Raw genomic sequence first — 72,089 nt, 5'->3', positions numbered from 1 at the left:
CTGGCTGAATGGATGCAAGGCTAGATGTGCGCTACATCTGCCTGTGACAGGGAAGGCCCCTATGAAGTGCTCAGAGTGCCAGGGTACAGTCCTCATGGGATTTTGTCAAATCAAATAAATAACCTTACTACACAAAAGGAATGTTGTCTCCGTTCTGGGAGAAAGTCACCACTCCCAGCAGGTGGCCATCAATATGAAAGTGACAGTTGAATACTGTAACATAAAAGGCTGTAGAGACCTGTGTTATGGAAAAAAAGACTTAGCTAAAGGTAATTTTCCTTCATATTTACAAAGACAACATGACAAATGCAGCATTCTAAAGTTTGATTATGTAATCACATTGTTCCCTATGTCAGCAGCCAGGCTTGCAACAGTGATAATAGCATATGGACAAATTTGAGTGTAAGAACATGTTGTACAAAATTAAACCTAGTAGCACACTAACCCTGAGAAGTCCCAAGGGAGGGAATTTGAGGCACAGGGTATTCAAGGTGAGCTGGCCTCCATACTGAACATGTAATCACAAGGGTACCTTTAATATAAGGTGTTAATGACCCAACTAACCAAGTCCGCCAAAACACGGTGAGACTCTCTCACTGACCGAACATGGAGATAAACAACGAACTCACATTTGACAAAGCAATGATAGGGGAAATACTGAATGCGCTCTCCTTACTGGCAGACACAGTGGTTGCTCAGACAGTAAAGAATTCAGATGAATGGGATGCCCTTTCTGCAAACAGAAAAGATCAAATTTGTACAGTCCTACATGGTGCATTCATGACTGAATACCTACGGAAGAACATGGCACCCCAAGGTCCAGTAGTTATAAATTAAACTAGACATTTCTTGAACAATAAAGAGTTCTGAGAAAACTGGTCATACATTGTATGGAAATGCACTAAGGATTGGCTGGTACTAATAATCAATACAGCCAGGAAATTAGCTGATCTATTACTCATAGAAATACAGCAGAGCGAGAGCAGATTGAAGATAAGACTGCACATTTCCGTCTCAAAGAGGAAACTAGAGGAAATCAACAATGACCACTCCTAATACAAGGAGTATCTAACACAATCCAAACTTACCAAACTTAAAAAGGATGTCCAGAAATTTAGCCACGAAACTACTTACCCATATGTCACAGACGAACACTATGAAATATCTTAACCACAGACCACTGGGAGAATACAACAGAGGTTCAGACCCACCCCACTGGACTGGACCTTCAGTTCAGGAGACAAGAGAAGTGGCAGCGACAACTGCAGTGACGAGGGGACAAAACGCCCCTAGAGACAATACTTTCCGGACCATCAACAACCACCCATGCACCCACCAATGCCCCCATTCTACTGGCAACAACCCTATTATCCACTAGGGTTTCCATTTCAACAAGGTCCTCCACCTTTTTTATAAAGGGGCAGAGGCAGGGGGAAGTGGAAGACAAAAACAATCAAGACAACAGGCCAGTGTACATTGGGAACACCAATCACCCAACATAGTGATTACATGGAGCAAAGGGAAAGACTAGGGACTGACCACGAACAGAGACATACCAACATAGTTAACCTGAGCAGCCACATATCATCACCAGATGAGGACTCCGTTCTTTCTAAAGGACTAGGGTTCATGCCAACACCGAGACAGGACCTCTTTGCCCTTCGCATTGAACTTGCCTAGTTCTTTAGAAGGATCAAACTGAAAAGCTTCTTTGAAGACTTAGAACCCGGCCCACAAGAGACACCTAACACAGGGCTAAGAAAGAAACCCACGGTCTTACCACCTGCACAATCCATTCCCTACCATGTGATGGCCTTTGATCATGCAGTCTTAAAGGAGATAGACACAATTGACTGCCAAAACAACAAGGGTTTCCAGAATCTAAGGAAGGGCGAAAGAAAAGCAATTATGGACCTCAAAAAGAATACTGAACTTATTATAAAACCAGCTGATAAGGGTGGAACAATCGTTATTATGGACAAAGAGATGTACCATGCAGAATGTATTCGATCGTTGTCTGATGAAAACAGCTCCGAAGTGTACCAGACTGACCCAACATCGAGACTTATCAACAGAAACAAAAGCATAGTTGATGAAGGTCATGTTCATGATTGGAATACAAAACACGAAGCAGAGTATCTGGTGTGTGAAAACCCTTGCACCCCAAGGTTCTATACTCCCCCCAAAACTCACAAGAAAAGAATGCCCCCACCGGGGATACCTATAGTGTCAGGCATAGGCTGATATACCCTATTGAAGACCGGATAGTCACAATGGATATCGAGGCTCTGTACACTAGTATACCCCAGAGATGCACCTTAAGTGTGGTCGAACACATCCTACTTGAGAAGGAGTCAGATTACAAGACTCCAAGACATTTCATCCTAGAGTGTGGGGAACTAGCCCTGACTGAGAACTTTGTTTGAATATGGGGACACAATATACCATCAAATAAAAGGTACTTCGATGGGGAGCACATTTTCTCCCAGCATGGCGTGCTTGTATGTAGACCAATTTGAAGTAGACTATATCTTCCACCAGGACAACCCCTACGGGATGAAATGGAAGCTCTGGCGATGATACATTGATGACGTCATCATAGTATGGCACGGCAACAGAGAACAAGCCGAGGATTTTGTCCAATGGGTTAATACCAGAGACAAACATGTGAAGTTCATGCATTCAATCAGAAAAAAAGAGGCTGTCTTCCCGGATTTGGTAATTACATTGAACCAGGAAGGCATTACAACTAAGGTCCACAATAAAACAACAGTTAGGAACAGCCTCCTCCTTTTTGAAAGATTCCACCCAAAATTCTCCTGCAAATTCTTCAGGTGGTCCAGTTTCTTAGAATCTGTAGAAACTTCTCTTCCATTGAAACATTTGACGAACAAGCTGAGACACTAGAAAACAAACTGATAACACGTCACTACCCGAGAAAACTAATCAAGAAGGCAAGGAAAAGAGCAAGAAATAATAATCAAGAGACACTGCTTGAAAACCAAGAAAAGAAGGACAGACTAGTGTGTGTCACAACGTACACCCCAATATCAAACAAAGTACAGAACATCGTACGGCAGCACTGGCATATCCTCAATGGGACAACTAAACATTGGCCCCAACCACTGCTTGTATTTAAGCAAAACACAAGCTTATGGGATGAACTAGTCCACGCTAAAACATCGTCTCCACAGATCCAGAATCAGACGACATTGTGGGGCAACCAAAGACCCGTGGGCCATTTCCTTTGCACCAACTGAGTAGCATGCAACTACACTAGTACAACTAAGGAGGTGGATATCAAGACAAACAGATCATGGGTGTTAAAGAATTACAGCAATTGCAACAGTGTAAATGTAATTTACCTTATCACGTACCCATGCAACCTGATGTATGTGGGAATACCCACCAGAAAGATTAAGATACTCATCAACAAACACAGGAGCACCATCAGGTGCAAGAAGACAAATACCAAGTTGACATGACACTACCTGAATAAATCATAGCGATGTGGATCTGAAATGGGTAGTGTTGAAGTAAAGAGGACAAGTCCGGACATTCAGAAAAAACTTCCGACCAGGGAACAACGATGGGTGTTTCGCCTCCGGACATGGGAAACTGGATTGAATGATGACATGCCATGGTTACATATTGGGAAATAGAGTAACTGTGAACACGAGCTCACTGGAACATAAAACTCTGCTAGTAAAAAAGAAATAATGTATACTCGGGAAACACAGTCCTCAATTACCTACTATCCGAGTATAGGGTGTATACCGAGTTTGATAGAAATTTACACCTGACATCCAATACATTACTAATTTACTTCATGGGGAGGGATGTGACTGCTTGGAAAATGGTCCCATAGATGGTACACCCATAGATGGCACTGTTTGGCCTCTCTGAGTGATTGCAAATAGAAATGTAATTTCTGAAACATTCTGAAACATTTGGCAATATGATATACATTAAGGGATATATTAGCCATAATAGGCACCCCTCTTTAGGGAACACAAATCCACCTCAGTTCATTACATTAATATATGTGTTTACCTTGTGTTCTCTTATCATAAATTCCCAATGCGAGTTTAATTGTAATCACAATCAGGTCTGAGTTTCAGTCTCCCAAGTATCGCACCACTACACTGGTGACGCCGAGAACTCGACGTCATGGACCGTGCCCCCGACGCGTGATGCCGAGACGCGAAGCCCAGCCAGTCCCCGCTGGTACACCTGGGCATGTACGCGGTTAGCGGAGCAGCACTGATCAGAATGCACAGCTGATGCGGTGCCCAGGAAGTCCAAACTGGGACACCCGGGTTTGTACATGTGTCTAATATACCGGTAGCAATGATGGCAATCAGTCAAAGGGCTCTCTTCTGACGCGAAGACCAGGCACCTGATGAGGAAATTGGATTTTCGATCACGATCGCATTGAGCCGCCATTTTGTGCTCTGCCGCCATTTTGTGTTGCCCTCACTCAGGCAGCACGACGAACGAAGTCTTTTCTGCTTTTCCTGCAATATTGTGTCAAAATAGCCTTGTGCCTCTGTTTACGAAGCTGGTGTTAGAGACTGGCCGAGTACACTAATCCCTGTCTGGTTTTCCTAATCCCTGTCTTAACTATCTGTTGGTTCACACTATTCTCCTCTGACTTTATCTCATCTTCTGGCCTTCGCTGTCCTCCGCTCGTATTCTCTCGTTTCACAACTGTCCTCCAAAACACACAAACGTATCTCGCCACCTGCAAACCAGTTACAGACATGTTAATACCTTAACCTGTGGGAGGGGTGGCAAACACAGTTGGAGGAGAGGCTTCTTCGAGTTACTCGATACCTTGTTTTCCAAATTTTTCTATTGGCTCTGACTTATTCTTGAACTATTCCTATTGGTTTTTCATGTATGTTTTAGGTGTGTCCTTGGTTAATGTATATGTCACCTATGTACTATAAAAGATTGTGCGCCATGGAGTGAAGTGGCAGTCTCCTGAGAACATACCGTGTGTACTTCTAGGACAACTGTACTAGCTGCAGCTAATAAAATCTGATCTTTTACGCCGACAGAGTGTCCCCGTGTCTCTGTTAGCTGAAGCAGGAGAACCCAGGAGATTAAGGCGTACCCTGCGCCGCCAGGCCCAATTGGTTCTGGTTCTTCAACTGGCGCCCAACGTAGGGCGGTTTCAGAGGTAGTGGTTCTGCCTGAAGGTCGTGAGGAACCCCGCAAGAAAATTCTGGAGGAATCGCGAGCCACGTCAAGTAACCCCTGTATGTCGAAAGTGGTCCGAAGGTCTTTTGCAGCGTGGTTACTCCTTCCTGATGGCTACTGACGACTGCTGCCCTGACTGCCACCCTGCCTTGGCCCTCTTTTTGGTGATGTATGGTAAAGCGAGACGATAGATGGGCCTCTGTTGGTGTAAGAAGACATCTTAGTTAAGTATTGGTGGGTCGCTCCCACATTTGGTTCTTTGGTTCTTTGGTCCTTAGGTTCTTTGGTTCTTTGATTCTTAGGTTCTTTGGGTCTTTGATTCGGGTATTGCAATAACCGAAGCCGAGGGGTAAGTACATTTGTGCTGTGTTAATTGATTGGTAACCCCCTTGATGTTTGTGAACAGTCCAGTGAAATAACGATGCCTGGTCTGACTAAGTTTGAGAAACTTTGTTGTCTTGGTTGTAATAGGGATTCCTGGCTGGAGGACTCTTGTCCGATTCCTTCGGTTGGAACTCCCACTTATGAGCTCTATTCTAAACATGGTGTTGGCCCCATTGCCTTTAACGAGGCATGGATCCGATATACGAAGAATGATGGTGTTTTAAAATGGCCAGAAAATGGTAGCTTTGAGCCCGACATACTAGATAATTTGGAAACTATTTTATTAAAAAGAAAAGCCCGGCCGGCAAAGTTTGATTCTTTCCGCCTTTGGCGTAAGGAAGCCAAACAGAGAAAAATTAAGCAAGAAAAACGAGATAAGAAAGCACAGGGTATGACAATTATACAGGCTGCTCAGCAATTTAAAGATGATGAAGTTAACAATGCGATGGAAATTTCAGAGAGACAGCATCGTATGGCAATAAATAAAGGCTACCCGATGTTGCCAGCTTCCCCTTCTGATAAAAGAAAGGATTTAGAGGAAGATCCCTTGATGTCTCACCTACTGAGATTGCCTCCGCCCTATGTACAAGGTGCTAATGCACCCCCGTTGTTACAGCCTGTTCAGCCGCCAGTTGCGCCTCCGCCTACTCCGGCTCTTCCACATCTGCCTCAAGTATTGCCGCCTCTGCCACCTTTGCCTTCGACTCCTTTACCTTCATCTTCTTTGCCTTCCGCTCCTCCGGTAATTACTGATTCCTCTTCAGTTAGTTCGCCTAATACCTTGTCCCCTATCCTTATGTCCAATTCTCCGTCTATGCGTGAATGACTCACAGAAACGGTCTCTGGTCTTTTATCTCCTTTTTTTGAGGCGTTAAATGTGTCTCCGGCATTTTCTTGAAGACAGTCTCGTAGTCAGTTCCCAGCTTCCGAAGAACGAGAAAGGTTGGACTCTCTCGCTCGCAAATGGATTGAGAAGGGTCCTCGGTATAGTGTACCCGACATTATGCCTACCTTCTCACAGTGGAATGCGCCTACACAGAGATATGTTTTCAATGCTATGTGTGATATACTTGTTAAAGGTTGGGAGGATATGGACTTGGGTTCGGTTCCTCAGGGTCTGTTAGATATTCAGGCTAATTTTGATAAGGGACTCATTGTGGGTTCTAAGGTTGAGGACGCTGTGAAGACACTTGTTTCCTTTAGAACCTTATTTACTTCACAGACTTTTCTAGATTCCGATCCCTCAGTTAGGTTGACACTGAAAAATTACCCAATGAGAGAGGTTCCTCCGGTATGGAGAGAAGAGGTTCCAGCAGCAGGTGCTAATCAAGCTGTTCCTACTCACTTCCAGCGAATATGGGTACATGTCCCCTGGAAAAGATCTGAAGTTTTGGCTCTTAAACAGTCTTTACCGGATCCTCGTAAGAACCCTGCAGGTTATTATAAAGAATTGTCACAAACTGTTGAAGTCTGCATCATGAATTTAGCAGATATTGATATGTGGATGGGGAATGTAGTTCCACAAGCGTTATGGGCTAGGATTCGTAAAGAGAATTATGCCCAAGAATTAGGTGGAAACTGGGATGCTATAATTGCCGCAGATAGAAACCAAGTGGGTGGTGCGAAGCCTGATGCTTTGATTTCAGAAATCCCTGGTAGGATTATTACATTAATGAAAACGATGATGCCTGCCTTGAGAGTTAACTGGGATAAACTAGCCGCATGTAAACAGAAGAAAGATGAGAGTGTCTCCGATTTCTTCACTCGTTTCGAGGAGACATTCATTGATCACAGTGGTCAGGACATGACTACGGAGGGTGGACAGCGGTTATTTGTAGATAAGTTCGTATTTAATTTGCTTCCCGAGCTGTCTCATAAGTTGAAAGACTCCGAAAGTTCATGGTCTGTTTCTTCTTCAGCCCAGATATTGGCTACTGCTCAATATTATGAAAATAGAGATAAAGAAGAAAAAGATAAGCAAGAGAAAAAGACTAAAGAATTAAAAACTAAGGTTCTCTTGCAACAGGCTTATCCACCTCGTTATGTTCAGCCCCAGTTTCAACAACCTCCACAGTTTCAGAGGGTGTTTCAAAAGCCTGAGCCATATATTCTGCGATCTTTGTTAGGTCCTAATCAATGTGCCTATTGTAGAGAGGAAGGTCATTTTAAGAATAGTTGTCCGGTTTTATTGCAGCGCAATGGGACACTATCTGCTCCACGAGGTCGTGCTGGCCTCCAGTCAGCAGACAGAGGTAGAGGTCGAGGTATGTTGACCCAAGAACAGCGTTCCCTTCCTCCTTCTAATTCCGTGAACTACTTTGATCAGCAAAACGCTCGGTCTACACAGTATTATAATGAGGATTATTATGTTGAAGACGGGAATGAAAGTCTTCATGCTAACTAGGACAGCCATGGACAAAGTAAGGGAGTTGTGTCGATTCCAGTAGATCAGAATGGACCTTATGTTAATGTCACTACAATGGGTGTTTCAGAGCCATTTCTTTTAGATACTGGTGCGATGAGAAGTTCTATCATTTATTCAAAACTCCCTGGGGCACCTTTGTCTGGCTTAACAAATGTATTTGTAGGTTTTTCTGGTGCCCCAGTTCGTAATCCGGTTTCTTGCCCTTTGCCTATTTCAATTGGCCCTTATGATTTAGAAGTTCCGATTCTATTAACGAATGGTTGCGGCGAGAATCTATTGGGCTTGGATCTATTAAAAAGACTGCATGCCACAATATCTTGTTCTCCTTCTGGTGTATATCTCACTTTAGGACAAAAACTGACTTCTCCAATGTATTTGTCTAAAGATCAATTCCCACCTGAATTGCTCTCTCTTCCTACAACGCTTTGGGCTACGGGTCCAAATGATGGTTGTCTTGAAATTCCACCTTATGTTGTTACTCTTAAGTCCAATGCTGAATTGCCACGTGTTCCTCAATATAGAATTCCCACTGAAGGTGAAAGAGCACTTTTGGAAATCATTCATGACTTGATTCAGAAGGATGTGGTTGAGGAAACGAGAGGTAACATATGTAATAGCCTTATTCTTCCTGTTCTTAAACGCACTGATCCTTCTCAGCCTCCTGTTTATTGCTTTGTAATTGATCTTCGGGAGGTAAACAAAATTGTTGTACCACAGTTTCCTATTGTCCCAGATATCACTGCGCTGTTGACAATGATACCTTCTACAGCGGTTTGGTTTTCTGTTATCGATCTGAAAAATGCTTTCTTTAGTATTCCCATTGCCGAAGAGAGTAGGGATATTTTTGGCTTCTCTCTTGGAGGCCGAAGCTTCCGGTTCAAGCGCGCACCTCAAGGCTATTGTGAAAGTCCCTCTATTTATAGTCAAGCTCTGAAATGTCATCTTGATGCTTTCTCTTTGCCGTCTGGTGCTGCTCTCATTCAGTACATGGATGATTTGTTAATCGCTGCTGATTCAGAGGATATATGTAAGAACGTGAGGTTGCATTGTTGCGACACTTATCCAATCTTAATCACAAGGTTTCACCTTCTAAGCTACAATATGTTCGTCGATAGGTTACCTACTTGGGTCATCTCTTATCAAAGGAGGGAAGACGATTAACCCCAGAACGTATCCAAGCAATTGCGCAAATGTCTGTGCCATCCACACAAAGAGAGATACGTACCTTTCTGGGCATTACTTCCTATTGTAGGCAGTGGATCCCTAACTTCTCTCTGTTGGCCAAGCCTTTGTTGGCACTCACTTTGAAAGATACGCCTCAGCCCCTTCCATCGACTGACGAATGTCAAATGAGTTTTACTGACTTACGAACTGCTCTGTGTTCTGCTCCTGTACTAGGTACTCCTGATTACAGTAAGCCTTTTACGCTCTATGTTCACGAAAGAGAAGGTTGTGCGTTGTCAGTCTTAACACAGCGATTTGCAGATAAACAGCGGCCATGTGCCTATTTTTCGGCTACGTTAGATCCAGTAGCTAAAGCATTGCCTAGTTGTCTTAAAGCTACAGCAGCAGCAGCAATTTCTATTCGACAGCGTGCTGGAGTGGTGCTAGATAATACTCTCATTGTTATGGTGCCACATGCAGTGGATACTTTGCTAAACCGAACAAAAACACAGCATCTTACGAGTGCTCGTTTGTCTGGATATGAGCTGACGCTTTTGGCTAGTCACGTGCATATCAAACAATGTAATACTTTAAATCCAGCTACTTTGTTGCCTCTTCCAGAAGAGAAAGGTGTTCAGGAGCAACATGATTGTTTCTTTCGTACTGAGGAAGAGACAAAAGGTAGAATTGACTTAACAGGTACGCCATTAGTGAATCCGGATGGAAGGCTATGGGTAGATGGTTCTTGTTTTAAGCTTCCTAATGGAGAAGCAACTTCAGCCTATGCTGTTACTACTTTACATACAGTCGTGGAAACAGCACGCATCAAACATAACTCAGCTCAGGCAGCTGAACTGCTAGCCTTAACCAGAGCGTGTGTGTTATCCAAAGGAAAAAGAGTGAACATGTACACCGATAGCCAATACGCTTTTGGTGTGGCGTTCAATTTTGGACGTTTGTGGAAAGAAAGGGGATTCCTTACTTCCCACGGCAATAAGATACAACATGGTCAGTTGGTGACTGACCTTCTTGAGTCACTTGCTTTGCCTACCGAAATAGCAATTGTGAAGTGTAGTGCACATAAGAAGATTACTGACGATGTTGGTCGCGGGAATGCATTTGCGGATGTGATAGCGAAAAAGACAGCTAGAGATGCTACAAGTCGCATGTATGTTGCGGGCCCTGCAAATTGGGTCAGAGAAAGAGGAATGTATAAGGACACAGTAGAAAGTGTGAAATCAATTCAAGAAGAGGCTACAGAGAATTGAGAAAGTGGAAAGAATGTACAGGAATGTTAGATGAGATGGGATGTTGGATGGAATTGTCCGAGCACCAACGTTGGCTGTTACCAGATGCCTATGTACTACCTGTAGTTGCTATGGCGCATGGTCCAGCCCACCTAAGTGCGAAAGGAATATGCAAGCTTCTGGCTCCAGTATGGCAAAACGAAGGAATCCCGAAGTGTGCAGACAATGTAGTGAAACATTGCATTATTTGCTTAATGTACAATCCTGGAAAGGGAACCCCAACTCCAGCAGGTCACTTTGCTCCTCCGACCTATCCATTTGAGGTGTTGCAGATCGATTACATTCACATGGAACGATGCAACAATCTCAAATATGTTCTAGTGGTGGTATGTGCCTTTTCCAGATGGATAGAGGCTTACCCCCTGAAAGACAATACTGCTTTATCTACAGCCAAAGTACTTCTAAAAGAGTTTTTCCCTAGATTTGCTTTGCCGCGCATTGTCTGGAGTGACAATGGGAGCGAATTTGTGGGACAAGTCATGCAAAAAATTTGTACAGGTCTTGGTATAAAACAGTTCCATGCGGCAAACCATCCACAGTCAGCGGGTCTAGTGGAGTGCTATAATGGCACTCTAAAACTCAAACTTGCTAAAATACAGGCCAGTACAGGCCTTAGTTGGCCCGATGCCCTACCTTTGGCTCTTCTATCCACCAGAAAGGCTGTGCATTCTCGTTTGGGACTTAGCCCTTATGAGATAGTTTTTGGACGTCCAGCTAATATATGGGGAGTCCCTCGCCCTAAAAAGTATTCAGACTTGCCATACCCAATGTTGATTGGTTATTTGCATGACCTTACAACTAAATTGCGTGTTCTCCATCAACAGGTTAAGAGCGCTGTGCCAGAGGCCTCCACAGACTCAGGTCATTCCATACAACCAGGTGACTGGGTTTGTGTGAAGAATTTCCAAAGGAACGAAGAATTTGGAGCCTCGCTGGAGAGAACCCCGTCAGGTTCTCTTGACCACTCGTACAGCAGTGAAGGTTGAAGGAAAGAAAAACTGGATTCACGGCGTGCACTGCAAGAAGGTTCCTTTGCCTTTGCCCTTTGATCAGTGGGTCCGCAAGGGTATAAGTGACTCTGAAAGCGAGAAGGTTCCCCAATTTATACCTTTTAGTGATGCACGCTTGAATGGAACATTGTCGGAAAAATAAAACAACGACATTCTCCAAGAAGCTGTACCATCACATTTTCGTCTGAATACCACGAATCCACGAACATTGTTTCAGGATCAGACTGTACCTGATAAGGCTCATTACGATTTAAGACCCAAACTGAAGAAGAAAACTTGAGATTCTCTCTTCTATGTAGTTTCTATCCCGGTTGCAGGGTCACGGTAGAAGTCTTGCTTGTGACCTGAGTAGTGGCAATAGGCCTGCTGGACTTGCAGTGTCATAGGACGGCAGACAATCGTGACCAAGTGATTAAGGAAGATTGTCGTGAGCATCCATTTAGAAGATGGAGACTACATTAGGCGAAAGAGAGAGAAAGAACAAAATGAAAGACAATCATTGTAAAATAATATACAGTCGTTGTGGTATAACTTTATGTGTTTTCATATTATTATGTATTTTATTGGCGTGTATAGGTTGGATTGTTTACGCTATGCAGCAAAAAGTTGTCCCTTCTTCTATCTCTGTGCCTTCTTATTCTACTATCTCTCCACATCTGTTTCATACACTTCCTCAACATGAACTGGTTAGAAGAATCGAATATTACAATAAATCTTTTTTTCAATTATTACACCAACACCAATTAGTAATTGATACAACTGATTGTTGGGTATGTGGACTAATGCCTCATACCACAGAAAAAGGGATGCCATATTTAGTCCTTCCATTCTCTTATGAAGGTTCTGCTTGGGCTTATTTCGTAATTTTCTCTAACGCCTATCAAAGCCGATTTAAATGACCTGTCAGTTCTTATACTGGTGGACCAGATTTCAGTCATAGTTCATTGATAAAGGGAATGGTAGCTATGGCTAAAATCATGGAAAATAGTACAATTTCTGTTGTTGAGAGAAAAGCATATACTAATTGGAACGTCACTCATTACATCACAAGCCTTAGTGATAAGGTTAAACAAGGAAAGTCTCCACCAATTTGGACTGTACCTCATCAAGGCAATTTCTGTATGCAAATAAATGGCCAAACTACTGACCTCGAACAGAGAAAAAGCTTTTGTTCCCATACTCACATCCACTCCTCTCAGAATTCGCCGCCGTTAGTGCCATCTCAGGGCACGTCTTTCATCTGTCATGATAGAGCCTATACGTGGTTGCCGACTGGTTTTTCTGGAACTTGCTATATAGCTTTTTTTCTTCCCCCTACATACACCGCTTCTTCAAATTTCCATAAAAACAGATATGGCAGAGGAATTATTGATTCCAAAGACACAGCAGGTCAAGAGGGAGGGGACTTTCTAAAAGGATTTCTTCCTTTTTGGGGTCCTATGGCAAACAGCAGGAATATGAGACAACTGGTTCGTGTTGTAGAGAGTACCATAGACATCACTGTAGGAGCTTTGAGCAATATTACAGCGGAAATACAGGCGGATCGTCTTATGACTTTACAGAACCGAGTTGCCTTAGATGTTATTCTTGCAGATCGTGGTGGAGTCTGTAAATTGATCAAATCGAGTTGCTGTATTTATATACCTGATGACGCTCCGACAGTATACCAGGCCATCTCTAAATTACATATAATCTCTGAGTCAATTCATCAGGATGAAGGAGATTGGTCGTTATTGGGATGGTTTTGGGGACTACTGTCCAAATGGGGTTGGAAAGTGCTAACATTCCTTGGTATAGTTTTAGCCATCGTTTTCTCTTGTTGTCTTTGTATGCACTGTGGTCCCGCCATCTGCGACCTTTGTGCTACTATGTGCATCCCAAAACCTAAGACACAAAGAACAGAGAATATTAGAATGATGTTACAGCAACAGCTTGACGACCTCATGGCCATCGACATCGACTCAGATTAACGTGAGTCTGTGTATCTTGCCTGAGTTCTGGCAAAAGGAGGGTCTGAGGAAATTCGATTTTCGATCACGATCGCATTGAGCCGCCATTTTGTGCTCTGCCGCCATTTTGTGTTGCCCTCACTCAGGCAGCACGATGAACGAAGTCTTTTCTGCTTTTCCTGCAATATTGTGTCAAAATAGCCTTGTGCCTCTGTTTACGAAGCTGGTGTTAGAGACTGGCCGAGTACACTAATCCCTGTCTGGTTTTCCTAATCCCTGTCTTAACTATTTGTTGGTTCACACTATTTTCTTCTGACTTTATCTCATCTTCTGGCCTTCGCTGTCCTCCGCTCGTATTCTCTCGTTTCACAACTGTCCTCCAAAACACACAAACGTATCTCGCCACCTGCAAACCAGTTACAGACATGTTAATACCTTAACCTGTGGGAGGGGTGGCAAATACAGTTGGAGGAGAGGCTTCTTCGAGTTACTCGATACCTTCTTTTCCAAATTTTCCTATTGGCTCTGACTTATTCTTGAACTATTCCTATTGGTTTTTCATGTATGTTTTAGGTGTGTCCTTCGTTAATGTATATGTCACCTATGTACTATAAAAGATTGTGCGCCACGGAGTGAAGTGGCAGTCTCCTGAGAACATACCGTGTGTACTTCTAGGACAACTGTACTAGCTGCAGCTAATAAAATCTGATCTTTGACGCCGACAGAGTGTCCCCGTGTCTATGTTAGCTGAAGCAGGAGAACCCAGGAGATTAAGGCGTACCCTGCGTCGCCAGGCCCAATTGGTTCTGGTTCTTCACTGAACATTAACATGCAGGCCATTTTCCGGACACCGGAAACACAGTTAACAAGCCTGCAGCCACACGTGCTACCAATTCAATAATCAAGGGACCTACTTAAGGCTAAAATCGTCCTGCGTCCTTCTTTCTGACTACAGGGGTCTTTCCTTCACCCTCCTCCTATGGGCTGTTTAAAAACCTCCATTAGGATAAGGTTGTGAGCTGATTTCACACTTCTGTGCAAAACAACTGTGTGTCTCACGTTTGCAGTGACACGTGTTTCGCACAAAATAGCCACTATATGTATACTGATGCATGTGGGGCAATGTTCACAGTGTTTTGACCGAATTTCTTTCAGATAAATCTGTTTCTGATGGCGATCTCACTTTGTTTACATTACAGGTTTAAGGAAACTGTTTTAGGTAGAGTCTGATATAGGTCAACCTACTCAGTGGTAATTTGGAGCTAACATTTGGTAAGATAGGAGCCCACATTCTTTTTCCCGTCCTGATGAATGCCGCGGACACCTTGGGCCATTTAGGCAGTAACCTGTTGATTACTTTAATGACTATGGTGATGGGGTACTAATTCCCCCAATCTCCATTCTTTCATTTTAATACCAAGCAGTTGCCCTGTTTAAATAAATGCATTTTGGCACTTAAATTGGTTTTTAAATAATTACTATTTTTCACGGGCCCCAACTTAGATTTAGAAGTGCCTTCCTGTCTCCAGGTGTAGGCCCGCTCTCTACCAAACCAAGTTTCTAGAGAGCGAGGACTGCCAATGATGAAGCATGACACTTGGTGGTGTGTGAGGACAGTCCTTCACTTTTTGTGATATGCCAGGTACTATATCAAGCACTTTTTAAAACCTCTGTCATTTTACATTCAGGGTAGCTTCTTTTGTGTATACAAAATTAAACCTAGACATGTCTTACTTGTACACACCATACACTCGGCACTATGGTAATTTATACATTTCTTTACTGAGAATGATGTTTTCTTTAAATTATGTTTTCGGCCTGTCAAAATTGGTTATTTGAAAATGTTAAAATGACAGGCTGTAAAATAGAGAATGACACTAAACATATTGTCCTGGGATGGGGTTTGCTGTGTCACAGCAGTGGGTTACACAATGGTTGTAGAGCCCACTAGTGATGCTTACATTACAAGGCATAGTTACACTTTGTAGTATATACCAGGGTCTAACATGTTAATCATATCTGCTAATCAGGTGTATACCAATTTCTACATGTTGAGAGTGAGAGCACCAAAATATAATATAGGTTAGCAAGAGGTAGGAGATCACACTATAGCATCAACATTTGTTTAATATGTAATATATGTATACAGACCTATCTTATAATATATGGCAATTATCATAGTTGAATTAGTTATTGCATACTGTTCCTAATTCAACGAACACATTATTATGAAAGAACAATTATTGCAACATATTGAATTTAATATAGACATAATCTATCTTTACTTGCAAAAGGGTTGAAAATATACAACACAAATGTATTATGTAGTGAAACAAAATTGAACCAAATCATTTCTTCCCCTATGGCTTTCTGTTGATACCTGAACTCCTTCTAATTCACAACATCAAAAGTATAATGTGCTGGTGCCTCCATTTCATAACACACGTCACTACCATCTTACGCACCATAGGTGAACTGTAAATGTGTCTCCCTTCTAATCGGTCCAGGCATCTGAATCTTGATTTTAAGATCACAAAGGCCCTTGTCACAAAATTCTGTATTTTATTTGTAAAATAATTAGAACATTGGAATATTGAGAGCTCCATTGCAGACAATGATGCAGCTCAGGGCTTATAGTGGCTGGGACAAGCCTTCGGATCCAATATTCCATGTTTGTCTTTCTGTTTCTCCCTTTCTAATTCAGAACAGTTCACCATAGTTTGTGAACTGTTTTAACAGCCTTGCAGCACTTCTTCCTCAGGCTATACTGGTTGCTGAAGTCTCTCTCTCTCTCATTATCTGTCTTCCTCCCTATATAGCTCTGGTTCAGGGCCTTTAACAAACCACATAGCCCTCACCAGCATACTATAATGCTATGTTATATCTTTTGTGACCATTAGTCTGGGGTTTGCCAAATGGAATCAAGATCATCAGATTCTACAAAAAGTGAAATGATGTAGAAAACACAAACATATCATATTGCAGAATGCTTTAGAATGGCAGATGTGTCCAATGCAAAGTTATATTTATCATCATTCCAAAATGTACACAAAAGTATGATATCTATATACAAGGCATGAGAAATTAAATCATACACTAAAATATTATCTTAAAATTTGGAAATTAAACCCGATGATTTGTCACTTTAAAGTAAAGCAACATAAATGATTTCTTTATTAAACATTTAAGTTTAAGACATACACCGGTATACCAATAAAATATATATTAACTTGTGAAAAAATTGGTTCAGATTATTACATTTTTGTGTTGTCATAGCATCATTTGTTAGGCTCAGCAATAACACAAATAAACAATTGTGATTTAATGTGCCACAGACTGAACAATTAGCTTGACTTGGTTAAAAAAATCACTCAATCCAACACAGACCACTGCCTTGCATTACCTTCCAACAGGTATTTATTAAATGGTTGGAGCATGTGCGTTCACATGCATCCACCAATGTCGTTATATGCAAAAACTATATGTGTAGACATTAGTACACATTGTTGTTGCCAAAAGTGCCCTCCTACCCAAGACCGCCATAGCAAAGGGAAAAGTATTATATTTTTCAACGTTGATTCTCATTTGCATGTGTGCTGCATTCAGCAGCACCCGCACAAACATTTGTGTGCATCAAAGTTTAGTTTTTATGCAGGAAGGTACGCTTTCATGTACAAAAAATATCCATACACCAATGCCAGTACCCTTGTTACTACGGTGCCTGCCTTAGCACAGAAAAAGAGCGTAAATGTACAATATATTTTTAAATATGTAGTACTTCAGCTCTCTCCCCTTCACACAACGCAGCACAGGAACTTAACTTTTTGCACTGAGTTACATGAAACCCTATTAAATGTTGGCCATGGAGGGATTTTGAAATGAGCGTTTAGTATTTGCAAAAATTTACATTAAGTGAAAATGATAAGATAATGTATTAATACATTACTTTGATAAAAGCTAAAACAACACCCAACTTAAACTATAGTTTAAAATATTAATGCACATAGAAGAGAGTCTTTTCATTCTCCGAAAAAGATATTATAAATAATGACTCATGGAGTTTATATAAACACTTTGATCAGGTGAAACATTTAAAAACACAAGCTAATTTTACGATATGTAAGTCATTATCACAGGAGCATTTTACAACATTTAAAAAACACATAGGGGGATATTCTCAAAGAAGTGGCGGTGAGAGGCGTTAGCCTCCTTGGATTAACGCCTCTCACCGCCACTTCATAAACACCAGTCTGCACCCTATTCACAAGAATGGGGTGCAGACTGGCGTTACCCACATCGATGGCGATAAATCTCGCGATTTATTGCCAAAACAGGCACCCTTGCACCAGAGCGCAAGAGTGTCTGTGAGCAGGGGGGTTTGTTAATGAACAGGAAGGTGTCCCTTCCTGTACATTAACAAAACGAAAATGCCAGTTTACTTTTTCCATGTGTGCTGCTACAAGCAGCACATATGGAAACAGCAAAAAAGATGAGAAATGAAGGTTTTCTCCTCATTTAGCCACCTCAAGACGGGAAATTTCCCGGCCTTAAGTTTGGCGCTACCTCCTATTATCGCTGCCCTTGATAATAGATGGTAGCGTCAAACCCAATGGGTACGCCCACCGCAACACCCACTGCACCCCCTCTTTCACGCTAAGTTTAGCGTTAAAGGGGCCCTATTCTCAAGGCAGCGTTAATCCACTTAACGTGGCTTTTAGCCACGTTAGGTGGGTTAACGCTGCCTTGAGAATAGGGCTCTGGCACTATCGCCACGGAAACGTCAATAAAAGCGACGTTCCTGTGGCGATATCACCTTGAGAATATGCCCCATAGAATACAAACACTGATATTGCAAACAGCATTCTTTCATTACTACAGGTCATTTCCATTGAGCCCATCTTGGTGATTTCTACTTTAAAGTCCACAATAGCCTGTACATTAATGAAATAGGTGTGCTTCCTATTACGGCTGATGGGTGCTATTGCTGCAGCTTGCAACAATTCCACATGGGTGCAGTTAGTTGGTTTCAGGACATGTGGAAACTGTGCAGTCTCGTAAAAACCTTGCTTGAACTTGATTTGTTCGTGCCTGGAATTAGGGAAATGCAGAAATTCGGGTGTTAGTGTGATGATAGCATCCAGGACATTTTTCAAAAACAAAGAAAACACACCCGGCTCAATCTGACAGAAGTGCTCTGAAAGTACGCAGGTGCCAGTGTATGAAGTACTGACATTAGTTTGACATGTGGTGGAATGACATGTGAGCGACCAGTTGATGGATGCAAACTTGGACCAATCTTCTGCATTAAATGCAAGGGGGCATATTCTCAAGAACGTGTGATAATCATCGCAAATTTAGCTTAACGCAACTTTGCATATCGCAGTCCATCGTGAGAAAATAACACCTTCTTAACATCTAATTCCCAACCCGGCGGCACCATGCGATAGCAGCAGAATAACGCGCCAAATGACAGCGTAAGAACCAACGCGACAAACAATAAATGTGAAACACGAATGCCCAAAAAGTTGCGATGCCACAAAGCGCAATACCAAAATCAGAAAAAACCAGCGACAGGTCTGCAATTCCTACGCGTCATGCGGGTAAATGCACTATAAAAGCAACAAAAAAAAAACACCAAATCCTATTCAAACTGCATAGCACCATGGATTCACTCAGACCGAGTGCAGAGGACAAGCCGAACTCCACAAGCCCCACGGAGGATCAGCTAGGAACCCCTTTTCAGGGAAGGGCAAGGAGAAGAGGAAGAGGAAGACAGGGTTCAGTGCTCAGGAAGACCGGATTATCATCACAGAGGTGATAGAACACCATCAACAACTGTTCGTCACCTCCACTGCGGCACTGGCAACACAAACGGAAATATGGCAGTCCATCATCACCAAAGTCAATGCAGTCGGAGTGTCGAGGAGGTCAATGGAGGAGGTCAAGAGGCGCTGGCATGAAGTGCAGAGCCAAACCAAGGAGAAGCTCTCCGCCAACAGGAAGGCAGCAAGGGCCACTGGAGATGGGCCTCCTGCGCCACAGGAGGCGCTGGATGAACTGGAGCAAATGATAGTCACAGTCGTCAGTGTGGAGATGGTGGCAGGAGTTGGGGGCATGGACACAGCTCAAAATGACCTGAGTCAACAGCAACAGGGTGAGTAACCACCAGGGACTGGGGGACAGGGGGAGATGGGCACAATGGCACACATGCACAATTATGTGTAGCACACTGCACACCCACAATGAGTGTGGAACATGTCCCTGACACCCTTGGCACACTGCAGCACACATAGGAACAACAAGTAGGCCACCGTCCACTATGTGCACATATGGGCCCCTTCCAAATCACCAATGACACAACCGAGCCATGCACATGTGATGAATACAGAAAAGCAGTGGCTGTGTGAGCCACACTGACTATGCAAGTGACACTGCATAACCGATAGCATGGCATCAGCCAAAATACATGACATGGTGCATGAATCGACATGGAGGTGGCCCAGTGTGGATCACATCCGTAAAGGAGCAGGTCGAACTCTGACATATCCACATGCACCCACAACCCATGCCGTCCAATACATGCAGCAGACGAACAATGCACAAGGCCACAAAATCTGTTCAAGAGCACATATGACCCAAGTCGCAAACATTTCAGCCCCCAAAAAGCAAACAATTCAAAGGCACACACGCCTCAAAGGGATAATGGTAAACAAATTCAGAGCTGCAGGGGCAACTCCCCCACAATGCAGCACACACACATAGCAATCACAGAACATCAGCAATGACGGAAATGTGGTTTAAAGTGCAACACCTACACCACAGGACAGAGGACACAACACGTTCCACTTGTGCATAGTAACTGGCCACTCACATCTGGCATTGGCTGGCACTGTTTGATGATAATTTACGGGTACTACCACACATCCATCATGTAGTCAAAAATCCCACTGTCTGCCATCAAATAGCCAGCTCCACCAAAACAGTCAGAATGTGCATTGTCATGCAGTCTGTATGTAAGCATATGCAAAGCGTCAAAATACAGGGGAAACTCTGTTAACCTGCATCTCCCCTTAAAAATGCAGAGGGACAATCAACACTTACTGCAGAACAGACCACATATCCCATCAGTGATGATGAAGAGGACAGCCTGCACATATGTCAAGACACCCTCCAATGGATAATGGAATCTGCAGACTACCCCCAGGAGCAGGGCAGGCCAGCTGCCTCGAGGTGACCCCACCACCTGCACAGATCACACAGCAGGAAACACACACAACCACGGCTGTCTCCCAGGACCCCCACGAACAATACATGGAATTTCAATGCCATGTGTTGGGTTGGCAGGTGGAGATGGCAGATCAGCTGCGGGTGGGTTTCGAGCTTGTGACAGTCAAACTCGAGGCCATACGTGGGTGTCTGAGTCCCATCAGAGACTAAGTACAGTTCCTTACGGACACTCCTGTCTGCACCATGCTCACCGACAATCCTTGACTGACCTCGCTGGGGCCATTACTCAGATACAGGAACTGTCCTGTCAGACAGGCACCAGCGATGACAGCACAAAGTTGGCACAGATGCAGAGGACAATGGAGACCATGGAGCAGATGCAGGCTGGAAGTATGGCTGCCATGGCTGAACACCAGCGAGATGTAGCTGGGATCTTCCATGCCCTGCAGTTCATCATCTTGCCATTGTTGCCACTGAGCCAGTCCCAGATAACTGCAGCAGGAACTTCAACAAACACATCTCTGACCCCTGATGTGTCAGAGGCACACAGTGATGCAGCCCCATCACCTTCGCACCCTGATGTGCCAATGGCACTCAGTGATGCAGCCATTACACCACCACACACACGGACACAGAAGAAGTATCAGAGGTGTAAGATGTAGATGGTAATTACTGTGTGAGGAAGGAGGTAGTAGCATCCATCACCAGATGGCCTGTTCCTGCCTGGTTCAGCCCTATGCATCATGCCCTGGGACAACACCTCCCACTGTCCCCCGGAATACTCTGCAACATCCAACCGGACCCCGACATGGACTGCCACTTCTTCACTGCTTGACAATTACACAGCAATCCTGCTGCGCACTGCACTCTCCCTCTTCCCAATTACTTTTCAATCCCCAAAGGACTCTGGTTGGCCCACCACTGGGCTTCCATGTTATGTGGGCTTGGATGACCATGTACAGCTCCTGCTCCGTCATTCACCAGAATGTGAATAAAACATTCGAAATAACACACATGTGCCATGAATATGTTCACTCATGTATGAAAGTATGGCTGGATGTAGGGACAATGATTGTACAAGAAGGTAAACCCTGGTGAATGACATCAATGCGCATGTTTAACCCTGATACACATGGCCAATTGGATGACTGTGAAGGTGAGTACTAGCTGTGTCCCCATTGCACATTAACAGCAATCTCACAACCCCCCAACGTAGGCACACGTCCATGTATTGAATAGGGCTGTGTTTAGGAATGACCAAATTGGTAGCAGGCCAGGAGTGGTATTCTAAATCACATGTGATAACGGAACTTCAAGTTGCATACCTACTCACACACATCTGTGTGGACACATTCTGTTCTGATTTATGACATTGCTCCACATGGTTAGAGGTTGGACACCATACCCACATTGCTGAAGACACGTAAGTGCACTGGTCTGCCAGCACCTAGCCCAAAACAATGTCTGGCTTACAGAGGTGGAGCTGTCAAAAGGGATCCACCCCCATTGTACATGTGTCAGTCAGACCCTCCTTGTGTAGGGACGATGATCATTGTGGCACACAAGTGGTCAATCTAATCAACACACACCACAATTAGACACCAGTGAAGTTGCGTGGACTTTATTGGCATGTGTGTGTCAGTACAGACAAGGCAAGGGCCACAATAGGCATGGATATGCTTAAGACACTTGAACGCAGCATGGGAACCTTTCAAGGTGCAGGAAATGGGGAGGCAGAGCTGGACACCAATCATTACGGATGGCAACGGTCTCAGCCTACCTTGCCTTGCTGGAGGAGTCATGTGTTGTTTTGCGTCTGCCCATTGCCCTGTGTGAGGGGGCACGACTTACAGCCCATGGGGTCTCCATAGTGCTCTGCCACCGGTCTGCGCCGACTGTCTGCTCTGCTGACAGTGATCAGGTGAAAGGGTCCGACAAGGTCACATGTCCTGCTACATTGCCATGTGTGTGCTCTCCCACCAGCAGTGTGTCCGAATTGGTAATGTTGCCAAACGACGCTGTGCTGCTCCGACCATGGAACAGCATCACCTTGCACAGGTGAGTGTACACATGCGTAGTTCCACGCACATACTTTCAGAGTCCAGACGAAGGCAGACATGTCTTCTGTTGTGATGGGATATGTGAGCATTCCCCACAATGCAACAACTTTTTGGGACCTGTGCTGTGGTGACAATCCAATGTGGCTGCAGGAACGTAGTTACTTGTCCATGAATGCCAGCGCAGCCTCATGTGCAATGGGTTCCAATAGTACGTCGTCGTCGGGTTCAAGGAACACCAGGGTGTGCCAATCCATTAACTTGTCCGGGCAGATGTGCTTAGTCCACACCGTTTCATCAATCCGCAACACTGCCCAATAGGGGAGCGCCTCGATGTTGTCACTTCACACGAGGAGTTGTGCAATCTCCCATGCGCAACTGCCAGCACATGCGCCAAAGATCAGTGCATCCCATGCACGGCTATCCCAGTGACACTCCTGTTCGTGGGCCAACAGGGGGCGCACTGTCAGGTCATAATCCAATTCAGCTACCGTTGCGTTGGATAGACAGACCTCCATGGGCCACTCAAAGGTGCATGATCGACAGTGGAAACAGGGTTGGACGCAGGTGACCTAGGCAAGACGGAAACTCAGGCAGTAACTGATTCGCAACACTGCCATTGGCAGTGATCCCAACAGATGCAGCATTTATGCACGGTACAGTTCCACGTGACAGGGGTTGTGCATGTGCCCGGGAATGCCTGCCATTGCGTTTGTTGGGCTCGTGGCACCGGCACTCCTCAGTGTTCGGTGGACGATATGCCACAGCTCAGGGCAATGAGTCGTATGTGTGTGCAACGTTTGGACAGATGGGTAGTTTTTAACTTATGTGTCAAGGGCATCCCTTGCAGGTGTAGGTCATGAAGGGACAAGTGTGTGTGTGGGGTGGTGTTTCATTAGCACAGTTCATGGTGTGGGAGTCGTCGGAGGCTGATATGGATCTCACGCAGGGTGTGCCAGCCACATTCAGGACCAAGGTCGGGGGTTCGGTTGGCCTTCAGCCTTGTGTGTTGAGACAAAGAGGCTTTCATTCCTGATATCAGTCTGACTACTGCTTGAATTTCTTAAATGTGATGTGTACTTCGCGCTGACTTTGATGCAAGGCATGTGATTTGGGGTGCACACATTTCGAGACACACACAGCTGTTGGCATGTTTGCATGAGCCAAGTGCCCGATTGGCCTTGTGCGCCTTGTTCAACTCTCTCTTACTCTCTCTTTCTTTCCCTCTCTCTCTCCCTGTCCTTTGATGAGTGTCTGACACAACTTCTTATCTTGGATATTGTCTTGCAGGCTGTGAGTCACAGATTGTCCAGGGATGCCCCGCCATGACTCTTCAGAATAGTTGTTTGGTGACAAATTAGGAATTTACATTTTGTTTGGTGTTTCAATGGTGAATGTATGAATCAGGATTTCAGTGCTCACATGTATGTTGATTGTTGCAACTGTGCGACATCAGGCGGTGCTTTTGTTCATGTTTTCGTGCCGTTGATGTGCAGTGTCTTGGTCTGGGGGAGGTGGGGGGTGCCCGGGGTGGGGCTCGGGGTCTGGGTGGGTGGGGTGTGTTCCTGGGGGTGGTGGAAGTGGGTGTTGTGGCCCTCTTGGGTGTCTGGCATGCATGTTCACTTGCTCCAGGGCTTCTGTTGTTCTTCATATGTGGCTCTGGGCTGTGCTCCCTTGTCTGGTGCTGGTTGCCATCCGACTTTGCACCAGGTCAGAGCAGTTGTTAGTTGGGGTGTGGTGTTGTCGCGGCTTTTTGCTTGGGAACTTTTACTCTGCATCTCATTAGCAATAGTTGCCAGGGTCATCTGTGGCAATGTTTTTTACGGCTGCTATCGCCGGAAAACTGGTGATATGGCTGTTAGCATGAGCTTGTGAATGGGGCGGTAAATTTATCGCTACTTTGGCTGCGTTAAAGTGTCGTTAACTTGGCAATAGCTCCTTGAGAATATGGCCCAAGATGTCTTATTTTTATTTAAACTGTACAATTGGATGACCTACCTCCTCCTCCCTTAGATCAATGAGGCTGATCCTCTGGTAAAATATACTCTCCTTCCCCCTTCCATTTAGCTGACATTGAAGCTGATCTGGACACAATAAATCAATCAAAATCTCTTTTTATTTCATCGCCCAGGGCCATAAAAGTGCAATCCATTTACAATAAATATAATGTGAAACATAATTATAACCAATCATCAAATAGATCCTAAAAAAGATTCATAAAATATTACAACAACAAAAAATAATGGATCTTAACTCACTCACAGAATAACAACCTCCATGGCTGGAATTGGTTGGGAAAACTGGTTAGGTCAAATGCCTTTTGATATAGTAATGTATTGTGTGAATTCTGGCACCTACTAGGGTATGTGTAGCATTCTTATGCATTTGAACCATTGCACTTGTCTGTGTGATGATGCGTCACGCAGTTTCTGCTTTGTAAACACTTATGTGTTAGCCTTGTGTTAGGATTCGCGTGGGAACACCCACCTTGTATCCATTAAAATCTGCTTAACGCAAAGCAGGACTTGTGCCATGCAGGACTGAAAAGCGTCACAAACCAACCATGCAGTCATTTGTAAATATGACCTGAGCCCTTACACTGCGTCGATTTGCACAACAAACTGATGACGCAAGAGCCTAGTAAATCTGGTATATGGCCCTAAATCTATTACTGTAACTTTGCAATGGATGTTTGCAATAGAATACAAGCCAAAAGAAAGAACTTTTCTTGTCGTTTTACAGCAAAGTAGATTACATTTTTCTGCTCTTTTGCTCTACTGGGCTGGGAATCATTTTGCTCTTTTTATGTCCTCATGTAATTGTCTCCTGGAAGAGAGTTCTCTTTTAAAGAATGCCTTGTTGCCATGGTCAGGCAAGTGCACTGATATGCTGTCAAGACAATCTGCAGTATCTACCGACAAGAGCTAATAAAAGAGAGAATGCTCTTTGTAGGAGCTAAAATTAATTGTTGAAGAATTACACTAGCTGCTCAACCTGTCGCACAGCCACACATTCCACACGAATAACGATTTACAGCATTCATCAACCACATGCAAAGCACAATGAAGCCAGAATCTATAGAAAGTATCTTCAGATGCAAGCAATATGAGAAAAATAATACAGATCGATTATCTTTTATCATCGGAAAGAATACCATTCTGATAGTATTCACAATTATTTAGGATTGCTCCGTTTTTGGTATTTTGCAGTGGAACCCGAAGCACTTGTGTTGCATGTAAATGCACTGCCAAAAATCCATTTAATGAGCATGTTGGCCAAAAAAGGAGTGTGAATTTTTACTTTAGTAATCAATGTACGGGCTGAATCATATGGACTCGACTCTAGGGAACAGCTAATCCACTGGGAAGGTTTGTGCCTTCCCAGTGGTAGAACAGAGGCACAAGAAACCTAAAAAACAAACGCGAAAAACACAAAAAGGGGGCAGGGTAGAAACACCCTGACCCCCTAGGCCTGCTCAGGGGTCCCACAAGGACCTTCAGGGCCCAAAAAAGCATTTAAAAAAAAAAAAATCGGAGAGATTCGCGCACCCACTGCGAATTTTGGGTGAAAATTTTATAAAAAGGAGCGCTGGCTCCCACGCTTCTTTGGTAATTGGCCCCCGGGGAGGCCAAATACCGGGGGCAATAGTTATGTATCCCAGCCGCGGGGACCGCCACCCCCCGGGGCTTTATTTATGTGCGGGGGGCTCTCAGGCCCCCCCAGCCCCGGGACCGCCACCCCCGGGGCTTATTTCAAATGTGTGGGGGGGCTCTCAGACCCCCCAGCCCCGAGGACCGCCACCCCCGGGGCTTCTTAATATTTGTTGGGGGGCTTTCATGCCCCCCCAGCCCCGGGGACCGCCACCACGGGTCTTCTTAATATTCGTTGGGGGGGCTCTCAGGCCCCCCAGCCCTGGGGACTGCCACCCCCCAGGGCTTCTTAATATTCGTTGGGGGGCTCTCAGGCCCCCCCAGCCCCGGGGACCGCCACCCCCGGGGCTTATTAATATTTGTTGGGGGGCTCTCAGGCCCCCCCAGCCCCGGGGAACGCCACCCCACTGGGCAACTTCAAAATCTGGGAGGGGAACCGTGCGCCCCCCCTCCTGGAGCCTTGTATAAGCCCTGGGGACCGCCACCCCCCAGGGCCGGATCCTGCAGTGTCCTGGGGTGCCCACCCCCGGGACACTAAAGTTTGCAAACTGCTTTGCTTCATTGAAGCGAGAGCAGGTAGCAGCCTGTTAGTGGCTCCCCATGTGGACCCATGGCCCCCAACAAAGAGGGCCAGCCCCGGGGGATGGGGTCCCCGGGGCTAGTAGTAGCTCAGGAGGGGGGGCCACACGGCCCCCCTCCTAAATATGTTTTTTTTAAAAGCAACAAAAAAAACGGCCCCAGGGGATGGGGTTCCCGGGCCAATAAATTAGAAAAAGAAGGGGGGCTACACAGCCCCCCTTCTAAAAATTTTTTTTTTTAAAAGATGGGATCGGGCAGGAGGCCACCCCCCTCCTTGCACCACTCTGCAAACGCGCCCCTTGGCGCATTTGCAGAGGGGGAACTAATTCCCCTTGAATACTGGGGGTCCCTGGGGGCCAACTAGCCCACCAGGAACCTCCAGTAAACGCCAGGGGGCTGTGTTGCAGAGAGGTGTAATGAGGCCACGCCCCTTTTTACACCTATCTGCAACGCAGCTCCGTGGCGCTTACTGGAGGTACCTGGTGGGCTAGTTGGCCGCCAGGAGACCTCAGGATTCAATGGGACTTAATCACCCAACTTAAAACTAGGTCTGGGCTAAAAATCCGTTCCGCTCACGGAAATTGCGATAATTTGACATTTTCGCGTTCCGCGGAGTGCGCGAAAATGTCAAAATTTCCGCAATCCGCATTTTACCCGAAATTTTTTGCTTGCTCGCGCTGTAAAATAATACATTCTCGCGTGCGCGCGATCGCCTTACCTGAATCCCCGCGTTCGCCGACAAGTTTTCCCAATCCGGTCGCGTTCTCCACGAGATGTTGGATTGTTGGTAAACATTTGCGCTGTCTCGCGACAGTTCGCACCCGCAGTAACATCATTCGTCGCGCGATCACGACTTTCTTCTCGCGATCATGCACCGCGAGACAAGTGAAAACAAGATGGCCGCGCCCGCGAGCAACCGCATGGTTAAGTTGGCGAGCCGCGACCACGCAGAACATACCGCGAACGGGCGGGAAAAAAACTTCCGCATCTTCGCGATATTTGTGCGTGTTTGCGGAGATTTTTAACATTTTCGCGATAATTTGCGAAAGTGAATTTCGCAAATTCCACCCAACCCTACTTAAAACGCGCCACGGGGCACGTTTGCACAGTGGTGAAGGTAGGGGGCGGGGCCTGAGGTGAAATGTGTGCAAGCACGCCCTGTGGCGTGTTTTAAGTTGGGGAATTCATTCCTCTTCAATCCAGAGGTCCCCTGGGGGCCAACTAGCTCACCAGGTACCTCCAGTAAGCGCCACAGAGCTGCGTTGCAGTGTTGTAAAAAGGGGCGTGGCCTCTGAACACCTCTCTGCAACGCAGCTCCCTGGTGCATACTGGAGGTACCTGGTGGGCTAGTTGGCCGCCAGGGGACCTCAGGATTCGAGGGGACTTAATCCCCCAACTTAAAACACACCACGGGGCGTGTTTGCACAGTGGTGAAGGTAGGGGGCGGGGCCTGAGGTGACATGTGTTCAAACACACCCTGTGGGCGTTCTAAGTTGGGGAATTAATTCCTCTTCAATCCAGAGGTCCCCTAGGGGCCAACTAGCCCACCAGGTACCTCCAGTAAGCCCCACGGAGCTGCGTTGCAGAGTGTTGTAAAAAGTGGCGTGGCCTCTGAACACCTCTCTGCAATGCAGCTCCCTGGCACATACTGGAGGTACCTCATGGGCTAGTTGGCCCCCAGGGGACCGCAGGATTGAAGAGGAATTAATTCCCCAAATTAAAACGCACCACAGGGCGTGTTTGCACACGTCACCTCAGGCCCCGCCCCGTTCCTTCACCATTGTACAAATATTCCTCTAAAATCAGCCGAACTACGAATTCTGATTTACTCACCTGTTATCAGGAGAGAACCCAGTGCTGCATCTTTTAGCCCAGCACTGACCCTGAAAAGTAATTCTAAGCGAACTACGAATTCCGATTTACTCACCTGTTATCAGGAGAGAACTCAGTGCTGCATCTTTTTGCCCAGCACTGACCCTAAAAAGTAATTCTAAGCGTACTTACCAGTAACTTGTATTTCGTTCCATAGGAATCCATTGTGTGGTTTTCAGCAGAAAAGTTTCTAAGTGTCCATTTTTGAAACGTACAAATATTCCTCTAAAATCAGCCGAACTACGAATTCTGATTTACTCACCTGTTATCAGGAGAGAAACCAGTGCTGCATCTTTTAGCCAGCACTGACCCTGAAAACTAATTCTAAGTGTACTTACCAGCATTTCGTTCCATAGGAACCCATTGTGTGGTTTTCAGCAGAAAAGTTTCCAAGTGTCCATTTTTGAAACGTACAAATATTCCTCTAAAGTCAGCCGAACTACGAATTCCGATGTATTCACTTGTTATCAGGAGAGAACCTAGTGCTGCATCTTTTAGCCCAGCGCTGACCCTGAAAAGTTATTCTAAGCGTACTTACCAGTACCTTGTATTTCCTTCAATAGGAATCCATTGTGTGGTTTTCAGCAGAAAAGTTTCAAAGTGTCCATTTTTGAAACGTACAAATATTCCTCTAAAATCAGCCGAACTACGAATTCCGATTTACTCACCTGTTATCAGGAAAGAACCCAGTGCTGCATCTTTTAGCCCAGCACTGACCCTGAACAGTAATTCTAAGCGTACTTACAAGCATTTCCTGCCATAGGAATCCATTGTGTGGTTTTCAGCAGAAAAGTTTCTAAGTGTCCATTTTTGAAACGTACAAATATTCCTCTAAAATCAGCCGAACTACGAATTCCGATGTACTCACCTGTTATCAGGAGAGAACCCAGTGCTGCATCTTTTAGCCCAGCACTGACCCTGAAAAGTAATTCTAAGCGTACTTACCAGTAACTTGTTTTTCCTTCCATAGGAATAAATTGTGTGGTTTTCAGCAGAAATGTTTCTAAGTGTCCATTTTTGAAACGTACAAATATTCCTCTAAAATCAGCCGAACTACGAATTCAGATTTACTCACCTGTTATCAGGAGAGAACCCAGTGCTGCATCTTTTAGCCCAGCACTGACCCTGAACAGTAATTCTAAGCGTACTTACAAACATTTCCTTCCATAGGAATCCATTGTGTGGTTTTCAGCAGAAAAGTTTCTAAGTGTCCATTTTTGAAACGTACAAATATTCCTCTAAAATCAGCCGAACTACGAATTCCGATGTACTCACCTGTTATCAGGAGAGAACCCAGTGCTGCATCTTTTAGCCCAGCACTGACCCTGAAAAGTAATTCTAAGCGAACTACGAATTCCGATTTACTCACCTGTTATCAGGAGAGAACTCAGTGCTGCATCTTTTTGCCCAGCACTGACCCTAAAAAGTAATTCTAAGCGTACTTACCAGTAAATTGTATTTCGTTCCATAGGAATCCATTGTGTGGTTTTCAGCAGAAAAGTTTCTAAGTGTCCATTTTTGAAACGTACAAATATTCCTCTAAAATCAGCCGAACTACGAATTCTGATTTACTCACCTGTTATCAGGAGAGAAACCAGTGCTGCATCTTTTAGCCCAGCACTGACCCTGAAAACTAATTCTAAGTGTACTTACCAGCATTTCGTTCCATAGTAACCCATTGTGTGGTTTTCAGCAGAAAAGTTTCCAAGTGTCCATTTTTGAAACGTACAAATATTCCTCTAAAATCAGCCGAACTACGAATTCCGATGTATTCACTTGTTATCAGGAGAGAACCTAGTGCTGCATCTTTTAGCCCAGCGCTGACCCTGAAAAGTTATTCTAAGCGTACTTACCAGTACCTTGTATTTCCTTCAATAGGAATCCATTGTGTGGTTTTCAGCAGAAAAGTTTCAAAGTGTCCATTTTTGAAACGTACAAATATTCCTCTAAAATCAGCCGAACTACGAATTCCGATTTACTCACCTGTTATCAGGAGAGAACCCAGTGCTGCATCTTTTAGCCCAGCACTGACCCTGAACAGTAATTCTAAGCGTACTTACAAGCATTTCCTTCCATAGGAATCCATTGTGTGGTTTTCAGCAGAAAAGTTTCTAAGTGTCCATTTTTGAAACGTACAAATATTCCTCTAAAATCAGCCGAACTACGAATTCCGATGTACTCGCCTGTTATCAGGAGAGAACCCAGTGCTGCATCTTTTAGCCCAGCACTGACTCTGAAAAGTAATTCTAAGCGTACCTACCAGTGACTTGTATTTCCTTCAATAGCAATCCATTGTGTGGTTTTCAGCAGAAAAGTTTCTAAGTGTCCATTTTTAAAACGTACAAATATTCCTCTGAAATCAGCCGAACTACGAATTCCGATTTTCTCACCTGTTATCAGGAGAGAACCCAGTGCTGCATCTTTTAGCCCAGCACTGACCCTGCAAAAGTAATTCTAAGCGTACTTACCAGCATTTCCTTCCATAGGAATCCATTGTGTGGTTTTCAGCAGAAAAGCCAGTGCTGCATCTTTTAGCCCAGCACTGACCCTGAAAAGTAATTCTAAGCGTACTTACCAGTAACTTGTATTTCCTTCCATAGGAATTCATTGTGTGGTTTTCAGCAGAAAAGTTTCGAAGTGTCTATTTTCACAAACACGTTTAAGCGGTTCGTAGGGCGGTATATCTTGATTCTCCGCCTAATTTTCTAAAAACGTGACAGCATCATCATTGGGTTTTGTTTTATGCTTCCTCCACCCGGAGGGAACGACTGGATATTTACAGTAGTGATCGGAGATAAAAACAGTTGTGAAGTGCTCGTGTTAAGTGAGAAAATATTAAAAAAGTAAATTCCTCATGCTGCCTGGACTGTGTTTAATTTTTGTCTGGAGCAAGGGAAAAGAATAAAAAGGGGGGGTGTGCAGACAGGGCGTATAATGAGTCCACTGCACAGTCAGTCACTCGGACTGACTGTGCAGTGGACTCATTACTCACAACTGTTTTTATCTCTGATCACTACTGTAAATATCCAGTGGTTCCCTCCGGGTGGAGGAAGCATAAAACAAAACCCAATGATGATGCTGTCACGTTTTTAGAAAATTAGGCGGAGAATCAAAATATACCGCCCTACGAACCGCTTAAACGTGAATGAGGGTTTTTGGAGGAATAGATGAAAAACCGCATAACCCTGGTAAACAGGTACAAGTGATCCATTCTATTTTTGATTATTAACTACTTGCCGGAAGGTGAATGGACTACATCCCCTTCTATCTCCCATTATCTTGATTCAAATATATTTTCACAAACTAAAAATATTCCGAAAAAATCGTCTGTATGACTTAAACACATTCTTTCAACTGTTTACAGGAGATTCACCAGTGCTGGATCCAGGATCCACCACTGAGTAAAAAAAAGTAACGATAACACTACTTACCTGTTAAGGGAATTTTCTGCCATAGGAAAACATTGGTGATTCTATGTGACAATACTTCTAAGTGTCAGCTTTTAAAATACAATAATATTCCTTATAGATCACTACTGTAACCAAAACGCTTTTACGCAACTGTTTACAGGAAATGTCCAAGGACTTAATCTAGGATCCAGTCCTGTGGATAGAAAAGTAATCCATAAAGTAACTAATTGCATTTGACTAGAAATTCACATTGAGCTCAATGTTGCATTGTGTTTGAAATTGTGTTGCCCATTGCAACAACTGTAACTACTGTACTTAAAAGTCTATTGCCTATTTGCAAAGTATTTAAACTATAGTATCTCATTCTGAGAAAGTATATTTTGTATTGTAATGTATAATTTAATTATAATGTAATTAAAAAATAAATAGTTTAAAAAATGTAGTAAATCAGTATAAAAAAAATCAGTAGAACAATTAGTACATTAAAAATTGTCATTTGCAAAACCTTTGAAATTCACTGAAAAAACCATAGGTTTCAGGCCTGATATAGTTCGGAATTAGCATTTAAAAAAACCTTTGAAATTCACTGAAAAAACCATAGGTTTCATGCCTGATATAGTTAGGAATTAGCATTTAAAAAACCTTAGAAATTCACTGAAAAAACAATAGGTTTTAGGGGTGTTATAGTTAGCTGGACATTTCACTCGAACAAAACCCTTGAAATTCCTCCGATATAGTTAGTTGTACTAACTACATCTCGCGCACCCGCAATCCACTACTGATGATGTCACATATTAGATCATTAATGACATGGTCAGTGACATCACTGATGACATCTCAAATAACATCACTGATGACATCACTGATGACATCATCCAGTGAATGTGGTTTGGTTCATTATTTTAATATGTGTTAGACAAAAGAGCCCAAATGCAGCACAAATATCACCCAGATGTAGCCCACATGTAGCCCAATGACAGAAGTGTGCAAAACACTTATTTTTTGTGTATTTGCAGTTTTATATAGTGCAGACTTGTCAGGTATTGGAGTGCTTTACATGAGCATTGGTTACATCACACAAGATCAAATTCATTTTGGTTGTAGACATGGGGAGATTAAGTGATTTGACCAGAATCACAGAATGTTGAGCTGAAGCAGAAACTCCAACCTGGTTCCCCAGTTGCAAAGTCTGAAGTTCTGGAAATAACACCACATCCTCTCCCCTAGGTGCAACATTTAATCAAGTGGTCAACTGGATAAAAAAACATAAAGATTACAAATAATTTAAAAGTTCTTTGAAGCTATTTGAAAACTCAGAAAATATGTCCTCATTTTAGTTTTTTAGAGCATTAACCATAATTTTGTTGCAAATAAGACCCTCTCATATATGTAATTTCTAAAGGAAATGCTCTAGGTATTACAGTTTTGATTAAATCAAGATGACATCAGGCGTTCCACACTTTTGTAATAAATATTGAATGTTAGCAATCTAGTTGTTCATTGGGATACTGTTGAGAGGCAGAGGCCAGGGGCACGGACTCTGAAAATTTAAGGCAGGTAGGAGAGTGTAGAGGCAACAATTTGACCACACTGGGCAGGCAGGAAGGGCAGTGGCAGCACAACAGACTATGGAGGGCAGTGGAAAGGGGGGCAGGGGCAACAAACCAACAATACAGGACTGGCAAGAGAGGCTGTGGCAATATAATAGACCATTGTGGGCAGAAGGAAGAGGCAGTGGTAGTACAACCATACATGCCAACAGACCCGTTTCAGCCAGGAAACGTCCAATGTTTTTAAGCTCAAATGAGCTTTATTTGATCTGTCTCCTGTCTACAATCTCCTCTTTTTCAATGTAACTCAAAGGGGAAAATCAATACACCAGTTTTTTTTCAAAATCTCCTTCTTACCAAGTTCAACATTTTCGCAAGTATGGTATATTGGATCGTGGTAGGCAGGAGGAATTGGGGTAGGGACATGGACTCGGATAACAGAGGACAGGAGGGACATGGAGAGGTGAACCAAACTGACCCTACAGGGCAGTCATCAGGGTTTGCAGCAGCACAATACACCACACAGGGCATGCAGGACGGGAGTGCAGCACAACAATCCATAGAAAGCAATAGGGAGGGGACAGGACCATGCACATGGACAACAGAGAACAGAGGGGAAAGAGGCAATGGTAGCAAGTTGACCATAATGGACAGACAGGAGAGAAAGCTGCAGCATAACAGACCATAAAGGGCAGGAGGAACGGATCAGGGGCATTACAATGGAACAGACAAGCCAGGAGGGAGGGAATAGGGGTCTGCACATGGAAACAGAGGGCTGGGTGCAAGGGGGCAGGGCAGGAGCAGCAAGATGACCATGGAGGTCAGGCAGGATGGGCACTAGAAACAAGACATACCATGGAGTGCAACAATGAGACTATGATGGCATACACACAGACCATGGAGGGAAGGTGGGGGGGGGTCAGGGGCAGCTAACTGACCACACAGGGAAGGTGGGAGGGGCCATGGCAGCACAGAAGACCATGCATGGCAAGCGGGAGGGTTAGTGGCAGCACAATGGCTATGAAGGGCAAGAAGGAGGGTGCAGGGGCATGCACAAAGGACCATGGAGGATAGAAGGGAGGGTCAGGACCTGGGCACAGACAAGAGAGTTCAGGGGAAGGGGCCTCACAACAGACTGCGTGGGGAGGCAGGAGGAGCAGTTTCAGCACAACAGACCAGGGAGGGCAGAAGGGTGTGGCAGTAAAATGGACCATGGAGGACAGGAGGAAAGGGATAGGGGCATGGCATGTGGACAGGCAGGGTGGAGGTGGCAGGGACAGGTCACAGTCATCTGACAATGCTAGGCTGATGGGAGGGGAGTGGCAGCTCAGCAGAACACTCAGAGTAGATAGGAGTTGCAGGTCCATGGAACATGGTGGGCAAAAAGGATGGAGCAGGGGCATGCACAAAGACATCGGAGGGCAGGGGGAAGGAGAATAGGGGCAGCAAGCTAAGCACAGAGGCTAAGCAGGAGGTCAATGATGGGCCATAGAATTGGGCAATGGAGGGCAGGAGGAGTGGACTGGTACATCATGCTAAATGGAGGGCAGTGGCAGCACATCAGACCATGCATGGCAGGAGGGAGGAGGCTAGTCCATGGATTCAGACAAAAGAGGATAGGGAAGAGGTGGATGGGGCAGCAAGCTAACTGTTTAGAGAAGGTGGGTATTAGGAACTTTATTGTTTTCAAAATGTGTGTCTGTGCGAACTACTTAAAATATGAACAAGCATGCAGCACAATCTCACTTTTATTCAGGAAGAAGAGGACGTTTGTGACTGTGACTCTGGGCTCACTTGGCAGAAATACCCCCTGACCCTCCACCCCATCGCAAAATGTAATGCCCGTGAAAAGGGTAGGTGGACGCAGTGTTATATAGAACATAGTCCTGAGAGCACGATTGAAAATGAAAACTAGATATAGTATATGGTATAAACTATGCACCAAAAAGTGTGATATAAGATGAACCGGGGCGTGAAATATAATATGCAATACATTGTGTGCAATGACAGATTCATTGGAGAGCGCGAGATAGCACAGGCACTAGTGCGTGCTATGCGATATGTGGCTTGGAGTGTAATATGCACAGGGCAGTGTTGTGTAACCTAACTAGTCTCTAAAGTTGTAATATAAAATATGTGCTGGGGAGTGTAAAGTTGCATATGCACTGTGACAAAGATATGGATCCCAGACTGTAATATGTATGGCATAGCGCTGTGTGTTATAACATAGACATCGAGGAAGGCACGTTAGATGGGGCAATATAACTAGGCCTGGGCGAAAATGTCGTTCCGTTCGCGGAAATTGCGATAATTTGACATTTTCGCGTTCCGCGGAAAGTGCGAAAATGTCAAAATTTCCGCATTCCGCAGCTTAGCGATAATTTGGTTCTTGCTCGCGCTGTAAAATAATACATTCTCGCGCGCGCGCGATCGCCTTACCTGAATCCCTGCGTTCGCCGACAAGTTTTCTTGATCCGGTTGCGTTCTCCATGAGATGTTGTATTGTTTTTAGCCATTTGCCCTGTCTCGCGACAGTTCGCGCCCGCAGTGACGTCATGCGTCGCGCGATCACGTCTTTCTTCTTGCGATCATGCACCGCGAGACAACTGAAAACAAGATGGCCGCGCCCGCGAGCAACCACATGGGTAAGTTGGCGAGCTGCAACCATGCAGAAAATCTCGCGAACATGCGGGAAAAAAACTTCCGCATCTTCGCGATATTTCCGCATGTTTGCGATCATTTTTAACATTTTCGCGATAATTTGCAAAAGTGGATTTCGCAAATTCCGCCCACCCCTAAATATAACCCATGCAAAGGCAAGTGTGGCATGACATATTCAAGGGGTGGTGTACAGTGCACATGGGCTAGAGAGTGTCATAGCATACGCACTAGCTGGTGGAATACAACACAGAGGTGTGTGGCACTCGGCGGGCACTGGTGGGTGTAACACAGCATTGGGCTCAGCCAGGAGCACGCTGTGACTCTCAAGTGAGGTTCGTTTCCTTTCCAGAGAGTAAAATAAAAAGTATTACACATCCGGCGGTGGATGTGTGTTTTACTAACCGTAGTTTTGGTCACCAGAGGTGACGTGTGCAAACACGCCCTGTGGCGCATTTTAAATTGGGGAAATAATTCCCTTTCAATCCTGAGGGACCCTGGGGGCTAACTAGCGCACCAGGTGCTTCCAGTAAGCGCACTGAGCTGCGTTGCAGAGAGGTGGTCCAGGCCGTGCCACTTTTTACACCTCTCTGCAACGCAGCTCTGTGGCGCTTACTGGAGGTACCTAGTGGGCTAGTTGAACCCTAGGGACCCTCAGGATTCAAATGAACTTAATCTCCCAACTAAAAACGGCCACAGTGCGTGTTTACACAGTGGTGAATGGAGGGGACAGGGCCTGAGTTAACGTGTGCAAACAAGCCCTGTGGCGCGTTTTAAGTTGGGGAAATAATTCCCCTTCAATCCTGAGGGACCCTGGGGACCAACTAGCCCACCAGGTGCTTCCAGTAAGCGCCACTGCGCTGCGTTGCAGAGAGGTGGTCTAGGCCATGCCCCTTTTTACATCTCTCTGCAACGCAGCTCTGTGGCGCTTACTGGAGGTACCTAGTGGTCTAGTTGGACCCTCAGGATTCAAGGGGACTTAATCTCCCAACTTAAAATGGCCACAGGGCGTGTTTACACAGTGGGGAAGGGAGGGGACGGGGCCTGAGGTGACGTGTGCAAACACACCCTGTGGTGCGTTTTAAGAGGTAGTTTTAATCCCCTGCCCTATTATATACTAGGGGCTTACAGAGGAGGTCATGGTAATCACAGGGGGACCCCAACGCATAGTGTTCCCTAGTGTATGTTGATGTTTTCACTGTATTCTGAGTGTCTTTTAACATAGCACTGGCTCTAGGACTGGTTAGTCAGACTCAGTTACCACCAGTATCCATCTGAAAAAGTTGAGGGTACAGGATGATTTTGCAACAAGGCTTCTTTCGGCTCTTCTGTTTGTTCTTTCTGCACGTTGTCCTTCTGCCTGCACTTTTCTTCGTCTTTGAGGACTTCTGTTGCTTCTTTTTTTTCTTTCTGTGCGTTTTTTCTTCTTTCTTCACATGTCCTATCTCTGTAGGCATAGTTAGAAATTAGCATTTAAAAAACCTTTGAAATTCACTGAAAAAACCATAGGTTTCAGGCACGTTATAGTTAGGAATTAGCATTTAAAAAACCTTAGAAATTCGCTGAAAAAAACATAGGTTTCAGGGGCGTTATTCACTCGTACAACACCATTGAAATTCCCCTGTTATAGTTAGTTCAGCTAACTATAACTCGCGCGCCCGCAATGCACTGCTGATGACGTCACATAGTACATCACTCATGACATGGTCAGTGACATCACTGATGACATCTCTGATGACATCTCAAATGACATCACTGATGACATCATCCAGTGAACGTGTGTTTCTGTAAAGTTTAAATATTTGTCATATGTAGGGGGAAGGTGAGTCTGGGTCAGACAATACCAAAATGATCCAACCTAGACCGAGCAAGCATGAATGCGGGCTATCTCAAACAGCAAGTGTGAAACCCATCATTGTGGGTAAGTACCCCGAATACGAATGATAGAAAAAGGGTTCAGCAGTGAAGGTCAGCATACAGCACCCCCAATAGTAGGTATGAGGGAGCATTTTTCTTTCAACAGATGATGGAATAGGTCAAATTGTATAAATAAATAAAACCTATTCCATCTTCAATCGACTTTCCCCTACCTACCCCGCTTCACTGCTCCACCGTGTTTACCTGCAACTGCTGAGAACTATGGGATTTTAGTTAAGGAAAGCAAAGCTAGTGTAAGGACCCTTTGAAAGACAAAAGTACAGAACCTCTTAAAGCCTACTCCCTCATTGAGGTAATTTGTTAAGATCACAGGAGATAAACAGACGTAAGCAGGAAAAAACACAGATAATAACAATCAGATAAACCCCTGTTCAGAGCCATTAACCCTATCCATGAGTATTGAGGTGGGTACAGTAGCTGCCTGCCATCCCAGGGAGGGTGGCACGATAAAGGGGGCTCAATCAATATCCAATCAATTGTATCTCTCAAGGGGAGTCATCACACCAGGAAAAAGTATTAGAGGAAGGGACTATAGAGGAAATGTTTAGCAATGCTTTAAGTGAGAAATATGAAGAAGTTTGCAATCTCTGAGGGGGATCTAAAAGCCGTCTAAGAGACATGTCAGAAGCTAGGAGAGAATATCCACGGACTTGACAGTAGAACAACAGCGATGGAGGCAGCTAAAACATCAGTGGTAGTTGAAAATAACATGCAGGACTTAGCCCTCCTATTAAGGCAGGAGAAGACAACACAAGAGACATTAGAGAAGTTGGAAAATCAGGCTAAGAGAAATAACATCAAGATAGAGAATGTCCCAGTAGGCGAAGAAAGCTATGATATGAAAAAGTTCTAGATCAATCTAATGCAGAAGGGACTTTTTGGGGTAACACTGCAAATTCAGCAATTCAACAGGTACATAGAGACCCTTACAGGTCAAATCCTAATATGAAAACTACTAGGAAGATCCTAGTTAACTTCTGTGCCCTCTTGGGTAAAAAACCAATCCTATCAATGGAGCTGAAATGTAAATCTATAACCTTTAATAATTTGTATTTGCAACAAAATCAGGTCCATACCATACAACTGAGGAACGGCAGTGGGCTGTAGGGAAGAAAATTGCAGACTTGCAGGCACTGGAGTTAAAAAAAAGTCGAGCAAAAATTGGAATGACAAAATGATTTTCATAAAAAGCATGGCGGAGGCTGACAAACTTATCAAGGAAGTCGAGTCAGGGTAGCAGGGCAACAAAAGTATCGGTGGGCTAGTACTACATAATATCATAACAAATATAGTAGACATGTAAGTTATCCAAATAACAAAAAGAGGGAGTGGAGTTGCACTTAATCGGCTGGTAATAGTCAAGTTTTTTTTTGGATGGTTTCCAAGGGAGGTGGCACTTTGGGAGGGAAACATGGGGGAAATATTTTTTTAAAAATCCACACCTCATAAAGGGCGGGGTCTGTGGGAAGTGACTGTCTTTCATGGGCTGATAAACGGGGGTACAAGTATGGTTATCTCCTTACCTGGAATGTGAAAGGGATTAGATCAAGCCCTTATTCTTGGTCATCTGAGGAGATCGGGTGCTCATCTACTTAGACTCCAGGAGACGCATTTGACAGAACAGGAGTGCAAAGCATTTTATTGTGAACAGCACTGTATTCAATCGGAAAACTGAAATTCACAAGATTGTATTATCAAGGGTGTAGCCATCTCAATTTGAAGTATTTCTGGAATTTTACTTTAGGTCAGAGGTAGATGATAAAGCAAAGTGGATCATTGCAGAGGTGAGATTGGGACATACTCAGCTCAAAACTGTAGGATATTATAAGCCAACTGTCAAAGACCCAGCACCTCTGCAACAAATATTTGTTGGACTACTAGAGTGTGTGACTCCTTAAAATGGGGTGAGTAACCCCACTAATGAAAACCCACAACTAAAAAAGATATCACTGATTCACTAAAAATCAAATTAATTTTTAAAAAATGCAGAAAACATTGGGGCCTGAATATGATGGCATTCAGGAGGGCCTCTGTGGTCCCGTCGGAGTCGACAAAGACCAATGCATTCACTTTGGGAGCGTTCCTCTTGACCGCCATATTCTAATGGGCACAGATAGGCAGTTTTCTGACCGACGCGGCAAGTCTGACTCCGACCGGAAATTACAACTGCGCCAGTGTAGGAAGGGGCCAATGGAGACAGACAGCTGGACGGAAAGCTGCTCTGACCGCGCCCCCCACCCCAAATTTAATGCGCCTATCAGGCCATTCAACCGAGGCGGTTAAACCAGCTTGTCAGAGTCGGTGGAAACAGAGGGATAGATGGCACAAACTCAACTCCATGCACCCCTCAACGTCCTGGGACGCCATGGATCCTGCCTTACAAGTCCTGTCATGTATGAAATCACTGGCTCTCTGACCACATTGGTCGCAGCTGAAAGCTTTCCGACCGCATCTGTTGGAATTGATGTCTTTCAGATCTCCATGGTCAGAGTTTTCCAGTGCATGGATCAGAGTGGGGCCGCCGGATAGTCCCCAGCACTGGCTGGTCGTATTTTTCTTGCTAACACGCAGGTTGGATGGCTTTTTTGATCGGCATCGTAGTCAGGCCCATAGTTCCATGGGAAGACATCCGATCCATAAACCTGTAAAAAAACATACACTACCCACCTTCACAAAACACCATTTTGAAATACAATATAAACATTACATTGACACTTTAATAAACACAGAATAGAACATGACAATATTCAAAATAACACAAGACTAATACCAAAGTAGTTGAAAAATACCAGTGTGTGAAATAATGTTAAAATAGTATGTACCATTTTTCATTCTTCATGAAAAGTTTAGTTAATGTTGTTTAAAAAAAACTAATATCATGGGGTGCAGAAATATGGGCCTGATTACAACCCGTAGTTATGGTGGTGATCCATGGACTGCAGGACTGGTGTTCAACCCGCCGTATACTATTTTGAACCGCTACAGACCCGCTGCAACTGCTAGAAGGTCATTGATCCCACAGTGGTTGAGCAGCAATCAGAGGTTGCAATATGCTGGTGGTGGCGCTGTGGCACCACAGAGCATATTACAAGTTTCCTCATCGCCTTCCTTTTTATGGTGAGACTGCCATGAAAAGGGAGGCAGTGAGGCAACAATGGGGTCCCAACATGGCCCCTTGTGCATCTGTACAAGGGGGTGCATGCAGGGTGGCACATGTTGTGCCCCCTTGTATTTTTGCATCCCCGGTTCCTGCATGGAAAAGAATGCAAGACATGGTGCATTCCATCCTGTGAAGGAATGCACTGTGGCAGTCCCTCAGTGGTGCCTTTCTGAGGCTCTCCTATGAGCCTTAGATAGGGAATGCCCTGGGACCGTCGCAGCACGTCCGCCCACCAAGGATTACAGTCATAATCTAATGATCGGTGTCCTTTTCGGGAGTGCTGGCGTATAATCAGGTCCTATGTGTTTACAAAATGTCAACATATACATTAAAAAATACAAAAATATAAATAAAGAATAATATAAAAATCCTAACATATGTCATTTCCAGCCCTTTTTAAAAAAAAGTCAAGATTATTGATGTCTGTCAATCAATCAATCATAGTTTACAATTTACAATATATAAAAATATCTTGACATACACAAATGATAAAAACCTCCAACTAAGTCACCACTCAATAACAATGGAATATGCCCTTTTTAAGATCCGAACGACATTGATGATACGCATAAGTTGTTAACTAAAGTGCAAGTGCTGAGCCACCGGCATGAGATGTTATAATTTTAATACTAGTTTTTCTTCCTGGCTAGATCTACCAATTGGCAAAATACCGTAATATGGGTTCAAAGCAGAAACCATCTGCGTTCACTGTTTTAAGGGAACTCAAGCAACTGAGTTTGTCAAATGATGTTAATTAACTAGCCCTATTGAGGTAAAATGTGCCTGGAAAAAGTGTAAAGCTTTACATAAAAATTTGAAACAATCTTCAAAACATTCTACTGTTCAAATTGTCCCATGATAGGTTAGGCATTTAGTCCGCTTGTTACTTGGGCTTGTGAGCTGCTGCAGTGATTGGACTAAACCCATGTCGGCATTGTTCAAGATTATGGAAGACCCTTCCATCCAGCGTATCACGGCTTGCCTGCAAGTGCGAATGTTCAATTCAATAAAAATGGGTTTTAAAAGAAGTCTCCTCAAATCCATAACTGCAGGGCATGCAGATAGCAGGTGAGTTAATGTTTCCTTAAGAAAGCCACATAATCGACAGTGCACCGCTTGTTGGTTGATTTTACAGGATGGCTGTAGGTCTTTCGAAACGTGCATGCCCAACCGTTAATCTATAAAGCTCTTTTTTAACTCAACGCTGAAATGAGCTACTAAGCAAGCTTGAGGCTTTAAAGATGTGTAAGAGTTAATCACAATCCACCCATGCCAACGTTTGGAAATTGCTTTTTAATCTTCCACAAAAAAATTCTTCTTTGCTGCATCATTAAGAGATTTACTGAAGATTGCCCGGTCAGCCGTGCTGTCCCACGCTATTAGTATTTCAAGCTCAGCCAAAGATTTTCTTAGGTGCGCTCCCCATGAATTTGGTGTTTCCTGATCCATCTGGTTTTTAATTTCTTCCCAGCATAAACTATTCAATGAGCCAAGCTCAGATGAGCAACATGTGTGACATAGCTTCACAACGCCATTCATACCCTGGAATTTTTGATTCTGGAGGCCGAATTCCAGCCGAACCTGAGCTGGGGAGGCAAACTTTGGTAGGTTGAAAAGAGCCTTGGAAACCTTCATCTGGAGTTCGTTTAACAGTTCAGCCTCCTTGCCGCACCAGATGACTAGGCCATATGACAATGTGGGAAGAATTTGAGCTGCCATCACTTTTAAGAGGTTGTTATGGTTCGGGCAGCCCAATTTTTTGTACAGTAATCTACATGCGAAGATTAACGATTGTGCTTTTGCTTTTAGGTCCATTTTGTGTTCCTTGTATGTTGAACCCCGGCCCCATTTTATGCCGAGGTATTTGTAGGATGCTTGTTCTTCTACAGTTGTCCCTTTTATGAGCCATTTGAACTTTGTTTTTTTAGGGTCCACAAGGAGTACAACCTTGGTTTTCTGTTTGTTTAGTTCCAGGTTTTCCTGGTCCAAATAAATTGCTAAGTTGTTTATCGCTCTTTGTAATCCAATGGGGCTTTGGCTCAACACCACAATGTCATCTGCGTACTGTAAAAAGGAATTGGCTCTTTGGCCAAGTTTGGCGGATAATGAAAATGTGTAGTGCCTGCACTCCTGTTTGTTAGGTGAGAATCTATGATATAGGGGAAAATAGGTTAGTTATAGCTGTTGTCGGCGTGCTGTCATGTGTAAGGGTTTCAGCCCTGAACCTATCTGTATATATGAACATGAAGAGGTGTGGAGTGATCCACACCTACATGACGCACAGCAGTCGCACTCCGGAGAGTTTTCGAAAGATAGTTTACATTTTTAATCAACCAATATTTTAGAGTAACATCAATGTTTGAAATTCAAATAAATCACATAAATTAAACGCGTATTATTTAAACATACGTTATGGGTGAAACATAATTCATGGTTGAAATCTTTGGTAAACAAAAACAATCTGTTAAACAGTATAATTTCTTAGACTTCAAAATACATCGAATTTTCAACATCCATCCCAATGCATTTCGGGTTGTTAACCCTTCTTCAGGGGATTCAGTTTGTGTACTTCAATAAGCAGTTCCACGTTTATAACACTACAAAAAATTGAAACAATAGTACTTAGTACTTAGTTCACATCAATACTAATAGGATTTGCACTCATAACTAGAAGAGTATGAAGAAACAAGAAGCCCGGTGTTATAAAAAGCAAAGAAAACGTGTGCGTATTGAAAGAGAAGTTTTTAGGGAATATCGTGCAGAGGACCGGTAGTCGGATCAATGCAACCTCTGTTGAAAGAATCTAAGTGAAGAGAACAACCGAAAGAGAAGAACAGACCCCAAATCGAATTGCCCTAATAGTAAGCACCTCGAGTGTTTATATGTCGTACTCACATTCAAGGGTCCAGTAAAGTTTATATGGACCGTGATCCTATGGCAACCTCCGGCTATTGGAAAGGTACGAGAGTCTTATTAGTGCGTGGACGACTGTTGGAAAACAGTGACTGTCAAGGGAAAGTCGTAAAAACTTACCCTTCCGTGTTCTGGATGTAATCCTATTCTAGTGTCTGTAGGGATAAAAAGGCTAAATTGAGTACGGTGTAAGTCCGACGTAGAGCAGGTCGGTTAACCAAGGTTCAGCGGAAGTGAAAGTGGCTTACCCGTCAAAGGTCAAAGAGCGCAAGACGTGGGAATCTAGATGCGTACGTAACAGCAACGCGTCATCATCGTGAAGCGTAAAAAAGGCTGTTTTTATAGATGACGTGAGTTGTAAAACTTTATTGAGTCCCAGGTTGAAACACGGGTCGCTGTGAACAACAGTGTACGTTGGTGGGTATAATGTAAAGAATTGGATCGTGTGGTAGTTTCCGGACGTGATGAAAGTAATTACTTACGTCCAATATGTTGAGTCGAAGATCTGCGCACGTGTATGTCAATAAAAAAGAAAATAATAAATCTGAGTGAGCGTGTCTTCAAGATTTTACTGATAAACCCATTAGTCATGCAATATGTGAGACGAGTGCAAATCCTTTACAAAACTGTATTTCTGCGGTAAGAACGTGTGTCTACCATAAAACATAGAGAGCATGATCTGAACATGAATCATAAGAAACAAGAAAATTCAATATGATCATTAAGCCCCCCCGGGATCAAAGTACCCAGTTTTTTTATCCAGAACGTTTCTTTTCTTGCTAGCGTGTTGTGAATGTCAATGCAAGATGTGATATTGATTTTCTCTAAAATGGTGAAACGTAACTGGGGTATGGTGTGTGCTGTATTTATCCAATGTGTGGCCAGACAGAATTTAAAATTCTTATTACGGATTGTACTCTTGTGTTCTATTATCCTCGTTTTTATCTTTCTCGAGGTTCTGCCTACATACACGAGTCCGCATGGACATCGTATCGCGTATATAACAGTTTCTGTGTTACAGTCTGATGAGTGTCGCAAAGAATTTTTTTCTCCTGTCTGAGGGTGGTTGAAAGTTCAAAGTTGTCCAGTGTCTTATGTGATGTAGGAGCCATGAATTTACTTTTAGGTCTGAAACGTTCTGTTGTGGGTTCCGTTGCGTCAGATCTATTTTGTGCAAAGAACCATTTCAACCTAAGTTTTCGCATGAACTTAAAAAACGAAATCTCTGTTTCCAAAGGATTTGATGAATATGTGGGAACGAATGACTTCCCATTGTTCAATACTTGTAGTTGTTCTGAATTCAAATTTTTCTTGGAAATGTTCACTACTAGCGAACGGATGTTAATAATGCATTACACTTCTCCAGCGGACATCCATTCTCTTTGAAAAAACATTTACCGATCTCACAATTTATTAGAATAAAGAGGATCACGTCAAATGATGCAGAAAGCACACAACTGATCAGTGAACAAAAACAACGGTATAAAGAAAGAGGATACCCAGATGACATTCTAAATGAAGCCGAGAGAAAAATTAGTAATAGAAACAGAGAAGATCTAATACTTCCAGCAGAGAAAACCACATCACAACGCGAAGTATGTGTCTTAAAATACTCCACCCAGGCATCTCACATCAAGAAAATAATCAATAAACACTGGGAACTTGTCACAACAGAACCTGATTTTACAAATCTTTTTCAAGGCCCGCCAATATTTGCACATACGAGGTCTAATAACCTAAGAGAAATCCTAAAATTTAAACCCACAAACCAACCAATTGTGGCCAGTGTGGAAATGTAATGGTGGGACAGACTTTCAACCACCCTCAGACAGGAGAAAAAATTTCTTTGCGACACTCATCAGACTGTAACACAGAAACTGTTATATACGCGATACGATGTCCATGCAGACTCGTGTAGGTAGGCAGAACCTTGAGAAAGATAAAAACGAGGATAATAGAACACAAGAGTACAATCCGTAATAAGAATTTTAAATCCTGTCTGGCCACACATTGGATAAATACAGCACACACCATACCCCAGTTACGTTTCACCATTTTAGAGAAAATCAATATCACATCTTGCATTGACATTCACAACACGCTAGCAAGAAAAGAAACGTTCTGGATAAAAAAACTGGGTACTTTGATCCCGGGGGGGCTTAATGATCATATTGAATTTTCTTGTTTCTTATGATTCATGTTCAGATCATGCTCTCTGTATTTTATGGTAGACACACGTTCTTCCCGCAGAAATACAGTTTTGTAAAGGATTTGCACTCGTCTCACATATTGCATGACTAATGGGTTTATCAGTAAAATCTTGAAGACACGCTCACTCAGATTTATTATTTCCTTTTTTATTGACATACACGTGCGCAGATCTTCGACTCAACATATTGGACGTAAGTAATTACTTTCATCACGTCCGGAAACTACCACACGATCCAATTCTTTACATTATACCCACCAACGTACACTGTTGTTCACAGCGACCCGTGTTTCAACCTGGGACTCAATAAAGTTTTACAACTCACGTCATCTATGAAAACAGCCTTTTTTACGCTTCACGATGATGACGCGTTGCTGTTACGTACGCATCTAGATTCCCACGTCTTGCGCTCTTTGACCTTTGACGGGTAAGCCACTTTCACTTCCGCTGAACCTTGGTTAACCGACCAGTTCTACGTCGGACTTACACCGTACTCAATATAGCCTTTTTATCCCTACAGACACTAGAATAGGATTACATCCAGAACACGGAAGGGTAAGTTTTTATGACTTTCCCTTGACAGTCACTGTTTACACACAGTCGTCCACGCACTAATAAGACTCTCGTACCTTTCCAATAGCCGGAGGTTGCCATAGGATCACGGTCCATATAAACTTTACTGGACCCTTGAATGTGAGTACGACATATAAACACTCGAGGTGCTTACTATTAGGGCAATTCGATTTGGGGTCTGTTCTCCTCTTTCGGTTGTTCTCTTCACTTAGATTCTTTCAACAGAGGTTGCGTTGATCCGACTACCGGTCCTCTGCACGATATTCCCTAAAAACTTCTCTTTCAATACGCACACGTTTTCTTTGCTTTTTATAACACCGGGCTTCTTGTTTCTTCATACTCTTCTAGTTATGAGTGCAAATCCTATTAGTATTGATGTGAACTAAGTACTAAGTACTATTGTTTCAATTTTTTGTAGTGTTATAAACGTGCAACTGTTTATTGAAGTACACAAACTGAATCCCCTGAAGAAGGGTTAACAACCCGAAATGCATTGGGATGGATGTTGAAAATTCGATGTATTTTGAAGTCTAAGAAATTATACTGTTTAACAGATTGTTTTTGTTTACCAAAGATTTCAACCATGAATTATGTTTCACCCATAATGTATGTTTAAATAATACGCGTTTAATTTATGTGATTTATTTGAATTTCAAACATTGATGTTACTCTAAAATATTGGTTGATTAAAAATGTAAACTATCTTTCGAAAACTCTCCGGAGTGCGACTGCTGTGCGTCATGTAGGTGTGGATCACTCCACACCTCTTCATGTTCAAGTTTGGCGGATGACAGTCGGCTGCATGCATGTATGTAATGATGTCTGCGAGGAACAAGTTAAATAGGCTCAGAGCCAGGACGCAGCCTTGTTTTAGGCCATGCTGCGTGTAAATACTGGCGGTTGCGCTACCCCAATCACCTAATTTAACTCTTGCCCAGGTTTGACTATATAAGGCGATTATTATGTCCAATAATTTACTTGGTAACCCCCATGCTTTTAGGTTTTGCCAGAGGCAGTATCTGCTCACTCTGTCGAACGCTGATTCAGGTTGACGAAACATGCATACAACCGAGTTTTCTTTTTTGGCGCTTTTTCAGTTGAAAGTGCCAAGATGGCCAGATTTGTTGTGGTGCCCATCTCTGTCCTAGACCCCATTTGAAACTTAGGGATTATATTATTTTCATCCATCCAATCTTGAAGATGAACTAGGATACATGATGCGTAGAGTTTGGCCTCTACGTCGATCAAGGATATCAGTCTGTAGTTTCCAGGCTTACTATGATCTCCTTGTTTGGATATTGGATGAATTATATTCCCTTTCCAGAATTTGGGGACATTGTTCTGTCTGTAAATCTGATTAAAAAGAGGCGTAAGATAGTCTGCCCAGAAATCTGGAGCGTATTTAAAGTGCGCATTGGGAAGCCCATTTGGACCGGTCGCCCCCTCTGTTATTAACTGTTTTAATATTTCTCCTAATTGTTTGGTATCAATCAGGTTATTTGATTGGTTGCTACATGTCTCTTGTCCTAGTTCTTTACGTTCTGCCTGGGGCTGAGTGGTGATTTTTTTCTGCATCGAGGCGTTGATTTTGAGATGATTCTAAGGCAGTTGTCACCATAGCTCACTTTTCGTGCTTCGTGCTGCTGTACATGTTTTGCATATGTTGAATCCAGAGTTCTTCTTCGATTCCTGCTTCTTGTTGCAGTCTTGAAACCTTTGCCAGGTTATTTATGATGCTCCAAAATTCCCTGCTGTTTGGCAATTTACTTGTCCACAATAGTTTTGTCCAGATTGTTTCTTTACACGCTGTTTTCGCTTCCTTCAACATCTTCTTGTAATTATTCTGTATTTCCTCCAGTTTACCATTATCTGTTTTCCTACCCATTCTTGCCGCCACGGCTTGTAATCACACCTCTCTTGCGATCCTTCTCTTTTGATCTCTTAATTCGATATTGAACCATGGCTCCCTCCTGGTGTCTGTTCTTTTTTGACTTCCGTGAACGGCTGGAAATTTTTGGATGAGAACGAGGCCCAAATGTTCCCAGCTTTTTACTCCCTCCTCTTCTATTGGGGGCCCAACTTGACTCATGTATGCCTTAAGTGTGTCCAGTATGGTCTTCATGTCCTATCCTCGCCATTTTAATTTCCGCAGGTTAAACTTTTCTGCGTGTTGTGCTAGAGAGTTTATTTTTTGGACCTGAGCAAGAGTAATGTTGATGTCCATTATATACGGGAAGTGATCGTTTTCTATGCCTGGGCAGACTAGAAATGTGTCTATGCTTGGGACAAAATTACTGCTGGTAATGGTGAAGTCTATAGTTGATCGACATTTTCCACTCAAATGTGTATGGCCGCTGGTATATCTCCAGTTATGTTACCGTTAAGGATAGTCAGACCGCGTTATTGTTTGGAATCTCCAGTCCTCCGGCCTCTTTCTTTTGTTCAGTTTGTTATTGATAAGATTACTATTAAAATCTCCTGAGATAATCAAAGCGCATAGTTCATGTGATCTTTGCAGCGCATTAATCAGGTTCTTTAATATTGTAAATTTTTCCTTCTGATTCTTTTTCTCAGGGTAGATATAGATGTTGACTAACATTAGTTGCCCGCTTAACTTGTTATAATGAAGCTTACCAGTAAGTTGTATAACTTGCAACCAGTTTACCCCAGCATCTAGTTCTTCTGTTAGCCAACCATGTTTTTGTGATGCGTATATTGATAGACCTCCTCTCGGATGACAAAAAATTGAAAATCTTTCTGCAAGGGTATGATGTTCTAAGTAACCCGCAATTGAAACTGGGTTCATGTTTCACGTTTTTTGGAGCAAGATTAGGTCTTGTTGCTGAAAAACAGAGTTTCATGGTCATGACCCATGTCTTTAAAGCCGTGGACATTCCATTACCAGATCTTGATCATGTCCTGGCTCACATCCCCAAAGTCACGGTCATGCCTCGGGCCTTCCTTTAATTCATGCCCGTTGATCCGTCCTAACTGCCCCCACCTTTTGTCGTCCGAATTTAACCTTAGATGTTCGTTAGGTATGCTTATTACTTAGTGCCTTTGGCACCCAAGACCAGTCCTAGCTGTCACATGTTTGGCGTTCGAAGTTTAATGGACTTGATATTACATTGACCTCGATTGAATTTGTTGGCCTTGGTGGCGTGGTGGTTCGGGCGCTGCGTAGACATGTTTTTTTACTTTTCCCAGGCGTGTCTTCCATTTTTTGATTTGTGTGGCTTTTTAGGAGGGGGTAGGAGTACTTTGGACGTTTATGGGGCCTCAGCGTGATTCCCCAGTCTTCAAACGTTGATCTTGTTGCGTATATCTTGTCCACTAGTTCCTTTGAGGAACAAGTTGTCAAGGACTCTTCAGTATCTGGAGTGGATGTTATATGTTGGAATTCCACGGCTAATAGATCTTGTGAGGATATTCCCTTCAGTTCTGGAATTTCTTTGAACAGCCTTAGCTGGTTCCCTTGATTCAATACGTCTTGCCTTCCTTTGGTGGAATATTCTGACATGAATGTCAGTTTTGCTGTAATCTCCATGGTGTTATTTTCAGAGCTAGTGGCTTCCTTTATATCTTGCTCTGATTTTCCTGATTTTTTAAGTATTGATGTCTGTCAAAAATGCAAACTCAAAGTTTTAAACATAATACTCATACTGGACTTCAACACATTAGACTAAATATGTTACACACTAAAGTGGTTTAATTTACTACCCCTACTACTATTGAAACCATTTTTGGGGGTTGTGTGTGTCATGCACTAAAGGGGTCACAATTACTATTACTCTACCCTAAAACATTTTGGGGAAGGTGGTGGACACTAAAGTAACCATTTTTAGTATTCCCACTCTAACCTAAACAATTTAGAAGAAGGTGTTGTACACTAAAGTTGTCTTTTTTACTATTCCCACTCTAACCTAAGCTATTTAGGGGAAGGCTGCAGACAATAAAGGGGACACGTTTACTGTTTCCACTCCAATCTAAACCATTTAGTCGAGGGTGGTGGACACTGAAGTGGCAACATTCACTATTCCCACTCCAATCTCAAATATTTTGGGAAAGGTTTTAGATAATAAAGGAGACAAATTAGCTATTCCCACTCCAATCTAAACTATTTTGGAGAAGGTGTTGGAAACAAAAGGGATAACATTTACATTCCCTACTCCAATCTATGCCATTTAGGGGAAGATTTTGGAGACTAAAGAGTTTACATTTACTATTCCAACTCCAATCTAAACTATTCAGGGAATGATTATGGACAATAAAGTGGTCACATTAACTATTTCCAGTCCAATCTAAACACATTTTTTAAGATGTTTAACTCTAAAGATAGCATAGTATAAATGTAACACTCCATTAAAAAAATACATTATCTAAATGATATTGAATAGAGTAAATATGTATAAAAATTCATAAATATATTGATAAATAAATTAAAATACACATATATGCAAAAAGATGATGAGACATTAGTAATGCATTATGTAATAACATAAATACAATTATTAAAGGTAATTCATGTATAAATAGTTTGCACCACACATTGTAAAAAATAGCAGATTAAAAAGTACAATGAATAATTAAGTATATAAAAAAATATAACCAACATATATATAAAAATAAGATTAAACAAAAATATGAATTAAAGAAAATGAAAATACCAATGAAAAATTTCATAACAGTATACCTATACATTAGAAAAATATAAAATATATACATTAAAGTAATTTTACAATAACACACGTATTCATTAGGTATATAAATAATTTTCAAATAAAATTTACTAATATTTAAAAGCTTTAATTTAAAAATGAATATAATATAAAGTCTATAATTTTCAATTCCTAGTATATAAAATTACAAATACAAATTTTAACCATTTAAATTGATTACATATGAAAAAATAAATATTAAAAAATACAAATTACTATATGCTACAATAAATAGATACTATTTCACATTGCACTGTAAATAAAAAAAATGTAAACCAAACTAAATTAAGAATATAAAAATATAAGTATTTTTATAAAAAGTAAACAAATGAATATCTAAGAAAATATTGTCATCATAAATGAAAACACATTTATTAATATTTATTAATACATTATGGCCCCTTTTACGATGTGGGTCGAAGTTGCCTCCGATCTACACCGTCTTAGTGTGGGAACCAACTGACCATAGGTTGGTGGTTCCAAACACCGTATTTCAATGTGATCGCAGATGGTGCGGTTGAAAAGTCCCATTTCTCTATGGGAGCCTGTGCCATGGGTGGAAACCACCGGCAGCACAAGCTCCCATAAAGAAATGGGAGTTTGTGTAAATTCTTGCACCGTGTGGCACGCAACTTATGGTGCATGCCACACGGTGCAGGGATTTACATGGGGGCATGATTGGTGCCCTCTTAGCCCCCAACTGGAGGGTGCACGGAGAAGGGGGCCCTGAAATGGGCCCTAAAATCACTTTCTGACAGGCTTTCCATGTCAAAAAGCCCGACATGGAAAGCCCTTATGATGCCGACATCATAATCCCGGCGGAAATGATGTCTGCATGGTATTATGTTTGGTATCTGACTGGCCAACGTGCTCAGTCTGAAGCCAGCCTCAATGAACAGCCGGGTTGAATTCCGACCACCGTAATCCTAATACGGTGGTCTGAATTCAAACCAAAGTTGTCAGTTGGAAAGCTTCCGACCTGCATCCTAATCAGATCCTAAATAGTAAATATATCAAAAATATTAGGAAAACATAAGAAAACATCACTGTTACCAAATAAAAGCTTTTTTTATTAAAATAAACATTAACAATTATTTTGACAAATATTTTCTCATGAAATATAAGGTATTAGATTTAAAATTACATTTTAAATTAATAAAATATCATATTATCACTCATACAGCCACTATTTAATACAAATGTATAAAACCATTTACAAGATCTCCCCACACTTTTCCCCTATAAACCCAACATTCCACTCCTATAATATAACACATAAAAAACAACAAATTACTCTATATTTTAAAAAATATAGAATATCAACATATTGCATTAAATAGTTTTGAAACAAAATATTAACACAAAAATCAACATACAAAACTATATACATGCAACAAAAAAACCTGATGAAATAACCATGCTAATATTATAGGCAATTATAATTTAGGAAACAATGTTTCTTACACCAATATAAAAACAACAAACAAAATTATGTTATTAAACTGGATATTTCTGCCCATGATTTTTTGGACAACACAATATTCTTGCTTCACGATAGTTCTTATTCAATATTTTGTCCAAATACCAATAACAATGTTCATATAAAAAACAGTTTTCTTGAGTATTTATTTCTATTTAGTACTGATTAGTCAGCTGTCAATCAAATCTAAATAGTTAATATGACTAGCTACTATAATAAAGATGGTTTTAAGGCAGTCATCTGTTGGTTGAACCCAATCTACTGCTGATTCAGGAACTCGTGACTACAGATGTTCATATTCCTACTTCTTAGCATCTCTTCAGTGCTGCAGCTCTCTATCCTACCCCATGCCCTTTAATTGTGTAAATTGATTCTGAAACCCCTGCGCACATCTTTGCCTGTGAGGAACCAGTAGCTTTTCGCGCCCTTGTGCAGGCCTTATCAAAAGACAACCAGCTGGGCCACAGAGGCATGCCCCCTCCTCTCCTCCCCCCTGATTTGCCTCCTATACTCCTAATGATTGCAGCTCTACAGATAGACCACACTCACGGATGAGGCCAAGACTAGGGGCCGAGGGCGGCTCATTGATTCTAAAACTGCTGCACACGTCTTTTTCTGTGTGGGACCAGTAGCTTTTCGTGCTTTTGTGCAGGCCTAATCCAGTGGCGTAGCTAGGGGGGGGCGGTGGGGGCGGACCGCCCCAGGCGGCACTATTAGGAGGCGGCACACTGGTGGCCCATTGCGGCGGTCTTTATAATTTAATTGGGGACACTCACTGACACTACAGTGAGTCATTACAGTAGTGTCAGTGTCCCCAAATAAATTATGAACGCCGCCTGAGCTCACTCAACTGCACTATTGTAATCATTCACCCGCGGCGCGGCTCTGACGAAAGCCTGGCGTCATGATCCAATGACTAGAACGCCAGGTTGTGCTACTTTGCAGCGCCGCGGGGAACGTCACATCCTGCTGCTGGAGCGAGCCGGGAGATTTGAGCAAGGTGAACGCCTCCGTGCTGGCCGTTTTGCTGGTGGTGCCGCAAATTGAATGATGGCGCCGGAGTTCACAACGCTGCTGCAGGCACCTCGCTCCGACCCGAGCTGTCACCGTGCCTGTAGCTCAGCTGTTAATTTACTCCCGGGCCCGCCGAAATTATTGCAGCCACCTTCACTATTTCTAAATAATTTCGGCCTCATTCAGACTTGCCAAGCTACTGGAGTGTCGAGTTAGAGTACCTGTCACCGCTGATCCTGCAGCCTCGTGCCCAACTTGGACTTCACCTCTCAAACGACGTGAGCACTTTTATTGACATTTTTAAGTGTTCCCTAATCTACGGTGGCACTCGGTGGTGGTGGAGATTTGTATTTTGAAAGTACACCATCACCCGCCAGGGTATCCTGGTGATTCAGTTGGCTTTTTCACGAGACCCCCAAAGTGAAGGAGGTTTCAGGCGGGGCCTTATTTATTTGACAGTATTCAGCTAGATTTGCAAACACACTGGGACTTCACTTTTCTCCCAGAGCATGTTTTATTTTGCAGTTTTATATGGCGCGAACGCGACACGATGTTATTGGAGGGCTTTACTTGCCCCACAGTTACATTACAAGGACACATTAATTTGTTGTTTGGCACATGGAAATTAACTTCCCAGATTTTTCCAGAATCACAAGATTTTGGGCTGGTTCGTTGAGACTCGAACCTGGCTCCCAGTGCCAAAGTCAGCAGCCGTTAATCATTTTTCCATTATCAGCACCCCCATGTTCTGCATCGTGAATGAAGAAAAAAAACACAGCAGATTTGGTTTGCCCTCTTATGTAATGCCATACCAAATTGTAGCAGCTGACGCCCCACACCACTCCTGCAAGGCTTCTATGAGGATGGAGCTACTGTACAATTCAGAATCGGACACACCGATGTATGCAACCTCTGAATGAGGAGTTGCGGTACTGTGGGGGTGCTTAGAGGTAAGACATATTTTTTAGCCATTCGTTTTTGGTAGATGTACCATTATCCTGCCATCTCTACAGGACAGCTTTGGAGTTCTCCTCTAATTGCACCATAGGCAAGCAATCACCAGTCAGTTCCATTGAGCTCAAATATCACTTCAGGTTGCAAAGGCACTAGGTTAGTGCCTTTCAATTTCTGGTACTTTGCAGCAGTTAGCGTCTTAAGAGTTTCTCGTTGCTCAGATGGGTGTAATTTCTGATATTTATATGTTTTAGCTTGTCTTCATTGCTTGGTTTTACTCGCGAGAAAGTGTCACTCACAGTCTTTCAAATGTCACTCATAATTACACTGAAATTATGAATATGTCACACACAGCAATCTGAAACCTTGGCAGCTATGTGCCTGCATTGCACTCACCACCACCTAGCGTAGTTGTGGTGGTGTGGTCGTGCGCACGCCGCGACCAAGGTCAGAGGGAAAAGTCTAATGAGCTTTCTCAGCTCAGGGTCCGGAATCCAGCCGACGAGCCCTCCGCTTCATAGGCCGGTGTACATGTGTGCAGGCAATCAAACAGAGGCGCGCAAGGGTCTGTATTGTGGTACGTACAGGCTTTGAAGTTTGAATTTATGTCTGTGATATTTACCGCGTTTGTGGGTGCTTGTGAGTCCGTCCCAGCTATATACAATCGGAGGATTTAAAAAAATGTTTTTATGGCAATTCATTGGGACACAAGACTCTAAAGAGAAAACCAGAGGGCATGTTTTTAATTATCAAGCTGTTTGCTTTGCAATTAACGTTTCCAGTAGAAGGTTATGTGAATATGATGAAACTAAGGAGACTGGCTTGCCTTCGCTTTCAAGCCTGCTGGTTTGTTTAAATCATACGGGCGTGTCGATTAGGTAACCGCTACTAGCACAATGTGGGGCAACAACGTGTGCTTTGTTGCTTTACTGGACATACGATCCAACATGTAATATTCGAAGAACAAAGGTTTGTTTGTTTTTAAAATTTATTTTAGCCATAGAAATTGAAAATGTGCAAGGCTACCTTGGGCTCCCCAGTTGAAAGAATTAAAAGGTTACTTCTTCAGATCGCAAACTCTGGGGTTCGCTAATGATCCAGATTTCGATGCGCAAGGCCTGCAAAACACTTCCATCCAATATTAATAATTAGATCTGGTGTTAGTCAAAACCTTTTGACTTCACTAAAATGAATGTATCACATACTTACTTACAATGGGTCATCCTACTTAAGCTACTGGTTAACTTCACTTTGAGTGACTGCATTTTGCTCTTTCACAATGAGCACATCCACACATAAGAGAGTTCTCTTCAGTGCTAGTGTTTTTGTTCTTACTTTATAATCACTTCAGTGTTGCCTTTGTTTTTAGAGCCTGATGTGATAGCAGGACGCTTTTAATGTAAGAAAGGCACAGTCCGGTCTCATCAGTTCTGTTATCCTGCCAATGGTGTTGAAAATAGCTGTTGGAGTGCGCTTTGTTTATCTGACTTAAGCTACTTCGCAGCATAATAGATTGTGTAGATTTCTGTATTAAGTTATGCCTTCTTTCTTTCTTGCAGTCTTTCCTTTCTTTCCTTTTTCCTTCTTTCTGGCTTTCATTCTTTATTGCTTTTGTTCTTGCTTTCTTTCTTTTTTACTTTCTGTCTTGCTATCTTCCTTTTTCTTTCTTGGCTCCTTTCTTTCCTTTCTTTTTACTTTCTCCTTTTTGGTTCCTTTTTGAGCCTTCGTTATTTCTTTCCTTTTTGCTTTCTTTTTTCCTTCCTTTTTCTTGCCTTTGTTATATCTTTGTTTCCATCTTTCTTTCCTATTTCCTTCCTTTTGGCCTTTTCTTCTTTCTTTCCTTCCTTCTTGCCTTATTTCTTTTCTTCCATCCTCCCTTCTTCCTTTCTTTTCTTCTGTCCTGCCCAACTCACCCAACAAATAAACTGGGAAAACCCAGCCGATGCTCTGGCTTGGCTCTGTGAGCCCTTTAATGAGCAGAGCTATCAAAATATTTCCATGTGTGCAGAATCCCTTCAATGTTGTTCTAACATCTTCGAACAAAGGTTAATGAAGTTCCCAAAAAGCAGGTGTACAATGCTTTATTAAAAACAAGCACTGGCAAAACCATTAGGTCTGTAGCTGGCTACCAGCTTTTGACTTTGTCAGTGCTGGCCAACCCCTATCATAGATACCCTGGCTGCTGCAGTACAGGAGGCTGAGTGAGGTAAGAGCTAAACGGTTTTCAGAGGGGAGGAAAGGATCTTTAGTGAGTGGCAGACAGTTCACAAACAAGTCCTATAAAACAAGCATTTGTAATGCAGTAGGTCTCGCATTTATGCAAGTTTGAGCTATTGACATTGCAAATAACAAAGCCTTTTATTTGTTTTAGTTTTTAAAACAGAAATAAAAGGCATTGTCATTTACAATGCCAATAGCTTAAACTTGCGTAAATGCGAGACCTATTGTATTGCAAATGCTTGTTTATATAATTTACCAGAAACTGAAGCCATTTTGTGTTGAGTCTAAAGCAGAACTAGTTTGGGCTCTGGAGCAGAAGAGAACGGTTGCCTAAGTGCGTATTCAAAATAGGCAACAGATTTCATATAAATACCAATCAATAGCAGTATATTGATGTGCATTTGTGCTTGTGATGTGTACATAAGTATGTGTATAAGTAAAGAGAAAGGGTATTTCGGGGTATATCTATGGGCATCTATGTTAGTGGAACAATATATACATCTATGCTATGACAGTGAACATTAATGCGGCTAAATTAAATATGCTACTGGGGAGAATGTATACTAATACATGTATGCCCTCCCCCACACTCCCATTTTATACCACAGAACAAATGTCAGATGTTATATTATTGCCATAGAGCAACCCATCTAATGTGGAAAAAACACTCTTCTTCCTCAGAGATTATTTGCTATTATGTCTTTAGAGTATACTATCTCTGCTGATGCTCACAAGGCCTATTCAGTGTGCATACGGATTTAATCCACTATCTCCTCTTAAATGTTTATTATATATAAATGTATTTGTTTATAACTACTAAACAAGCCATACATAAAGTATGCAAAGGGTAACGTATTATGTACTACCAATCTTGAGTTAGGGAATAGTCCTCATGATACACTTGAGGCTTTGCTTCTTGTAAATCACTTCCCCTCCCATCCAGAACATTGCTGACAAATAATAGATGACAAATTGCCCATAGATAGATCAATAATTAGATAGATAGATATATTGCTTTTGCTCGTTGTTTTCTTTCCTGCAATTGAAAAGCTTTCTATTAACTAATAGATACAGAAGCTAAAATGGAGCCAGTTAATTGGGGAGACTATGATATTTGGTAATTTAATGTCAGCTGTAGATGATGGATCCCCGAACAGTGTCATGTATGTGCATGTTTGCATTGTGCTGAGGGGATTACCAGGTATTCGTTCACGCAGCTCTCTGATGGATGTCACATGCGGTTTTTCTGAGTCCCCAGATAGATCATGCAGTCTGTGTCTTTTCCATTGTACTGCCAGTCACCGGTGTATTCAACTGTGTAGCCTTGGACCGTGTTATGTATGTGCATGTAACTTGCATGATCGAGGTAACTATTAGTGTTGATACTACGTGTCTCTTGGACCTCTTTCAAGTGCTCGCCGTCCTTTTTCCCAGCCACCCCCCCCAGGGGGGGGACAATCTGAGGGATAGCCCCGGGCGCCACAAGCTCTAGCTACGCCTCTGGCCTAATCAAAAGACAGGCCACTGGGCCACCGAGGCTTGTCCCCCTCTATTTCCCCCTGATTTCCTCCTATAGCCCTCAATAATATGCAGCTCTAAATAGATAAACCACATTCAAAGATAAGGCAAAGGCTGAGGACCAAGAGCACATTCCAAATAGTGATGTTTCTTTTTATGAAAGGAATTCTCCACCCAAACTGCGGAGTCCTCACACTTGTAAACGTACCCTTAAAATACAGGTTTCTTTTTATTCCAAAGCAAACGCAATCTTCTATAAAAGTGTATTTACCTTTGTGAATCAAGCTCTCAGTTTTTCCAATTAGCCTATCGCTAGAACATCAGTTCAATGTCCACTGCATTCTGTCATGAAATATTGCAATTTAGTAAATCTATATTACAATCCCATCAGTGCTGCATATTTTATACATTTGCAGTATACTTTTCAAAGCATCCCTGGCAGCTGCAAGAATGTAAGACACAGCAGGTTTTTAAGCACAAATAGGTGAATTGTTGTAAAGTTGTTAATTTCTATTTTCAAACTGCTCCTTGTAGACCCATTTATCACTAACTACACAATATTGAGGGAATACACTGGAATGATGTTTGAAAATTGCAAGTTAATTGACCGAGATTGCTTTACTTTGAGTAGTACTAAGTTGCCACAGATGTTAATCAAAGAGGAAAGTTCTAGCACGCACAACCAATAATGACAAAAAATGCCATTATTCGGGAAATTCTAGTTTGAATTAGTTTACTCTCAATAAAAGTGGAGCTTTGTTTACTGTAGATGCCCTACACTTCCACCTGACCTTGCCTGCTTTCACAACCGGCCATGCTCAAATAATAAATGGCACTGCATACACTAACAGTAAAATTAGTAAAGCATATAAAAAATACAAAAATATAGATATTCTAGTGTGCTCATTTTAGCACTATAAGATCCTAAAGTCTTGCATTGTGTTATGAAAGGTACATTACTATTTTTGTGGGAAAATAAAATTCAACATAAAATAATATGTGGGGGACTTAATAACTGTACTCCTCATGAAATCGTACATTTTGAATTTGTTTTTTAAATGAGAAGCAAATGCAGGTTAGGTATATTTGATTTCTGAAGATGCACCGCAGGGGGATGTCAGCAATGCTGCAATCTGAATACTGTGGCACCGTTCATATAAAACCTGTTCAACAGCATGCGCGTTGATTAACCATATGCGAGGGGTAGTGAAAGTGACAAGACATGAATTTTGACTTATGGATGACATCACAGGAAGTGACATTGCATGATTATTGATCCACTGTAGCAGGAGGTGACATCACATGTTCTTTGAAGCGTTCTCACTATGTCCTGTAATGGTGCATTCTAATACATTTTCAGGCAGGGCCGAACTGTGAACCAAAACCGGCCCTAGCAAAGTGCTCGGCTGGCCCCTCGGGGGGTTGGGGGTGCGGCCGAGCTGTTTGCCACTGCCGGTTTCGGCTGATTTCGTTACAGCGGACGATATTGCAGCTACGCTGCAAAAATGGCCCTGTAACAAAATCGGGTCCGAGGAGTCCCAAACCGGCTCCCAACCATAGCGGCCCACCAAGGAAATGCCCGGTGCCCGCTACGGCCAGTTCGGCCTTATTTTCAGGATGTTCCACACTTCTGCTCTTTTTTAAGTGCTGCAAATACCAAATGACCCACTTGAATCTGTTAAGTGCGGAGTTGGTAAAGTCCAACTCCAGCACTACATCCCTATTGCACTTGTGCCATTGAATGACACTGCAGAGAGATTGTAGGATTTCTTTTTTTTAAGGATGAGGCCGAGGTAGAATCATGAGGCACGATTACGTCACAGATCCCCTCCGGATATAGAGGATCCATCAGGTGAGTGGTCTCTCCGCCATCCGGTGGGGTTTTTTGTACCCTCAGTTCCTTTCAAAGGTTTCGGGAGTCATCAGTGGAAGGGGGAGAGCCTCACTTGACAATGATGCATCCATGAACTGGTTTCCTACTTGTGGATTACGGTCCTGTCATTCCTGCCCACAAGCAGGAAAAGCACTAGGGCACCAGAGATGTGAGTGTTTGGGGGGTGGTCCCTTGTGGTGGACGGGCTGAAGTTCCTGTGACCATATATTTAAGAAAATAAAGTTTTTCCCCATAGGGGTGGGGGTGTGATCGTGCCCCCAGTGCATATAATTAGAGGGTTTGAAAAAAATGTAATAAATGTAAATGAAATTGGTAGTGGTCGGTCCTTCTGGCATACAGTGGAACCACTTTGGGGCCAGATTTAATTTTTTACTAATGTTTCTTTTCCCTAGGGGGGATCACAGAGGAAAACACACATTTAAAAAAATTACAAATACAACTGTCATGGGGTTGGCCTGTATTCCAGGAGTGCCTACTCCCTGACTTTTAATTTCTCTTTTTTATTTTTTGAAATGTGCGTTTTGGCCCCAAAAATGTTTTTGGGAAATGTGTGTTTCCGCTGGAGTGGTGATTGCACACCCCCATGAGCAAATACATATTAAAAAAAAAAGTTGTTAGGAGGTCCACCCTCCTACCATTCGGGACAACCGTCTATGGGCCCATTTATATATATTTTTAGAAACATTTAATTTCCTGCGTGCCGATTGTGTCCCTCAGCTGAAAACACACCTTTCACCAAGACGGTGGTTTATAAGTAATCCCCTTCATCCATTGGCCTGTTCTGTCACTCTTCCACCCAGTGCAGCAGGGGGCAAATGGTCTGGCTTCTTCTGCTGTTGGCTAACTTCACTGTGAATGATAGCAAAGTGAATTTTCACAAGGAGCACAAGTGTACATACTTGCAGGGGCTACTATGTGAATGTGAGCTTTTTGAGATTTTTGCCTTCAAGGAAATGATTTTATTTTGACAATAATACAACAGCTCCCACAACAATAATGTTTTTCATAAGCCATGATGAAACAAACATTGACAAATAGGTCTGGCGATCGCTGCCAGCCTTTAGGTTTTGCTAATTTTTGTATGCTCTCATATTTATTAATGGGAGGTGTTTATTGTCATGCTCAAGCCTAGTATATTTTTAGTTGTATCCAACCTAAAATTGTCACTGCTCCATCCCAGTGCAATATTAAATGGACAGTGGCTGGAGTGAGCTCACCCCTTTAACTTTGAAGTGTGCTGTTGTTTTTTATATGTGGCAAGGTGAGACAATACTGTTTCTTTATGTTCTTTTTTTAGTCGTCAGTGACCCTGCTGCATCATCAAATGAGCTAAGTGTTTTTTGTTTATTCACTGTTGCAGACATCTCACAAACACACACCCACCAACTTTTTTAGCACCATATTTCTCTCTTCCATATAGGACAGTGATTTAGAAGGAAGGTTTTAGACAATCCAGCAAGGATAGCATCTTGATAAATGACTGCTGCCCAGGCCCTACCTCGAGTTATGGAGGACAGCTCTGAGGTAGGATCAGACATTGATACAGCATATGAGGGAGAGTTTAATGGAGGAGAATCTGGTAATAATTTTTCAGTTGGCATAGTTCCCTCTGATGCCTTATCTTACAGCACTCTGAGGGACATGGTCATGGTGAGTTGTGATGTCTCTTTGCAAACACAGTCTGGGCAGCAGAGAGCCACACCCTGGCAGACCAACCCAGACTGCAGGCTTGTGCAGAGGCAAGCAGAGATGGAGTGCACCCCCTCAATTTAGTGCAACCCCAAAGTTCCCCATTTTCTGGAAACGTTGGGTGTGAAGTACAAATATTTAGTCAATCAACTATGTCTATCTCTTTTTGAGATGTTGTCTACTATGAGGACATTGTGCAGCAAAAGAATGTGTGCGCTGAACAACTTCTGAGAGAGCATGCATGCACTCTTGGGTCTCATTCTATGTCACATCGATGGACTCCCACTTATCTTGAGGGTTTGAAGACATTTTAGGGTTTACACTCCAAATGAGGTTACTGCATATACCAAGATCCAGTTGTACTGGTCTACTAATATGGTTTGGGCAACACCCATCTTCGCACCATGCTCTTGCAGAGATCATTTTTAACGATTGCAGCATATGCTGCCTTTCAATGAAAATGCTGCTAAATTGCCCCAGGACCATTCAGACTATGACATGGTGTTCAAAATTGAGCCTGTCATGGAACATTTGTCTACTAGGATTCCAGAGACTTATAGTCTTGGAAAGAATATAGCCGTTGATGAGTCCTTGCTCCTGTAAAAAGAGTGGCTGTTGTTTAGGCAGTACATATTGAGCAAAAGATTTTGTTATGGCATCAAGTTGGACATGCTGTATGAGAGCAGTACTGGCTATATTTCCAGCTTGAGAGTGTATACAGGGAAGGACTCCACATTAAACCCTGTGGTCTGCCTTTTCATGCTATGAGTCATGGCAGCAATCATAAATCATATGGGCGCTTGTCCAGTCACTCTTTCATAAAGGTTATATCGTTATCTGAACAACTTCTATATGGGAGCAGAGCTGTTCTGTCAGCTGCATAAAGCAGGCACTGTGGCATGTAGTACAGATCAATGTTGTCACAAAGGATTCCCACAGGAGCTTATTTGTAAGAAGCTCCAAAAATCCCAGAGCACTTTGTTGTGTTCCAACAAACTGTTCACAGTCAAAGGTATGTGTATGTGCTCACTACAATTCATGAAGAGAGCACTTTGCCCGTCACTGTTTGGGATCAGTTGTCTGAAGTTCACAAGCCCACCTGTATACTCGATAACAACAAGCACATGGGCAGAGTTGATAAGTGTGGCCAGGTTCTTCAGCCATCCAAAGCTGTTTACCCACCTGATTCAGATGGCAACATGCAAAGCGTATGTTGTTTATCATCACATCAGGCCACCACAGGAAGACCCATGTCTTTTCCTAGAATTTCAGATGACCGTCACTGAAATTCTCACTACTATAGAAGCAGCAGCCTCTACTTCATATGCTGCGGATTATATAGCAAGGCTGCAGGAGTGACACTGTTCTGACTGTTTTCCTGCAACATCTAGAAAGGCTCGACCATGTTGTTGTTGTAGAGTCTGCTCTAAGCAAGGAAAGAGGCAGAGGACTTTTTGTTACTATGCCCTTTGCCCATCTCAGCCAGTCCTATGGTTTCCTACTTGCTTTATGTCGCACAATACAAAAGTAAAGTATTGGGAAAGTGAAAGAGGTGGCGCTGCAACAACATACACATTGCAAATCCCTGAGATCCTTAGTCCAGAGGAGGTTGCGCAGTGGTTAGAAGGAGCAATATGCTGGCGGTGCCGCTATGGCACAACTAAGCATACTATGAGTTGCCTCACTGCCATCATTTCCATGGTGGTGAACCCAGAAAGGATGGCTGTGAGGCAACTCAGGGGGCCCTTAAAGGGGCCTTGTTTCCTCTAGGTCTGGAAATGCATGCAGGGGGGCACATGTTGTGCCCCTGTGTATGTTTGCACTCCCATGTTCCTGCACAGCATGGAAAACACAACTAGGTGCATTCCATGCCATGCAGTAACATACTGCAGCGGTCCCATGGCAGTGTCTTTCTAATGAGCCCTTTGAAAGGCACCGCTGTGGGACCACCACAGCACCACCCGCCAGACCAGGATTTAACATCTAATCCTTCATTAATTCTAGTGTTGCACAGCTGCATTATAATCAAACATAAATAGACATTTTTACTTTGAAATTTCATCCTACTTTTCAAAATCTCCAATGTCATGGGCACAACTCATTGAGCAAATATAATGTTCACAAAATCACGTTATCTGAGTCACAAGTCACCTCACTCCTTATAGTTCATTGATGATCCATTTGTGTCATGAATCATGGAACTCACAGCGGAATGATTGTGTTCACTTAGTAACTCCACCCAAATCTGGTATTTATATCACAAAACATTTAGCCCAAGTGGGCTCTAACTTATGATATTCACGTCACCTTCTTTGGTACCACATAATGACTCATAATAAATACATTTTGTTTATATACATTCAACAGTTTACCCTGAGTGGGGTATGTCCCGATTAAGGCCCATGACTACTAATCCATTTGTGCAATGATAACCTCTCTGTAGCATCAGTGATGTCATTTGAGATGTCATCAGTGATGTCATCAGTGATGTCACTGACCATGTCATGAGTGATGTAATATGTGACGTCATCCGCAGTGCATTGCGGGGGCGCGAGTTATAGTTAGCTGAACTAACTATAACAGGGGAATTTCTAGGGTTTTGTACGAGGGAAATGTCCAGCTAACTATAACACCCCTGAAACCTATGGTTTTTTCAGTGAATTTCTAAGGTTTTTTAAATGGCAATTCCTAACTATAACGCCCCTGAAAACCTTTGGTTTTTTCAGTGAATTTCAAAGGTTTTTTAAATGCTAATTTCTATCGATAACTTATCTCTGAAGATATCATGAAAATTATTCTTTTTTAAAAGTAGGATGCGCATTAGTTTTGTGGAAAAGCATTTTTGTGATTGGTTAAGAAAAAGCAGTTTCAACGTTCGAGTACCGCACACGTCCGTGGCGGCTTGGTGTACCTTCGTGTAGTCATTGGACCCTGACTCCCCTGACCTGCTCATCAAAAATTATTGAAGCGTTCCTTCGCGTCCCTCCCTGGTTCCCCAGCTCCGCTCCTGTCAGCAAGACGCCAAATTCCTTACCCTCTCGGAGGTCATGTGATCGGCTCACCAGTCCACCCTGTACCCTCTACAATAGACACGCTACATTCATTCGTGCTTCCATTGAATCTCTACCGGGACGTTATATGATCTACTCTCCGGTTCCTTCTACAACCGAGCCCCTCCTTCCCGTGCCTCAGCACTCCCTGAATTTTGCGACCCTGGTCCTGAGGATGATCCTAATTGAATAGGATCGAAACGTCGTCGACCTGTGCCCATCAGCCTTAACTCCTTCTGGCGCCCTCTAATGTTTGGTTCTCTGAATAATTTTGAAAAATATCAAATGAACAATTGAAAAAAAAGTGGACGTTTTGAACCTTTCATCTTGTACATATCTTGTAATTACTGTTTTGCGCCATTTTGCTATGGTTTCTTTCACGTTGTCACTTGCTCCGTCACTCCATTGTCACGAGCACATTGTACACTTTCTTCTTTAGGGTTGTTCTGGTATTCATACCAAATAGTGCTGTTACAATTTGTATATATTTTTCATTATATTCACAAAAAATACTCTAACGGACCTACAGAGAGATCCAAAAAAGCTAAAGGAAAAGGAAAGAGGGAAATGAAAACTCCTGAAATTAAGGTTGTGCCTAATACAACCGTGGTCGTGGGGGAGATAAGTATTTCTTTAGGTTACCCTCACACACCCTAGTGGTGTCATGCTTCATCATCGGGTCACCCAGACCCCTAGAAGTCCGGGTGGGCTCGACCACAGTATTGGGAGTGCTTTTAATATGTTTAAGACAGAGGGGGTTAACTAGATAAAATACCTCAGGCAGATCCCCAGTTTCCCTTTATTTTTGGGTCTGTCTGGGTAATAAAAATAGAAAAAATGGGTCTTATAGGAGTTTTATGGTCCTAGGACCCTAGTGCCGACATGTTTCAGTCCAAAAAAGGGCCAGAAAATGGTCCAGGACTTTCTTCAGGGCAAGGATGTAACTCCCCTATGTGATTGAAATTACTGGGATGGGGTGTCCCTATCCTGTCAGTATGGTGAGGGCAGAGTAGCTGCTTCACGTGATATTATGTAAGAGTGGATGTGTGTCAACTGCCAGGCTCCATCTGGAAAGGAAATAGAAGACAAACAACATATAAAAATATATCAGCGGTATGATTGCCGCCGTGTTCATTTCCCCTTGAGCGGTATAGTGAAAACCGCAAGTGGACATGCGTGAAATTGTGCGCATGCTTTCATTGGGAGGAGAGGCCTCCTCTTGTGCCACTCAAGATCACTGTAACATATCGTTGTATATGTGACAGGCATTCTGTGCGAGTGGCGATTTTATTCGCATCCTAGCGATATCAGCGTGATGTCTGTACTTGAAAATAGCGTGCACAAAGTGTCTCCAGTCTCTAGTGCACACAGAACGTAAATGATCCAGGTGATTCCAAAGACCTGTCTACGAGTGTGGTTAAAAATACATGGGTGAATTATAAACAAATACACAGGCATACAACACATTCATTCATACTTGGTTTTCAGTTATACATTACCCAATTCGGGGAGGTTGACTGTATCTCACAGGACCAAAGAGTCAGAATGGGCGGTCCTGGGGGGAACCGTGGAGAGAACGTGTGTCAACGAGCAGACATAGTAGGTCTGCTAGTGTGTGGATCCGAATGAGTAAAGTCGGTAATGGCGAGTGCTAATCACGTAATGGTGAAGGTAGACATCGCGCTTTAACAGAGTACTTACTTATTTAAGAACGGTCGCCCTGCCTGCTACCTGTTTGGTTCTGGTCCTCGGCTTTCGCAAGTTCGTTGAATGGTTGTCGCGCATAAGTATCATAAAAGCGCGCCGGGATATCGGGCTAATTGAGACCACGCCCCTCGGTTACAGGAAGTGACGTAGAACGTCACGACGTGCAGCGGGACTGACATGAAGGGAATTGTAGTTTCTTGGATGGGCTATTTTCAAGTACAGACATCACGCTGATATCGCTAGGATGCGAATAAAATCGCCACTCGCACAGAATGCCTGTCACATATACAACGATATGTTACAGTGATCTTGAGTGGCACAAGAGGAGGCCTCTCCTCCCAATGAAAGCATGCGCACAATTTCACGCATGTCCACTTGCGGTTTTCACTATACCGCTCAAGGGGAAATGAACACGGCGGCAATCATACCGCTGATATATTTTTATATGTTGTTTGTCTTCTATTTCCTTTCCAGATGGAGCCTGGCAGTTGACACACATCCACTCTTACATAATATCACGTGGAGCAGCTACTCTGCCCTCACCATACTGACAGGATAGGGACACCCCATCCCAGTAATTTCAATCACATAGGGGAGTTACATCCTTGCCCTGAAGAAAGTCCTGGACCATTTTCTGGCCCTTTTTTGGACTGAAACATGTCGGCACTAGGGTCCTAGGACCATAAAACTCCTATAAAACCCATTTTTTCTATTTTAATTACCCAGACAGACCCAAAAATAAAGGGAAACTGGGGATCTGCCTGAGGTATTTTATCTAGTTAACCCTCTCTGTCTTAAACATATTAAAAGCACTCCCAATACTGTGGTCGAGCCCACCCGGACTTCTAGGGGTCTGGGTGACCCGATGATGAAGCATGACACCACTAGGGTGTGTGAGGGTAACCTAAAGAAATACTTATCTCCCCCACGACCACGGTTGTATTAGGCACAACCTTAATTTCAGGAGTTTTCATTTCCCTCTTTCCTTTTCCTTTAGCTTTTTTGGATCTCTGTAGGTCCGTTAGAGTATTTTTTGTGAATATAGTTTGTAGGGAGGATATACTCTAACCAATCCTGCCTCTCTTACCCTTTAAGTCATTGGGATTTCCCAGTGCCTTGTTGTGTTATATATATATTTTTCATTAATCTTCTCCAAATACATGACGCCTACGGGCGCATTAATCAAATTATTTGAAGCCTCTTTTTACTTGCTTTGTGGTTTGTAATGTTTTGTGCATACAATTGCAAAGAATCCAATAATTCCTGCTGAGATATTGTTGTAAGTATTTTACATTCCAACTACAACATCACAGTGCCGTTTGGAGGTGGTGCATGCCACTTTACAACATCGACTGCTGCGGCTCTTGTAACAGACCACACCAGAACACAGAGACACACTTACCGCACTTCCTGTACACGGACATGTCCGAGACACCCCGTTCCCCTTGCCGGATAGGCACACCCCTGCACTGACCTGTGAACGACAGACCAGCACACGCCAGTTGTGCATGCAGGAGGATGTGTACGTAGCTACACATCCAGGCTCACTGCCAACGCTGAGGTGACAGCACACTGTGATGTTGCAGGGCTCGTGCCTATCATGCCAAGACAATGACCACAGGGACACACTTACTAAGATGTGGGTTTGGGGGGCATTGGCTGTCCTGGAGTTGTTGAGATGAGTGTTCTGGCCCTCATGGGTATCCCTGTATCATGCTCATTGACTCTATGGCACCTGTGGGTGTTCTTGTGTGGCTCTTGGCTGTGTTCCCTTTCATGGTGCAGGTAGTTGTCTTGCTTAACACCAGCAGAAAGCAGGTGTAAAATCCCCGGTGCTAACGTGTCTTATCGCCGGAATTTGTTTCGCATTGCAATTGGTGTGGAAGTTGTGATGTGATTTTTTTCGTGTGCACAACAATATACGAACTGAGCAGTGTATCTCGTCAAGATCCAGCACGTGACGCACTATTCCCAATCAATATAAATACAATGAGATTTCTTAATAGATTGTGTGTGTACACTGTAAGTGCAGCCAATACCTCAGTGCAATACAATACAGGATTTTAGCATTTACAATAAATCGCAAAGGTGCACCTCGTGTCTTTTTGCATGGGAATGGCTACTCTCCATTTCATTATCAGCACTTTAACGGAAGTAAAGTTGAGATAAATCTAACACACTATTCAGAAGTTGGTGCAAACTGCAGATATCACCAGTATTCCAGCGATAAGTGCCCCAAAATTTAACACCACTGTGGACTCCATCAAATAACAGTAATAAGAACAAGAAAGAGTCACACAGCAATTAAGAGAACAACCAAAAACATTATTAATTTTTTTTCAAACTTTATTTTTTATAATAATAAATATATAAACGATAAACTATTTTCAAACTTAATTTTTTTATTAACATAAATATAAACAATAAACTAATAAACAAAATGTAACAACAATAATACAAAACAACAAGGCGGAACACTCCTGTGGGAACCACGGATGTCGACGACAGACCTGGAAAATCAGAAAGATTGTTAAAAAAAAACAATATGGTATTCTCAACAAAATACCACAAGAAACAAATCACAGATATATAAAATGCATACAGCTAACAACATTTTAAGTTTAACTTACAAAAACTGTAAATGTTGCCGCTTTAAAATATTTACAGAATCTGAGGAATTTTTTTTGCAGAAGGCACCACGCCCACAACGTTTTTCTTCAGTGGTGAAGAAATTTTTAACTTTTTCCAAGGGGCAAAGAAAGACCAATGCCACCTTCTTCATTCGCAAGATTTCCCAAAGAGTTCTGTTACGAGGGGATCCTAACAAAAAATACTCGTGCGACACAGCAAGTATGATGAAACACCTAAGGACCCTTCATCCAAACAATCTTGCACGAGAAGAGTGCAAACAGATGAGAAACACTCCTGTTCTGTATCTGTAAAAAAGAATCACAAATAAATGTATATTAATAACTTTCAAATGTATACTATTCCATTACTGTACAAACACATTTTATATAAAAACTGACTAAGAAACTATAGCCCTGAACCACAAGTGTGACGATCGTTAAAACACTACATGCATAGTGCATACTACTTTGAAGCAGTTCATGCACTAAAAGACTACATGCTAACTGACTAAGTGATTACAGTACTATAAGGAGACACACTGGGTGAGTGACAGGGTGTTTGCTAGAAGAGTATGAATACTAACTAGGAAATTGAAGGTGTGAAACACAACTGTGTAGGTGATTAGAGGACTGCATCCATACTGCATAGGCATTTAAAGCAGTCCATGTGCTTAGGCCTGGCTCACTGCATGACTACTTGGGTACTGACTGAATGATTAGAGTACAGCAAGGAGAGTGCCTAGGTGAATTTATAAGTGCTAGGCTTTTCGCACAGGGAATGGATTAGTACTTGGTACTGAATGGGTCACTAGAGGAGTGCAAAGGCAGTCACAAGTGCTGGACTGTATGGATACTGACTAGGAAATTGAAAGTGTGAAAGACAAGTGTCTAGGTGGTTAGAAGACTGCATGCATAGTGCATAGGAGTTTGAAGCAGTCCATGTGCTAAGGCCTGGCTCAGTGTTTGAATACTTAGGCACTGACTGAATGATTAGAGTACTGCAAAGATAGTATCTTGGTGAATTTATAAGTCTTTGGGTTTTAGCACAGTGAATGGATTAGTACATGGTGCTGAATGGGTCACTAGAGGACTGCAAAGGGAGTGACAGGGTATTTCCTGGAAGTGTATGGATACTGACTAGGGAATTGAAGGTGAGAAAGACAATTGTGTAGGTGGTTAGAGGACTGCATGCATAGTGGATAAGGGTTTGAAGCAGTCCATATACTAAGGCCTGGGTCACTGAATGAGTACTTGGGTACTGACTGAATGATTAGAGTACTGCAAGGAGAGTGCCTGGGTGAATTTATTAGGGTTTGGCGCAGTGAATGGATTAGTACATGATGCTGAATGGGTCACTAGAGGAGTGCAAATGGAGTGACAGGGTGTTTGCTGGAAGTGACCGGATACTGACTGGGGAATTGAAGGTGTGAAAGACAAGTGTGTAGGTGGTTAGAGGACTGCATGCATAGTGGATAGGGGTTTGAAGAAGTCCATGTGCTAAGACCTGGCTCAGTGCATGAATACTTAGGCAGTGACTGAATCATTAGAGTACTGGAAAGAGAGTGTCTTAGTGAATTTATAAGTGTTTGGGTTTTGGCACAGTGAATGGATAAGTACATGCTGTTGAATGGGTCTCTAGAGGACTGCAAAAGAAGCGACATGATGTTTCCTGGAAGTGTATGGATACTGACTAGGGAATTGAAGGTGTAAAAGACAAGTGTATAGTATGTTAGAACACTACATGCATACTGCATAGACATTTGAAGCAGTCTATTTGGTACTTAGAAACTGACTAAATAATCAGACTACTTCTAGGACAGTGCTTAGGTAAAACTTTTAAATTTTCGGTTCTGCCACAGTGAACAGAATAGTACATGGTACTGCACCTTAGTGTCAAACCCTGACTCATTTTATCAATGCATAAGCAAAGACTAGCTTCTAATGCTACTAAAACTTGACAACATGAGAGGTTTTA

This window comes from Triturus cristatus, chromosome 3_2 (genome assembly GCF_964204655.1).
Source record: "Triturus cristatus chromosome 3_2, aTriCri1.1, whole genome shotgun sequence".
Taxonomy (NCBI): Eukaryota; Metazoa; Chordata; class Amphibia; order Caudata; family Salamandridae; genus Triturus; species Triturus cristatus.
The sequence above is the reverse complement of the archived record's forward strand: the minus strand, read 5'-3'. Positions refer to the sequence as shown.